At 43.3% G+C, this 72,089-nt stretch overlaps 1 long non-coding RNA gene across 1 annotated transcript; it reads left to right on the plus strand.

The window, feature by feature from the left end:
• Nucleotides 1–20,085: 20,085 nt before the first annotated feature.
• On the plus strand, nt 20,086–56,525 carry LOC122936341. Its single transcript, XR_006388917.1, has 2 exons — nt 20,086–20,246; nt 56,273–56,525. It is a non-coding gene; the product is annotated as an uncharacterized LOC122936341 (long non-coding RNA).
• The last annotated feature ends 15,564 nt before the right edge of the window (nt 56,526–72,089 follow it).

The raw sequence follows: 72,089 nt of genomic DNA on the forward strand, positions 1-72,089 counted from the left end.
TTATATCCTGCTAAATCTCTCGTTACCGCTGTCCTGTTGTAGCTGGGAAAGTTATTTAGTGTCCGTCAAAGCACATTTTTTGTTCTGGGTTGAAGTACAATTCCCAATTTAGCAATTTCATAATTTAGTGGTTTCTGCTATATCAGAGCTATTTGAAATCTATCCCTAAAAGGGTATATAATATTCAAGGTGCACATTGGGTCATTCAGAATAACTTCACACACACCCGCTACTGTGTATTTTCAAGTCTAATTCTGTCACTAAACCCATACCTGTCACCCAGCGCCTAAATACTAGGCCTCAAATTTATATCCTGCTAAATCTCTCGTTACCGCTGTCCTGTTGTAGCTGGGAAAGTTATTTAGTGTCCGTCAAAGCACATTTTTTGTTCTGGGTTGAAATACAATTCCCAATTTAGCAATTTCATAATTTAGTGGTTTCTGCTATATCAGAGCTATTTGAAATCTATCCCTAAAAGGGTAGATCATATTGAAGGTGCACATAGGGTCATTCAGAATAACTTCACACACACCCGCTACTGTGTATTTCCAAGTCTAATTCTGTCACTAAACCCATACCTGTCACCCAGCGCCTAAATACTAGGCCTCAAATTTATATCCCGCTAAATCTCTCGTTACCGCTGTCCTGTTGTAGCTGGGAAAGTTATTTAGTGTCCGTCAAAGCACATTTTTTGTTCTGGGTTGAAGTACAATTCCCAATTTAGCAATTTCATAATTTAGTGGTTTCTGCTATATCAGAGCTATTTGAAATCTATCCCTAAAAGGGTATATAATATTCAAGGTGCACATTGGGTCATTCAGAATAACTTCACACACACCCGCTACTGTGTATTTCCAAGTCTAATTCTGTCACTAAACCCATACCTGTCACCCAGCGCCTAAATACTAGGCCTCAAATTTATATCCTGCTAAATCTCTCGTTACCGCTGTACTGTTGTTGCTTGGAAAGATATTTAGTGTCCGTCAAAGCACATTTTTTGTTCTGGGTTGAAGTACAATTCCCAATTTAGCAATTTCATAATTTAGTGGTTTCTGCTATATCAGAGCTATTTGAAATCTATCCCTAAAAGGGTATATAATATTCAAGGTGCACATTGGGTCATTCAGAATAACTTCACACACACCCGCTACTGTGTATTTTCAAGTCTAATTCTGTCACTAAACCCATACCTGTCACCCAGCGCCTAAATACTAGGCCTCAAATTTATATCCTGCTAAATCTCTCGTTACCGCTGTCCTGTTGTAGCTGGGAAAGTTATTTAGTGTCCGTCAAAGCACATTTTTTCTTCTGGGTTGAAATACAATTCCCAATTTAGCAATTTCATAATTTAGTGGTTTCTGCTATATCAGAGCTATTTGAAATCTATCCCTAAAAGGGTAGATCATATTGAAGGTGCACATAGGGTCATTCAGAATAACTTCACACACACCCGCTACTGTGTATTTCCAAGTCTAATTCTGTCACTAAACCCATACCTGTCACCCAGCGCCTAAATACTAGGCCTCAAATTTATATCCCGCTAAATCTCTCGTTACCGCTGTCCTGTTGTAGCTGGGAAAGTTATTTAGTGTCCGTCAAAGCACATTTTTTGTTCTGGGTTGAAGTACAATTCCCAATTTAGCAATTTCATAATTTAGTGGTTTCTGCTATATCAGAGCTATTTGAAATCTATCCCTAAAAGGGTATATAATATTCAAGGTGCACATTGGGTCATTCAGAATAACTTCACACACACCCGCTACTGTGTATTTCCAAGTCTAATTCTGTCACTAAACCCATACCTGTCACCCAGCGCCTAAATACTAGGCCTCAAATTTATATCCTGCTAAATCTCTCGTTACCGCTGTACTGTTGTTGCTGGGAAAGATATTTAGTGTCCGTCAAAGCACATTTTTTGTTCTGGGTTGAAGTACAATTCCCAATTTAGCAATTTCATAATTTAGTGGTTTCTGCTATATCAGAGCTATTTGAAATCTATCCCTAAAAGGGTATATAATATTCAAGGTGCACATTGGGTCATTCAGAATAACTTCACACACACCCGCTACTGTGTATTTTCAAGTCTAATTCTGTCACTAAACCCATACCTGTCACCCAGCGCCTAAATACTAGGCCTCAAATTTATATCCTGCTAAATCTCTCGTTACCGCTGTACTGTTGTTGCTGGGCAAGATATTTAGTGTCCGTCAAAGCACATTTTTTGTTCTGGGTTGAAATACAATTCCCAATTTAGCAATTTCATAATTTAGTGGTTTCTGCTATATCAGAGCTATTTGAAATCTATCCCTAAAAGGGTATATAATATTCAAGGTGCACATTGGGTCATTCAGAATAACTTCACACACACCCGCTACTGTGTATTTCCAAGTCTAATTCTGTCACTAAACCCATACCTGTCACCCAGCGCCTAAATACTAGGCCTCAAATTTATATCCTGCTAAATCTCTCGTTACCGCTGTACTGTTGTTGCTTGGAAAGATATTTAGTGTCCGTCAAAGCACATTTTTTGTTCTGGGTTGAAGTACAATTCCCAATTTAGCAATTTCATAATTTAGTGGTTTCTGCTATATCAGAGCTATTTGAAATCTATCCCTAAAAGGGTATATAATATTCAAGGTGCACATTGGGTCATTCAGAATAACTTCACACACACCCGCTACTGTGTATTTTCAAGTCTAATTCTGTCACTAAACCCATACCTGTCACCCAGCGCCTAAATACTAGGCCTCAAATTTATATCCTGCTAAATCTCTCGTTACCGCTGTACTGTTGTTGCTGGGCAAGATATTTAGTGTCCGTCAAAGCACATTTTTTGTTCTGGGTTGAAATACAATTCCCAATTTAGCAATTTCATAATTTAGTGGTTCCTGCTATATCAGAGCTATTTGAAATCTATCCCTAAAAGGGTATATAATATTCAAGGTGCACATAGGGTCATTCAGAATAACTTCACACACACGCTTCTGTGCATTTCCAAGTCTAATTCTGTCACTAAATCCATACCGGTCACCCAGCGCCTAAATACTAGGCCTCAAATTTATATCCCGCTGAATTTGAATACAATACATTGGGCCAAATAATATATTTGTTGTTGTGGTGAACCATAACAATGAGAAAAACATCTAGTAAGGGACGCGGACGTGGACATGGTCGTGGTGGTGTTAGTGGACCCTCTGGTGCTGGGAGAGGACGTGGCCGTTCTGCCACATCCACACGTCCTAGTGTACCAACTACCTCAGGTCCCAGTAGCCGCCAGAATTTACAGCGATATATGGTGGGGCCCAATGCCGTTCTAAGGATGGTAAGGCCTGAGCAGGTACAGGCATTAGTCAATTGGGTGGCCGACAGTGGATCCAGCACGTTCACATTATCTCCCACCCAGTCTTCTGCAGAAAGCGCACAGATGGCGCCTGAAAACCAACCCCATCAGTCTGTCACATCACCCCCATGCATACCAGGGAAACTGTCTCAGCCTCAAGTTATGCAGCAGTCTCTTATGCTGTTTGAAGACTCCGCTGGCAGGGTTTCCCAAGGGCATCCACCTAGCCCTTCCCCAGCGGTGAAAGACATAGAATGCACTGACGCACAACCACTTATGTTTCCTGATGATGAGGACATGGGAATACCACCTCAGCATGTCTCTGATGATGACGAAACACAGGTGCCAACTGCTGCGTCTTTCTGCAGTGTGCAGACTGAACAGGAGGTCAGGGATCAAGACTGGGTGGAAGACGATGCAGGGGACGATGAGGTCCTAGACCCCACATGGAATGAAGGTCGTGCCACTGACTTTCACAGTTCGGAGGAAGAGGCAGTGGTGAGACCGAGCCAACAGCGTAGCAAAAGAGGGAGCAGTGGGCAAAAGCAGAACACCCGCCGCCAAGAGACTCCGCCTGCTACTGACCGCCGCCATCTGGGACCGAGCACCCCAAAGGCAGCTTCAAGGAGTTCCCTGGCATGGCACTTCTTCAAACAATGTGCTGACGACAAGACCCGAGTGGTTTGCACGCTGTGCCATCAGAGCCTGAAGCGAGGCATTAACGTTCTGAACCTGAGCACAACCTGCATGACCAGGCACCTGCATGCAAAGCATGAACTGCAGTGGAGTAAACACCTTAAAACCAAGGAAGTCACTCAGGCTCCCCCTGCTACCTCTTCTGCTGCTGCCGCCTCGGCCTATTCTGCTGCTGCCGCCTCGGCCTCTTCCTCCGCCTCTGGAGGAACGTTGGCACCTGCCGCCCAGCAAACAGGGGATGTACCACCAACACCACCACCACCACCTCCGTCACCAAGCGTCTCAACCATGTCACACGCCAGCGTTCAGCTCTCCATCTCACAAACATTTGATAGAAAGCGTAAATTCCCACCTAGCCACCCTCGATCCCTGGCCCTGAATGCCAGCATTTCTAAACTACTGGCCTATGAAATGCTGTCATTTAGGCTGGTGGACACAGACAGCTTCAAACAGCTCATGTCGCTTGCTGTCCCACAGTATGTTGTTCCCAGCCGGCACTACTTCTCCAAGAGAGCCGTGCCTTCCCTGCACAACCAAGTATCCGATAAAATCAAGTGTGCACTGCGCAACGCCATCTGTAGCAAGGTCCACCTAACCACAGATACGTGGACCAGTAAGCACGGCCAGGGACGCTATATCTCCCTAACTGCACACTGGGTAAATGTAGTGGCAGCTGGGCCCCAGGCGGAGAGCTGTTTGGCGCACGTCCTTCCGCCGCCAAGGATCGCAGGGCAACATTCTTTGCCTCCTGTTGCCACCTCCTCCTTCTCGGCTTCCTCCTCCTCTTCTTCCACCTGCTCATCCAGTCAGCCACACACCTTCACCACCAACTTCAGCACAGCCCGGGGTAAACGTCAGCAGGCCATTCTGAAACTCATATGTTTGGGGGACAGGCCCCACACCGCACAGGAGTTGTGGCGGGGTATTGAACAACAGACCGACGAGTGGTTGCTGCCGGTGAGCCTCAAGCCCGGCCTGGTGGTGTGTGATAATGGGCGAAATCTCGTTGCAGCTCTGGGACTAGCCAATTTGACGCACATCCCTTGCTTGGCGCATGTGCTGAATTTGGTGGTGCAGAAGTTCATTCACAACTACCCCGACATGTCAGAGCTGCTGCATAAAGTGCGGGCCGTCTGTTCGCGCTTCCGGCGTTCACATCCTGCCGCTGCTCGCCTGTCTGCGCTACAGCGTAACTTCGGCCTTCCCGCTCACCGCCTCATATGCGACGTGCCCACCAGGTGGAACTCCACCTTGCACATGCTGGACAGACTGTGCGAGCAGCAGCAGGCCATAGTGGAGTTTCAGCTGCAGCACGCACGGGTCAGTCGCACTACAGAACAGCACCACTTCACCACCAATGACTGGGCCTCCATGCGAGACCTGTGTGCCCTGTTGCGCTGTTTCGAGTACTCCACCAACATGGCCAGTGGCGATGACACCGTTATCAGCGTTACAATACCACTTCTATGTCTCCTTGAGAAAACACTTAGGGCGATGATGGAAGAGGAGGTGGCCCAGGAGGAGGAGGAGGAGGAGGAGGAAGAGGGGTCATTTTTAGCACTTTCAGGCCAGTCTCTTCGAAGTGACTCAGAGGGAGGTTTTTGGCAACAGCAGAGGCCAGGTACAAATGTGGCCAGCCAGGGCCCACTACTGGAGGACGAGGAGGACGAGGATGAGGAGGAGGTGGAGGAGGATGAGGATGAAGCATGGTCACAGCGGGGTGGCACCCAACGCAGCTCGGGTCCATCACTGGTGCGTGGCTGGGGGGAAAGGCAGGACGATGACGATACGCCTCCCACAGAGGACAGCTTGTCCTTACCCCTGGGCAGCCTGGCACACATGAGCGACTACATGCTGCAGTGCCTGCGCAACGACAGCAGAGTTGCCCACATTTTAACCTGTGCGGACTACTGGGTTGCCACCCTGCTGGATCCACGCTACAAAGACAATGTGCCCACCTTACTTCCTGCACTGGAGCGTGATAGGAAGATGCGCGAGTACAAGCGCACGTTGGTAGACGCGCTACTGAGAGCATTCCCAAATGTCACAGGGGAACAAGTGGAAGCCCAAGGCCAAGGCAGAGGAGGAGCAAGAGGTCGCCAAGGCAGCTGTGTCACGGCCAGCTCCTCTGAGGGCAGGGTTAGCATGGCAGAGATGTGGAAAACTTTTGTCAACACGCCACAGCTAACTGCACCACCACCTGATACGCAACGTGTTAGCAGGAGGCAACATTTCACTAACATGGTGGAACAGTACGTGTGCACACCCCTCCACGTACTGACTGATGGTTCGGCCCCATTCAACTTCTGGGTCTCTAAATTGTCCACGTGGCCAGAGCTAGCCTTTTATGCCTTGGAGGTGCTGGCCTGCCCGGCAGCCAGCGTTTTGTCTGAACGTGTATTCAGCACGGCAGGGGGCGTCATTACAGACAAACGCAGCCGCCTGTCTACAGCCAATGTGGACAAGCTGACGTTCATAAAAATGAACCAGGCATGGATCCCACAGGACCTGTCCGTCCCTTGTCCAGATTAGACATTAACTACCTCCCCATAACCATATATTATTGGACTCCAGGGCACTTCCTCATTCAATCCTATTTTTATTTTCATTTTACCATTATATTGCAAGGCTACCCAAAGTTGAATGAACCTCTCCTCTGCCTGTGTGCTAGGCCTAAATATATGCCAATGGATTGTTGCAGTGGTGGCTGACGTGAAGCCTCATTCTCTGCTATGACATGCAGACTGATTCTCTGGTGACATGAAGCCAGATTGTCTGTTACGGGACCTCTCTCCTCTGCCTGGGTGCTGGGCCTGAATTTATGACAATGGACTGTTGCAGTGGTGGGTGACGTGAAGCCTGATTCTCTGCTATGACATGCAGACTGATTCTCTGGTGACATGAAGCCAGATCCTCTGTTACGGGACCTCTCTCCTCTGCCTGGGTGCTGGGCCTAAATTTATGAAAATGGACTGTTGCAGTGGTGGGTGACGTGAAGCCTCATTCTCTGCTATGACATGCAGACTGATTCTCTGCTGACATGAAGCCAGATCGTCTGTTACGGGACCTCTCTCCTCTGCCTGGGTGCTGGGCCTAAATTTATGAAAATGGACTCTTACAGTGGTGGGTGACGTGAAGCCTGATTCTCTGCTATGACATGAAGACTGATTCTCTGCTGACATGAAGCCAGATCCTCTGTTACGGGACCTCTCTCCTCTGCCTGGGTGCTGGGCCTAAATATCTGACAATGGACTGTTGCATTGGTGGCTGACGTGAAGCCTGATTCTCTGCTATGATATGAAGACTGATTCTCTGCTGACATGAAGCCAGATTGTCTGTTACGGGACCTCTCTCCTCTGCCTGTGTGCTAGGCCTAAATATATGCCAATGGATTGTTGCAGTGGTGGCTGACGTGAAGCCTGATTCTCTGCTATGACATGCAGACTGATTCTCTGGTGACATGAAGCCAGATCCTCTGTTACGGGACCTCTCTCCTCTGCCTGGGTGCTGGGCCTAAATTTATGAAAATGGACTGTTGCAGTGGTGGGTGACGTGAAGCCTGATTCTCTGCTATGACATGCAGACTGATTCTCTGGTGACATGAAGCCAGATCCTCTGTTACGGGACCTCTCTCCTCTGCCTGGGTGCTGGGCCTAAATTTATGAAAATGGACTGTTGCAGTGGTGGGTGACGTGAAGCCTCATTCTCTGCTATGACATGCAGACTGATTCTCTGCTGACATGAAGCCAGATTGTCTGTTACGGGACCTCTCTCCTCTGCCTGGGTGCTGGGCCTGAATTTATGACAATGGACTGTTGCAGTGGTGGCTGACGTGAAGCCTGATTCTCTGCTATGATATGAAGACTGATTCTCTGCTGACATGAAGCCAGATTGTCTGTTACGGGACCTCTCTCCTCTGCCTGGGTGCCGGGGCCTAAATATCTGAGAATGGACTGTTCCAGTGGTGGGTAACGGGAAGCCAGATTCTCTGCTATGATATGAAGACTGATTCTCTGCTGACATGAAGCCAGATTGTCTGTTACGGGACCTCTCTCCTCTGCCTGGGTGCTGGGCCTAAATTTATGAAAATGGACTATTACAGTGGTGGGTGACGTGAAGCCTGATTCTCTGCTATGACATGAAGACTGATTCTCTGCTGACATGAAGCCAGATTGTCTGTTACGGGACCTCTCTCCTCTGCCTGGGTGCCGGGGCCTAAATATCTGAGAATGGACTGTTCCAGTGGTGGGTGACGGGAAGCCAGATTCTCTGCTATGGAACCTCTCTCCAATTGATTTTGGTTAATTTTTATTTATTTAATTTTATTTTAATTAATTTCCCTATCCACATTTGTTTGCAGGGGATTTACCTACATGTTGCTGCCTTTTGCAGCCCTCTAGCCCTTTCCTGGGCTGTTTTACAGCCGTTTTAGTGCCGAAAAGTTCGGGTCCCCATTGACTTCAATGGGGTTCGGGTTCGGGACGAAGTTCGGATCGGGTTCGGATCCCGAACCCGAACATTTCCGGGATGTTCGGCCGAACTTCTCGAACCCGAACATCCAGGTGTTCGCTCAACTCTAGTTCCCTGGTCCATTGGCTGAAAAATACCCCCAAAGCATTAGGTTCCCACCACCATGTTTGAGAGTGGTATTCTTTGGGTTGAAGGCTTCTGCTTTTTTACGCCAAATAAAGGAAACATCATTGTGACCAAACAATTAAATTTTTGCTTCATCTGACCATAACACAGAAGACCAGAAGTCTTCTTCTTTGTCCAGATGAGCTTTTGCAAAGGCCAAGCGAGCTTTTGTGTGCCTTATCTGGAGAAGTGGAACCCAGCAGTGTGCAGTGTCCGTTGGATTGTCTGCCTTGAGACATTGCCACCAGCTGAGCCCAGATTCACCAGGATGACCTTGGTGGTGATCCTTGGATTATTTTTCACCTCTCTAACTATCCTCCTGGCCAGCACAGGTGTAACTTTTGGCTTCCGACCACGTCCTCTGAGATTTTCCACAGTTCGGAAAATCTTGTATTTTTTGCTCAAATGTAAATAAAAGCTGAGAAATGTATTTTTTCCCCACAATAATGCCTCTTGTAAATCGTCTCATTATCTTTGGGGAGACACCTATGACATTTCCTGTCAAAAAATTACTTGCTGGTTGAATAAAAGTAACTTTAAGTCCAAATTTGCCAGGGGTATGAATAATTATGGTCAGCACTGTATATATATTTTTTTATGAAATACACCCCTATACGATTTCACCAGAAATAACTGTAGAAGTAAAATGTGTATATATTTTTTATGTAGTACTGATATAAGATACTAAAAATACTAAGATATTAGCCACTAAAGGCTTTTCAACATAAGACTTGCACCCCAATAACAAATAGCCGGAATGACAGAGCTGTCTAATGGCTATTTGGATCCCCAAATAATCTTTCCCTGCACTTGTGAATTGCTTTCCTATCAATGTCCCTAGCGCCTTCTGACGTCTCTCCCTGCACTAAGATGCTGTGAAATGATTCCTCCCTATCCTTTCCCTGCACTTATAAATCGTTTTTCTGTCTTTTTTTTTTCCACAATGAGGTTTTTCCAGTTGCTGTCCCTAGCGCCTTCACACATCTGTCCTTGCACTCTGAATGCTGGAAAATGCAGAATCTAAAATGGCTGTTGTATTTATAGGGCTGTGACATCACAGGGCTGGCTGGCTGCTGATTGCTGCATACAGGCATGTCAACCTGGGTGATCCTGCCTTCCCAGAGTTCCTTGTCCCATGTCCTCAGTCCTAACACGTGTAGCCGCCATTTTAGGAAAAATTCGATTCGTGACTAGGGATGAGCGAACCCAAACTGTATAGTTCGGGTTCGTACCGAATTTTGGGGTGTCCGTGACACGGACCCGAACCCGAACATTTTAGTAAAAGTCCGGGTTCGGGTTCGGTGTTCGTCGCTTTCTTGGCGCTTTTTGAAAGGCTGCAAAGCAGCCAATCAACAAGCGTCATACTACTTGCCCCAAGAGGCCGTCACAGCCATGCCTACTATTGGCATGGCTGTGATTGGCCAGTGCAGCATGTGACCCAGCCTCTATTTAAGCTGGAGTCACGTAGCGCCGCACATCACTCTGCTCTGATCAGTGTAGGGAGAGGTTGCAGCTGCGACGTTAGAGCGAGATTAGGCAGTGATTAACTCCTCCAAAAGACTTAATTCAGTGATCGATCTACAGCTGTGGATGATTGAACTGCTGCTATTGAATTGCTCACTGTTTTAAGGCTGCCCAGAGCGTTTTCAGTCACTTTTTTCTGGGGTGATCGGCAGCCATTTTGTGACTTGTGGTGCGCCAGCACAAGCTGCCAGCAAGTACATTTAACCATCAATAGTGTGGTTATTTTTTGGCTATATCCTACATCAGGGTCAAGCTGTCACCAAGTGCATTTAGCCATCAATAGTGTGGTTATTTTTTGGCTATATCCTACAAATGGGGCAAGCTGTCACCAAGTGCATTTAACCCTCAATAGTGTGGTTGTTTTTTGGCTATATCCTACATATGGGGCAAGCTGTCACCAAGTGCATTTAACCATCAATAGTGTGGTTATTTTTTGGCTATATCCTACATCAGGGTCAAGCTGTCACCAAGTGCATTTAACCATCAATAGTGTGGTTATTTTTTAGCTATATCATGCATCAGGTTCAAGCTGTCACCAAGTGCATTTAAGCATCAATAGTGTGGTTATTTTTTGGCTATATCCTACATCAGGGCCAAGCTGTCACCAAGTGCATTTAACCATCAATAGTGTGGTTATTTTTTGGCTATATCCTACATCAGGGTCAAGCTGTCACCAAGTGCATTTAACCATCAATAGTGTGGTTATTTTTTGGCTATATCCTACATCAGGTTCAAGCTGTCACCAAGTGCATTTAACCATTAATAGTGTGGTTATTTTTTGGCTATATCCTACATCAGGGTCAAGCTGTCACCAAGTGCATTTAACCATCAATAGTGTGGTTATTTTTTGGCTATATCCTACATCAGGGGCTTGGCTGTGCTTGCTATTTTATTGAGGGGTGAAATACAATTGCCAAAATAGCAGTACCCTAAATCTGGTGTTTCAGCTGTGGCCAGCCAATTTTAATACTGTCTGCTGTCTGGCAAAGGATATATTTTTGTTCAGGGTTGAAATACAATTCCCAACTTAGCAATTTCCAAAATTTGTGGTTTCTGCTGTATCAGGGCTACTTTAAATCTATTCATTAAAAGGATATATAAGATTCAAGGTGCAGATAGGGTCATTCTCAATAACTTCACACACACACTACTGTGCAATTCCAAGTCTAATTCTGTGTGTAAACGTATACCTGTCACCCAGCGCCTAAATAATAGGCCTCAAATTTATATTAATCTAAATCTGTCTTGATTGCTGTGGCTGGTTAAGTTATTTAGTGTCCGTCAAAGCACAGTTTTTGTTCTGGGTTGAAATACAATTCCCAATTTTGCAATTATCTAAATTAGTGGTTTCTGCTGTATCAGGCCTACTTTAAATCTATCCCAAAAAGGGTATATTAGTTTCAAGGTGCAGATAGGGTCATTCTCAATAACTTCACACACACGCTACTGTGCAATTCCAAGTCTAATTCTGTCCGTAAACGTATACCTGTCATCCAGCGCCTAAATACTAGGCCTCAAATTTATATTCAGCTAAATCTGTCGTTACTGCTGTGCCTTTATTAGTGTAATACGGTACCTAAATAGATAGCCAGATAGTGTTAGGTGTCTGTAAAAAAAAGGCCTGAATTTGAATTCAATACATTGGGCCAAATAATATTTTTGTTATTGTGGTGACCGGTAACAATGAGGAAAACATCTAGTAAGGGACGCGGACATGGTCATGGTGGTGTTAGTGGACCCTCTGGTGCTGGGAGAGGACGTGGCTGTTCTGCCACAGCCACACGTCCTAGTGTACCAACTACCTCAGGTCCCAGTAGCCGCCATAATTTACAGCGATATTTGGTGGGGCCCAATGCCGTTCTAAGGATGGTAAGGCCTGAGCAGGTACAGGCATTAGTCAATTGGGTGGCCGACAGTGGATCCAGCACGTTCACATTATCTCCCACCCAGTCTTCTGCAGAATGCTCACAGATGGCACCTGAAAACCAAGCCCATCAGTCTGTCACATCACCCCCATGCATACCAGGGAAACTGTCTGAGCCTCAAGTTATGCAGCAGTCTCTTATGCTGTTTGAAGACTCCGCTGGCAGGGTTTCCCAAGGGCATCCACCTAGCCCTTCCCCAGCGGTGGAAGACATAGAATGCACTGACGCACAACCACTTATGTTTCCTGATGGTGAGGACATGGGAATACCACCTCAGCACGTCTCTGATGATGACTAAACACAGGTGCCAACTGCTGCGTCTTTCTGCAGTGTGCAGACTGAACAGGAGGTCAGGGATCAAGACTGGGTGGAAGACGATGCAGGGGACGATGAGGTCCTAGACCCCACATGGAAGGAAGGTTGTGCCACTGACTTTCACAGTACCGAGGAAGAGGCAGTGGTGAGACCGAGCCAACAGCGTAGCAAAAGAGGGAGCAGTGGGCAAAAGCAGAACACCCGCCGCCAAGAGTCTCCGCCTGCTACTGACCGCCGCCATCTGGGACCGAGCACCCCAAAGGCAGCTTCAAGGAGTTCCCTAGCATGGCACTTCTTCAAACAATGTGCTGATGACAAGACCCGAGTGGTTTGCACGCTGTGCCATCAGAGCCTGAAGCGAGGCATTAACGTTCTGAACCTTAGCACAACCAGCATGAATTGCAGTGGAGTAAACACCTTAAAAACAAGGAAGTCACTCAGGCTCCCCCTGCTACCTCTTCTGCCGCCTCGGCCTCTTCTGCTGCTGCCGCCGCCTCAGTCTCTTCCTCCGCCTCTGGAGGAACGTTGGCACCTGCCGCCCAGCAAACAGGGGATGTTCCACCAACACCACCACCTGCGTCACCAAGCATCTCAACCATGTCACACGCCAGCGTTCAGCTCTCCATCTCACAAACATTTGAGAGAAAGCGTAAATTCCCACCTAGCCACCCTCAATCCCTGGCCCTGAATGCCAGCATTTCTAAACTACTGGCCTATGAAATGCTGTCATTTAGGCTGGTGGACACAGACAGCTTCAAACAGCTCATATCGCTTGCTGTCCCACAGTATGTTGTTCTCAGCCGGCACTACTTCTCCAAGAGAGCCGTGCCTTCCCTGCACAACCAAGTATCCGATAAAATCAAGTGTGCACTGCGCAACGCCATCTGTGGCAAGGTCCATCTAACCACAGATACGTGGACCAGTAAGCACGGCCAGGGACGCTATATCTCCCTAACTGCACACTGGGTAAATGTAGTGGTGGCTGGGCCCCAGGCGGAGAGCTGTTTGGCGCACGTCCTTCCTCCGCCAAGGATCGCAGGGCAACATTCTTTGCCTCCTGTTGCCACCTCCTCCTACTCAGCTTCCTCCTCCTCTTCTTCCACCTGCTCATCCAGTCAGCCACACACCTTCACCACCAACTTCAGCACAGCCCGGGGTAAATGTCAGCAGGCCATTCTGAAATTCATATGTTTGGGGGACAGGCCCCACACTGCACAGGAGTTGTTGCGGGGTATAGAACAACAGACCGACGAGTGGTTGCTGCCGGTGAGCCTCAAGCCCGGCTTGGTGGTGTGCGATAATGGGCGAAATCTCATTGCAGCTCTGGGAATAGACGGTTTGACGCACATCCCTTGCCTGACGCATGTGCTGAATTTGGTGGTGCAGAAGTTCATTCACAACTACCCCGACATGTCAGAGCTGCTGCATAAAGTGCGGGCCGTCTGTTCGCGCTTCCGGCGTTCACATCCTGCCGCTGCTCGCCTGTCTGCGCTACAGCGTAATTTCGGCCTTCCCGCTCACCGCCTCATATGCGACGTGCCCACCAGGTGGAACTCCACCTTGCACATGCTGGACAGACTGTGCGAGCAGCAGCAGGCCATAGTGGAGTTTCAGCTGCAGCACGCACGGGTCAGTCGCACTGCGGAAAAGCACCACTTCACCACCAATGACTGGGCCTCCATGCGAGACCTGTGTGCCCTGTTGCTGTCACGGAAGGTGTACAGGAAACAAGACAACATAAAATGCATATATGACTCACTGGATCCAAAACTAAGGAACAAAAAGGGAGACCCCTGCATCAGACCTGGCTCTCTCCCTTTCTGCTCAGCCTATGCAATAATCCCAATGGTGGATGATCGCATATCCACGTACCTCGACTATATACCACCTGAACATCCTACAATAGTGAGGGGACATGACCACCGGCTCCCTACACTAGACACGGAGGGAGTCAGGGTCACCTGGGATCCAGCAAACAGAAAAGCACAAATAAATGTACAGCACTTAACTTGTAGCAGGCTGGAAAATAGGATCAGCATGCACACACACTCCAGGAAGTTGTATAAGCCGCACACTAATGCATTATGGGGAGGAATTTAAAGGGATGCAATCAGTCCAACTACATGACAGCTGAGAGAGGCTAACGAGATGAGGAACTGAAAACCAAGACAAAGAAAACTCAAGGAGGAGGTTCTGAAAAGCTTCTGTCAGAGCTTCTCAGCTGTCTGGTTGTGACAGTTGCGCTGTTTCGAGTACTCCACCAACATGGCCAGTGGCGATGACGCCGTTATCAGCGTTACAATACCACTTCTATGTCTCCTTGAGAAAACACTTAGGGTGATGATGGAAGAGGAGGTGGCCCAGGAGGAGGAGGAGGAGGAGGAAGAGGGGTCATTTTTAGTACTTTCAGGCCAGTCTCTTAGAAGTGACTTAGAGGGAGTTTTTTTGCAACAGCAGAGGCCAGGTACAAATGTGGCCAGCCAGGGCCCACTACTGGAGGATGAGGAGGACGAGGATGAGGAGGAGGTGGAGGAGGATGAGGATGAAGCATGGTCACAGCGGGGTGGCACCCAACGCAGCTCGGGTCCATCACTGGTGCGTAGCTGGGGGGAAAGGCAGGACGACGACGATACTCCTCCCACAGAGGACAGCTTGTCCTTACCCCTGGGCAGCCTGGCACACATGAGCGACTACATGCTGCAGTGCCTGCGCAACGACAGCAGAGTTGCCCACATTTTAACCTGTGCGGACTACTGGGTTGCCACCCTGCTGGATCCACGGTACAAAGACAATGTGCCCACCTTACTTCCTGCACTGAAGCGTGATAGGAAGATGCGCGAGTACAAGCACACGTTGGTAGACGCGCTACTGAGAGCATTCCCAAATGTCACAGGGGAACAAGTGGAAGCCCAAGGCAGAGGAGGAGCAAGAGGTTGCCAAGGCAGCTGTGTCACGGCCAGCTCCTCTGAGGGCAGGGTTAGCATGGCAGAGATGTGGAAAAGATTTGTCAACACGCCACAGCTAACTGCGCCACCACCTGATACGCAACGTGTTAGCAGGAGGCAACATTTCACTAACATGGTGGAACAGTACGTGTGCACACCCCTCCACGTACTGACTGATGGTTCGGCCCCATTCAACTTCTGGGTCTCTAAATTGTCCACGTGGCCAGAGCTAGCCTTTTATGCCTTGGAGGTGCTGGCCTGCCCGGCGGCCAGCGTTTTGTCTGAACGTGTATTCAGCACGGCAGGGGGCGTCATTACAGACAAACGCAGCCGCTTGTCTACAGCCAATGTGGACAAGCTGACGTTCATAAAAATGAACCAGGCATGGATCCCACAGGACCTGTCCATCCCTTGTCCAGATTAGACATTAACTACCTCCCCTTAACCATATATTTTTGTAGTCCAGGGCACTTCCTCATTCAATCCTATTTTTATTTTCATTTTACCATTATATTGCGGGGCAACCCAAAGTTTAATGAACCTCTCCTCTGTCTGGGTGCCGGGGCCTAAATATATGACAATGGACTGTTCCAATGTCGGGTGACGTGAAGCATGATTCTCTGCTATGACATGAAGACTGATTCTCTGCTGACATGAAGCCAGATTCTCTGTTACGGGACCTCTCTCCTCTGCCTGGGCGCCTGGGCCTAAATATCTGACAATGGACTGTTCCAGTGTTGGATGACGTAAAGCATGATTCTCTGCTATGACATGAAGACTGATTCTCTGCTGACATGAAGCCAGATTGTCTGTTACGGGACCTCTCTCCTCTGCCTGGGTGCCGGGGCCTAAATATCTGAGAATGGACTGTTCCAGTGGTGGCTGACGTGAAGCCAGATTCTCTGCTATGGGACCTCTCTCCAATTGATATTGGTTAATTTTTATTTATTTTATTTTTATTCATTTCCCTATCCACATTTGTTTGCAGGGGATTTACCTACGTGTTGCTGCCTTTTGCAGCCCTCTAGCCCTTTCCTGGGCTGTTTTACAGCCTTTTTAGTGCCGAAAAGTTTGGGTCCCCATTGACTTCAATGGGGTTCGGGTTCGGGACGAAGTTCGGGTCGGGTTCGGATCCGGGTCGGGTTTCGGGAAGTGCGCTCAACTCACATTCGTTGCGAATCAAATTTTTACTGAAATTCTAAACGAATTCCATTTCGTCAGCTTTGATTCGCTCATCTCTAGTTATTAGTATGTTGCATGAAAACTAATGAGAACTTTGCAGTGCCTCATTTTTTCCTGAACCCACATGGCCCTGTACCACATTTGTATTTTATATGTTCTCTTAGCAACGTTTCATTTCTTCATATCTTATCCTTTCTCATTTTTATTATTAGAACTTCTCTGCCCACCTTCGTACATCACTTCCTTTTGACTCCATCCTTCTTATTCATCTTTTTTCTTCCTCATTCCAGCATGTATTCATTTATTCCCAGGTGTCACCCTATTTTTTCCAAAATATTAAGTCGGGTGCATCCCTATTTTTTTTATATTATTTTTTTTCAGATTTCTTTCACCAGTACTCATTGTTTCTACTTCCTGTGTCATCCGTCTATAAGGATGCATTCACATCACCATTTAGTTCTCTGTTCTTCTGATCAGTCAGAACATTTAAAAAAAATACAGATCAATTATTTTGAGCATAAGTTTTGATCAGTTTGCATACACTGGTGCCAGTTCTGATAAGATCTATTGCTTAGACAGGAGAAAAAGTCCTTCTTGCAGGATCTCTGACAGAAGTGACACAAACTGATGAAAACTGATATTCAAAAAAAGATGGATCAGTTATTTTTAGTGCAAACTGATCAAAATGTGATGTGATTGTACCCTTAATCTAGCTGCCATACTGTATTCACTTCATGTATCTGATGAAGAAGGGGGCCCCTTTTAAAACATGAGAAAGAAAGATGGTCCAGCTTCACTGAAAAATACTTGAGGCTTTATTCAATCCCGTGCAGATAAAAACCAACATACAGCAATGCAGAATATCGACCGGTTTCGGATCACTGTAGATGCAGATCCTTAGTCATGATGTCATGACATCATGACTAAGGATCCGCATCTACAGTGATCCGAAACCGGTCGATTTTCTGCATTGCTGTATGTTGGTTTTTATCTGCACGGTATTGAATAAAGCCTCAAGTATTTTTCAGTGAAGCTGGACCATCTTTCTTTCTTTTGGGATCCGTTGTGCGCCCAAGGTTCAGGGCGAGGTCCGGGCTCCTGGCTTCCTGTGGAAGAGCGCAGCATTTTCCAGTGTTGCTCCTTTTAAAACATGCTACCATACTGCACATTTCTTTTATATGTTTGGGTCGGTTCACACTAGCGTTAGGGATTCCATTATGGCTTTCCGTTATAACATGGTTATAACGGAAAATAACGGAATCCATAAAACAGAAGGACGGATCCGTTCTTCTGCCTATAGACTATTATGACGGAATGCAAAATGCGGAAGCCTTTAAAAGGCATTCTGTTTGCTCTCCGTCCAAATTGAAGTCTATGGGAATTAAAACGGATCCGTCTGGTTCTCGTTATGCAAGATGTAAAAAAAAGTCCTGTTGATCTGTTATGCTTTCCCATAGACTTCTATTAGGAGGAAAAGCAAACGGAATGCCTTTTTAAGGCTTCTGTTTTGCATTCTGTCTGGGCATTTTGTTATAACCATGTTATAACAGAAAGCCATAACGGAATCCTTAATGCACGTGTGAACCCACCCTTTGCTTTTTTTTTTCTTACGATAAATCACTGCTTATTTATCAAGAACAACACCGCTGTGATATTCTAGTTTTTCTTTGGCTAATTCTACTAACATGCAGGGAGAATCAGACTGAGAACTGCTATAGTATAATAAAAGCTGTGCTGTGATTGGTTGCTGTGGGAAAAAATGACAGCACCTACAATGAGATGAGTGGCAGACAGAAATACAGGAGAGATATAAAATCCCACAGACTCTATGCAAAGAAACACTTGCAAAACAAGTGAAAATGTTTCCTCCATGAATGGGCACCTCTTTCACACGGGCGTCGCGTGTGAGGGCCGGATACGAAGCGGTGCGTCGCAGGAAAATGCACAATTTTTCTGCGCGAATGCAAAGCGTTGTAATGCGTTTTGCACGCGCGTGAGAAAAATCGGCATATTTGGTACCCAAACCCGAACCCGGACTTCTTCACAGAAGTTCGGCTTAGGTATTGTGTAGGTTTTATTATTTTCCCTTATAACATGGTTATAAGGGAAAATAATAGCATTCTTAATACAGAATTGTTAGTAAAATAGGGATGGAGGGGTTAAAAAAATAATTTTACTCACCTCATCAACTTGTTCGCGCAGCCTGGCTTCTCTTCTGTCTTCTTCTTTGATGCCCAGGAGGAAAAGGACCTGTGGTGACGTCACTGCGCTCATCACATGGTCCATAACATGATCCATCCCGATCGTCTCCTAGCAACCATGTGCGAAAATCGCACCGCATCCGCACTAACTTGCGGATGCTTGCGATTTTCACACAGCCCCATTCACTTCTTTGGGGCCTGCGTTGTGTGAAAAACGCACAATATAGAGCATGCTGTGATTTTCACGCAACGCACAAGTCATGTGCACATCCCCATAGAAATGAATGGGTCCAGATTCAGTGCGGGTGAAATGCGTTTACATCACGCAATGCACCCATGCGGAAATATATCGCCCATGTGAAAGAGGCCTTTAGGGCGGCCAAACACATTCAATAGGTTTTGCCTGAACGATCAGGTATCTCCCCCGACTCCCTCCCAGCATCCCCATACATATACACCTCAGGCTGAACTGAACATGCATTTGTATTTAATGGGTGGCGAGGAGAACTCCACTGCTAGAGACTACTACCCATGGCTGATTTCCATGGAGAACAAAAGAATCAGGCGAAAATATTTATTTCTCCCGATTCTTCTCTCCTTAAGCATCATCTGTCAAGAGGGAGTTGGGAGCTCCCCTTCCACAATAACCTACCGTCCTCACATTACATAGTAACATAGTATATAAGGCCGAAAAAAGACATTTGTCCATCCAGTTCGGCCCCTTATCCTGCAAGTTACATCAGTATTTTTTGATGATCTGCGTGACCATTCCTCAAATTATAGAACATGTCCTATTCTTCTTAGTATTGCAAACGAGAATAGTAATTTCTATTGATGGGAGTGAGCACATGGAAAGTATCTGTCTTGAAGCCTAATACTTGATATTATGTAGGATTGTTATCTTTATAACACACGCCTTAGTGTGTTATTATTTTGAAAAAGTGGAAAGAATTGTAGACTTCTCTTATGCATGATATGTGATATGATCTACTATGATAAAAAAGACTTTTGCCCAGTAGCTACTCCTGCAGCTCTCTCACAGTACAGAAAACATACAGATAAACAAGGTCAGAAAAATGAATTATGTTTTTGATCGCCTGAGAACCTGCTAATCATGATGCAATGAAATGAAAACAAACACAATTACCTTACAGTCAAGATTAGCATTTCTCTTTTAACCTTTGCATTATTTGTTAGTTTGCAAGTAATGACCTATTACCTGGGAGTCAAATGTGTTTTTATCATGTCTCCCTTTATAAATAATTAACCTGCTTACATTCCAGTCTTGCTCTAAAACAGTTTTCCCAATTCAGCTCAAAATGTCCTACATATAACCTTTAAAGGTTGGCAGCTATAGACTGTTGTCAGGAATTCCTGTTTCTCTCATTCTAATTTCACTGCTTTCAGAGTACTCAAAGATCAGTTGTTTTTTTATGAAAGTCAAGACACCAAGGATATGTAGATGTGCATGGGAGTTGCATTGGTAAGTAAACTATAAGCAAAGGTTTATGTTGTTTTGTAACGCTATCAATATCAGCACAAAAAAAACATCCATACTATTTTTATAGCAGTTTCAACCTTTATTACAGATTTGCAACAAAATGAAAATATTTAAGGATGAGCTATTATAATGCTTACCGAAGCATTAGCTTATCTAGATATCCTCAGTTCATGGCTATTCTTTTGTAAAGGACCTTTATATGGCCGGAGCAATTAAAGAGTAACTAAACTTTTGAATACAATTTTAATAAGTTATTCCTAATGACATAATAACACTTTTTCTAATATACTTTATTAATGTATTTTTTGGGGTATTTTTAATAAACTCCCCCCCTCTAAAGCGCACCATTCCCTGTGCTCTTAAAATTCACTTCTCTGTACACCGCTGACAGCTCAGCAATGTACGCAGGCCGGACATGACATTTTATGAATAGGGCCGCAGCGCATGGAGTACGTGTAGGACAGCATATTGCTGCTCCTGCCCTCCCCCCCCCCAGAGGTTTACTAACTCCTGGCATAGTACATAGGTACCGTGAGCAATCAGCAGTGTACAGAGAAGTGAATTTTAGGCGCACAGGGAATGGTGCGCTTTAGGGGCAGAAAGTGTATGTAAAATACAAAAAACATTAATAACTATTTTAGAAAAGTGTTATTATGTCATTAGGAACATCTTATTAAAAGTTTATTCAAACGTTTAATTACTTTTTAGGGCTCATGCACACGATCGTATGCCCTCTGAGACATATGCTCCATGAGGGGGCCAGATGCCCTGAAGCGGCATACAATGTGCGAACGAAAGTGCACAGCATCATAGGTTACTATTATACTGTGCGCATCGGGCCGCCCGCAGGACTATTGTCCTGCACTCATGATCATATGAGTGCAGGACAGTAGTCCCGCAGGCGGCCCGATGCACACAGTATCATAGTAACCTATGATGCTGTGCGCTCCCATGCGCACAATGTATGCCGCTCTGGGACATATGGCCCGCTCACGGACCGTATGTCTCGGAGGGCATACGGTCATGTGCATGAGCCCTTAACCTCTTCAGGACACATGATGTACCGGTACGGCATGTTGTCCTGGTACTTAACCCTTTCATGACCAAGGGTCATTGATGCCCCAGTGTCCAGGTCAAAATTTACAAATCTGACATGCGTCACTTTATGTGGTAATAGCTTTGGAACACTTTTATTTATCCAAGCAATTCTGAGATTGTTTTCTCGTGACACATTGTACTTCATGATAGTAATACATTTGAGTCAATATATTTCACCTTTATTTATGAAAAAATCCCAAATTTCTAAATAAAAATTGAAAAATTCACAATTTTCAAAATTTCAATTTCTCTGCTTCTAAAACAGAAAGTCATACCTAATAAAATATTTATTACTTAACATTTCCCATATGTCTACTTTATGTTGGCATCATTTTGGAAATGTCATTTTATTTTTTTAGGACGTTAGAAGGCTTAGAAGTTTAGAAGCAATTCTTAAAATTTTTAAGGAAATTTCCAAAAACCCACCTTTTAAGGACCAGTTCAGGTCTGAAGTCACTTTGTGAGGCTTACATAGTGGAAACCGCCCATAAATTACCCCATTGTAGAAACTACACCCCTCAAGTTACTCAAAACTGATTTTACAAACTTTGTTAACCCTTTAGGTGTTCCACAACAATTAAAGGAAAATGGAGATGAAATTTCAAAATTTCACTTTTTTGGCAGATTTTCCATTTTATTCCATTTTTTTCTTTAACACATTGAGGGTTAACAGCCAAATAAAACTCAACATTTATTACCCAGATTCTGCGGTTTACAGAAACACCCTACATGTGGTCGTAAAACTGATGTAAGGGTGCGCGGCAGGGCGCAGAAGGAAAGGAACGCCATATGGTTTGTGGAAGGCAGATTTTGCTAAACTGGTTTTAAATGTCATCTCCCATTTAAAGCCCCCCTGATGCACCCATACAGTAGAAACTCCCAAAAAGTGACTCTATTTTGAAACTAGGGGATGAGGTGCCAGTTTTATTGGTACTACTAGGGGCAGAAGCTTTAAGCGCTTGGATTAAAGAGCTGCCAGAATGTTTATATAAGTGGTAGCTGCACGGGGTATGTGCAGCTATCACGTATATATACGGATTGCAGTCGGGAAGAGGTTAAGGACACATGACGTACCGGTAGGTCATGTATAGTTCTGTTCACCGCCGCCCGGCGGGCGGTGATTGGAACCCAGTGCCTGTTCAAATCATTGAGCAGGCACCTTGGCTAGATGCGCCGGGGGGTCCTGTGACCCCCCCATGTCAGCGATCGCAGAAAACCGCAGGTCAATCCAGACCTGCGGTTTTCTGCGTTTCCGGGTAATTCGCGTCTCTGAGGACCCGATAACCCGGAACAGGATGGTGATCGGTGGTGTGATTTTACCCCACCAATCACCATCCTGCGATCCTGAGAGGTGACGGTGACATCACCTCTCAGGATCGCCTCTGATTGGTAGGTGGGCGGGTGGCGGGAGATTCAAATGTTGCTTGTCCCGGAGCGGAGGAGAGAGGAGCGCTGCCTGCACGTCGGTGGGATCTGAGTCAGCATCACCCCATCTGTGCCCCAGCACCCATCCTTGCCCCCCAGGACCCGATCTGTGCCCCAGCACTCTCAATCTGATCAGCAGGTAATTAGGGAAAGTATAGGGAAATGTTGGGCTAGGCAGAGATAATAAAGGGAAAGTTAGTGTGAAAAAAAGTTTTATTGCTAAGTAGGGTGTCTGGGGTCCACAGCACAGCTGTGTGACCCTAGACCGCCCAGGGGTGCTGCTGCTTGCCCCCCCAACTTTTTTGGTGTGCAGGCAGTTTTTTTTGTGTGAGTATGCTGACTGTGGCCGGCACTCATAGCGTCCGGCCACTGTTAGCGCATCGAACACCCCACCGCTGATCAACTTCGGACGGTTGATCAGCGGTTTTGAATTTTTTTTAAACCTATTTTTTCAAATTTTTTGTCCTTTTTTAAGTTAGTCTTTTTTTTCTGTTAGTTATAGGGATAAGTTCGTGAACACCCGTGCCCCCACACAAAGGCACACAAATAAAGATTTCCACGCACGCACATACACATGCAGACACACACTCCACTATGGCAAGTTTTCAGCCGAGGAGGCATGCGCCCAGCTTGCCTCCGAGTCCGAGAGTCCCAGTGAGGACGAGGATGACCCCACTTTCCTGTTGTCATCCGCGTCCTCCTCATCATCTAGCGATGATGATGAGCCCCCAAGGTGGCGGAGCAAGGGGACCACCATGTTAGGGACCCTGTGGCCCACCCTAGTACAAGTAGCTCTGGGGCTCGTACTAGTTTTCCGGCCCACCAGTTAAATCCACCGGAGCCCCCTGCCGGTGAACTTGTCTGGTGTACCAGGGCTCCTTTTTGGCTAGGCCCGGTGGCTGGACGCCGGTCAGTGCAGCCGAGATAAGGACATTTTGGGGCCTCATGCTGCATATGGGCCTAGTCAAGAAACCTAGTGTCAGGCATTACTGGAGTGGGGACGTCCTCTACCAGACCCCAATTTACAGTATGGCCATGACACGCTCCCGGTTTGAGGCCATCCGGAAATGCCTGCATTATTCAGATAATGCAGCATGTCCCCCCCCCCCCCGAGGTGATCCAAAATGTACAAAATCAAGCCGGTCATCGATCACTTTGGGGCCAAATTTGTACAGGCCTATGTAACTGGAAGGGAGGTCGCGGTTGATGAGTCTCTCATTGCGTTCAAGGGGAGACTCATTTTCCTCCAGTATGTTCCCTCACAGCGGGCAAGGTATGGCGCGAAGCTGTACAAACTTTGTGAGAGTACCTCAGGGTACACTTACAGGTTTTGTGTGTACGAGGGGCGAGATTCCCATATTCAACCCCCAGAATGTCCCCCCACTCTGGGTGTTAGCGGGAAACTTGTGTGGGACCTTATGCACCCACTGCTAGATAAGGGTTACCACCTTTATGTGGATAACTTTTATACTAGTATCCCCCTGTTCCAGTCCCTCGCCGCCAGATCCACGTCCGCTTGTGGGACCGTGCGAAAAAAATCAACGAGGCCGTCCTGCCCACCCCCTCCAGGTACCTATCCCCAGGGGTGAGACCCATGCCCTTACCACTGGAAACCTGTTGCTGGTCAGATATAAGGACAAGAGGGAGGTCCTTGTACTGTCCACAATTCATGGTAACGGCATCACCACTGTCCCTGTACGAGGTACCGTGGCAACGGTCCTCAAGCCCGATTTTATTGTCGACTATAATCGGTATATGGGAGGAGTTGATCTGTCTGATCGAGTCCTTAAGCCATATAATGCCATGCGCAAAACCCGGGCATGGTATAAAAAAGTTGCGGTCTACTTGGTGCAGGTTGCCATGTACAACTCCTTTGTGCTGTCCCAGAGCGCTGGCAACACAGGGACATTCCTTCAGTTCTATGAGGCAGTCCTCAAGGCACTGATCTTTTCTGACCGGGAAAGAGCAGGCCGGAGTACCTTGGGAACTGGAGGCGCCCGGATCGTCCTCCATACTGGAAAGACAGGACAAACCCAAAAAAGGTGCAGAGTGTGTCACCACTACTCAATGTGACACTTGCCTCGATCATCCGGGACTCTGGATTATTGGTTGCTTCAGGGAGTACCACACTTCCATGGAGTTCTAAATTTATATCCCAATGTAGCCACTGACAATCGGATAAAAAAAAATATGGTTCTCAGACTTGAGACACCCAAAAAATTGTAAAAAATAAAATAATTTAAAAAAGTAATTTTTTTGTATCAAAAAGGATAATATAGTCTAAAACCTAAATAATTGTAAAAAGAGTAGACTTATTAGGTATCGCTGTGTCCGTAAGAATCTCCTCTATGAAAATACCCCATGACCTAACACCCCAGATTAATACGGTCAAAAAAAACTTTTCCATTTCAATCCGTTTTTTCCAGTAACAAAGCAAGGGTTAACAACCAAACAAAACTTAATATTTATTACCCTGATACTGCAGTTTACAGAAACGCCACTACTGTATTACAAAAAGGCAGGGCGCAAAATGAAAGGACCAACATGGTTTCTGGAAGGCCGATTTTGATGGCCTTTTTTATTGACACCATGTCCCTTTTGAAGCCACCCTAATGCACTCTAGAGTAAAAACTCCATAAAAAACTTTATTAACCATTTAGGTGTTCCTCAACAGTTAATGGCAAATTGAGATGAAATTTAAATTTCAGAATTTAAATTTTTGGTAACCTTGCCTCACAAAAATATAATATAGAGCAACCAAAAATCATATGTACCCTAAAAATAGTGCCAACAAAAACACCACCTTCTCACATAGTTTCCAAAATGGGGTCACTTTTAGGAAGTTTCTACTCCAGGGGTGCATCAGGGGGGTTGAAACAGGACACGGTGTAAATAAAGAAGTCCATAAAAATCAGACCTCCAAAAACCACACGGCGCTCTTTTCCCTCTACGCCCCACCATGTGGCCATACAGTAGTGTGAGACCACATATGGGGTGTTTCTGTATATGGCAGAGTTAGGGCAATAATGATACAGTCTTGTTTGGCTGTTAACCCTTGCTTTGTTAGTGGAAAAAAATGGGTTAAAATGGAAAATTTGGCAAAAAAATGAAAATCTCACATTTCATCCCCATTTGCCAATAACTCTTGTGCAACACCTAAAGGGTTAACAACGTTTGTAAAATCAGTTTTGAATACCTTGAGGGTTGTAGTTTTTTAGATGGGGTCACTTTTAGGGAGTTTCTACTCCAGGGGTGCATCAGGGGGGTTGAAACAGGACACTGTGTAAATAAACCGGTCCATAAAAATCAGCCCTCCAAAAAAAAAACACATGGCGCTCCTTCCCCTCTACGCCCCGCCGTGTGGCCGTACTGTAGTGTACGACCACATATGGGTTGTTTCTGTAAACGGCAGAGTCAGGGCAATAAAGATACAGTCTTGTTTGTCTGTTAACCCATGCTTTGTTAGTGGAAAAAATGGGTTAAAGTGGAAAATTTGGCAAAAAAATGAAATTCTCAAATTTCATCCCCATTTGCCAATAACTCTTGTGCAACACCTAATGGGTTAACAACGTTTATAAAATCAGTTTTGAATACCTTGAGGGGTGTCGTTTCTAGAATGGGGTCACTTTTAGGATGTTTCTACTCCAGGGGTGCATCAGGGGAGTTGAGACAGGACACAGTGTAAATAAACCGGTCCATAAAAATCAGCACTCCAAAAACCACATGGCGCTCCGTTCCCTCTACGCCCCGCTGTGTAGCCGTACAGTAGTGTACGACCACATATGGGGTGTTTCTGTAAACGGCAGAATCAGGGCAATAAAGATGCAGTCTTGTTTTGCTGTTAACCCTTGCTTTGTTAGTGGAAAAAATGGGTTAAAATTGAAAATTTGGCAAAAAAATGAAATTCTCAAATTTCATCCCCATTTGCCAATAACACCTAATGGGTTAACGATGTTTGTAAAATCAGTTTTGAATACCTTGAGGGGTGTAGTTTCTAGAATAGGGTCATTTTTGGGTGGTTTATATTATGTAAGCCTTGCAAAGTGACTTCACACATGAACTGGTCCCTAAAAATTGGGTTTTTTAAAATTTCTGAAAAATTTCAAGATTTGCTTCTAAACTTCTAAGCCTTGTAACATCCCCAAAAAATAAAATATCATTCCCAAAATGATCCAAACATGAAGTAGACATATGGGGAATGTAAAGTAATAACTATTTTTGGAGGTATTACTATGTATTATAGAAGTAGATAAATTGAAACTTGGAAATTTGCAATTTTGTACAAATTTTTGCTAAATTTGGTATTTTTTTATTTAAAAAAATGATTTTTTTTTACTTCATTTTGCCATTGTCATGAAGTACAATATGTGATGAAAAAACAATCTCAGAATGGCTTAGATAAGTCAAAGCGTTTTAAAGCTATCACCACTTAAAGTGACACTGGTCAGATTTGCAAAAAATTGCCTGGTCCTTAAGGTGAAATAAGGCTGTGTCCCAAAGGGGTTAAGGAGCATTCCTCAAAACACTCATTGTCGATAATTGACCTGTCTAAAGGTACTGCTGATCACCTGATAAATAAGCTCCTTCATCAGGAGAAATATTGCCAATACGGGAACCCAATCCATCATTTATGGGAATCAGATCATGCTGTTTAACCCTTTCATGACCAAGGGTTGCCAAGGGTTGCAAATCTGACATGTGTTACTTTATGTGGTAATAACTTTGAAACACTTTTACTTATCCAAACCATTCTGAGATTGTTTTCTCGTGACACATTGTACTTCATGATACAATTCAGAAATTTGAGTCAATACATTTCACCTTTAATTATGAAAAAATCCCAAATTTACCAAACATTTTTAAACATTTGCAATTTTCTAAATTTTTATTTCTCTGCTTTTAAAACAGAAACTGATACCGCATAAATATTTATTACTTAACATACCCCATATATCTTCTTTATGTTGGCATAATTTTGTTATTGTCATTTTATTTTTTTAGGACTTTAGAAGGCTTAGAATTTTAGAAGCAATTATTACAATTTTTCAGAAAATTTCTAAAACCCATTCTTAAGGACCAGTTCAGGTCTGAAGTCAGTTTGTGGGCTTACATAGTAGAAACCCCCATAAATTACCCCATTTCAGAAACGACACCCCTCAAGTTACTCAAAACTGATTTAGCAAACTTTGTTAACCCTTTAGGTGTTCCACAAGAATTAAAGGAAAATGGAGATTAAATTTCTAAATTTCACTTATTTGTCAGATTTAACTTTTTTTTTCTTTAATACATTGAGGGTTAACAGCCAAACAAAACTCAATATTTATTACCCTGATTTTGCGGTTAACAGAAACACCCCACATGTGGTCGTAAACTGATGTAAGGGCACACGGCAGCGCACAGAAGAAAAGGAGTACGGTTTTTGGAAGGCAGATTTTGCTGGACTGGTTTTTAAATGCCATGTTCCATTTGAAGCCAGTTTTATAGGTACTATTTTGCGGTACATATGAATTTAAATTGCTCTATATCAAGTTTTTTCTGAGGCGAGGTAACAAAAAAATGGCTGTTTTGGCACCGTTTTAATTTTTTACAACATAGATCATGTGCTATTTTTATAGAGCTGGTTGTTACGGACGCAATGATATCAAATATGTCTACTTTGTTTGTTTGTTTGTTTATTTCAGTTTTAGATAATAAAGCATTTTTGAAAGAAAAATTATGTTTTTATGTTGTCTCCATTTTTTGAACACCTCATTTTATTTTTATTTTTCTTCCAATCATCTTGTGCAGGGGCTCATTTTTTGCACAAAAAGTTGATATTTTTATTAGTACAATTTTTGGGTACATATGATTTTTTGATAATTTATTATTACACTTTATGGGGCAAGGTGACCAAAAAATTGGTAATTTTGGCACAGTTTTTATGTATTTATTTTTACAGCGTTCACCTGAGGGGTTAGGTCATGTGACATTTTTATAGAGAAGATCATTACGGACGTGGCAATACCTAATATGTATACTTTTGCTTATTTATTTAAGTTTTACACAAAAATAGCATTTTTGAGACAAAAAAATGATGTTTTAGTGTCTCCGTAGTCTGAGAGTCATAGCTTTTTTTACTTTTTGACCAATTCTCTTAGGTAGGGTCTCATTTTTGTCGGGATGAGGTGATGGTTAGCTTGGTACTATTTTTGAGGGCATATGCCTTTTTGATCACTTGGTTTTGCAATTTTTGTGAAGTAAGGTGAGAAAAAATGGCTTTTTTGGCAGTTTTTATTTTTATTTTTTTACAATGTTCAGCTGAGAGGTTACGTCATGTGATATTTTTATAGAGCTGGTTGTTATGGACACGGCGATACATAATATGTATACTTTTTAAAATTTATTTCATTTGAACACAAAAATAGCATGTTTGAAACAAAAAAATTATGTTTTATTGTCTCCACGTTCTAAGAGCTATAGTTTTTATTATTTTTTAAGCAATTTTCTTATGCAGGGGCTAATTTTTTGGGGGATGGGGTGACGGTTTTATTGGTACCATTTTGGATCGCTTGGTGTTGCACTTTTTGTGATGTAAGGTGACAAAATGGCTTTTTTTATACAGTTTTTATATTTTTTTGTGATGTTTATCGGACACTGTATCATATGATATATTTATAAAGTCGGTTGTTATGGATGCGTTGATGCTTAATATGTGTACTTATTTTTTTATCTCATATAAATATGCGGATATAGGAAAAGGCAATTTATTTTATTTTTAATTTAAGTTTATATTTATTTATTACCTTTTTTTTCACACTTTTTTTATCAAGTCCCACTTGGATCTTGAAGATCCAGTGGGGCTGATGCCTTTGCAATGCTCTTGCATTGCAAAGTATAATACTATCAGTTTTACACTGATAGATGAGATCACTGGACGTCTTTGTAAGGCGTCCGGTTGCCATGGCAACCATCCGACCACTGCCATCGCAGCGCGTCAGCCCGATTGTTGAGAGAGGAAGCCTTCTCGTTCCATTAACCCCTTGGATGCCACTGACAGCTGCATCTAAGGGGTTATAGCAGAGTGGTAGCATACAGCTAACACTCGCTGCTGATGGCGGTGGCTCAGGAACAGAGCCGCTGCCATCACAGATAGCAGAGGGACGGAGCAGGGAGACCCACCAGGGCTGGGCGGTGGTGGGGGTGTCAAAATGGGAGCAGGGCCGGCACAGATGGGGGCAGGGCTGGCACAGAGGAAACAGCCACAGCGTACGGAGTGCAGATCAGAGCCTGAAACCAGCATTTTTACACTGCTGCGATATGATTGGTTAGTCATCACAGACTAACCAATCAGAGTGATTTCCGGCAAGGGACCACTCTGATTGGTCCCTTGCCGACATTATTAGACTGTATGCTGTCCGTGACAGTGGCAGTCCAGGGACAGAAGCCTTAATCGAAGCGTTTTGCAGCGCTTGGATTAAAGAGCTGCCAGAATGTTTATATAAGTGCTACTAGCTGCACGGGGCATGTGCGCATAGCACGTACAGTACGGTCCATAAATATTGGGACAGCGACACAATTCTACCATTTTTGGCTCTATACACCACCACAATGGATTTGAAATAAAACAAACAAGATGTGCTTTAAATGCAGACCGTTAACTTTAATTTGAGGGTATTTATTTCCAAATCAGGTGAACAGTGTAGGAATTTCAACAGTTTGCATATGTGCCTCCCACTTGTTAAAGGACCAAAAGTAATTGGACAATTGGCTTCTCAGCTGTTCCATGGCCAGGTGTATGGTATTCTGTCATTATCCTAATTACAATGAGCAGATAAAAGGACTAGAGTTCTTTTTAAGTGTGCCATTTGCATTTGGAATCTGTTGCTGTCAACTCTCAAGATGAGATCAAGATGAGATCCAAAGAGCTGTCACTATCAGTGAAGCAAGCCATCATTAGGCAAAAAAAATAAAAAATTTGAGAGATAGCAAAAACATGAGGCGTGGTCTAAACAACTGTTTGGAACATTCTTAAAAAGAAGGAACACACTGGTGAGCTCAGCAACACCAAAAGAACACAGAAAACAACTGTGGTGGATGACCGAAGAATTATTTCCCTGGTGAAGAAAACATCCTTCACAACAGTTGTCCAGATCAGGAACACTCTCCAGGAGGTAGGTGTATCTGTATCAAAGTCAACAATCAAGAGAAGACTTCACCAGAGTGAATACAGAGGGTTTACCACAAGATGTAAACCATTGGTGAGCCTCAAAAACAGGAAGGCCAGATTAGAGTTTGCCAAACGACATCTACAAAAGCCTTCACAGTTCTGGAACAACATCCTATGGACAGATGAGACCAAGATCAACTTGTACCAGAGTGATGGGAAGAGAAGAAAATAGAGAAGGAAAGGAACAGCTCATGATCCTAAACATACCATATCATCAGTGAAGCATAGTGGTGGTAGTGTCATGGAGTAGGCATGTATGGCTGCCAATGGAACTGGTTCTCTTGTATTTATTGATGATGTGACTGCTGACAAAAGCAGCAGGATGAATTCTGAAGTGTTTCGGGCAATGTTATCTGCTCATATTCAGCCAAATGCTTCAGAACTCATTGGACGGCGCTTCACAGTGCAGATGGACAATGACCCAAAGCATACTGCAAAAGCAACCAAAGAGTTTTTTAAGGGAAAGAAGTGGAATGTTATGCAATGGCAAGTCAATCACCTGACCTGAATCCAATTTAGCATGCATTTCACTTGCTGAAGACAAAACTGAAGGGAAAATTCTCCAAGAACAAGCAGGAACTGAAGACACTTTCAGTAGAGACCTGGCAGAGCATCACCAGGGATGAAACCAGGGATGAAACCCAGTGTCTAGTGATGTCTATGTGTTCCAGACTTCAGGCTGTAATTAACTGCAAAGGATTTGCAACCAAGTATTAAAAAGTGAAAGTTTGATGTATGATTATTATTCTGTCCCATTACTTTTGTTCCCTTAACAAGTAGGAGGCACATATGCAAACTTTTGTAATTCCTACACCGTTCACCTGATTTGGATGTAAATACCCTCAAATCAAAGCTGAAAGTCTGCAGTTAAAGCACATCTTGTTTGTTTCATTTCAAATCCATTGTGGTGGTGTATAGAGCAAAAAATGTTAGAATTGTGTCGATGTCCCAATATTTATGGACCTGACTGTATTTAGCCGTATGGCAATCGCGAAGGGGTTAAATAGCAAATGCTGCCCAGAAACAATGATTCTCTATGTGGACGAGGGTGCATAGGAGCTATCCCTTGCCTACATACAGCAGATGTCATTGCTACATGTAAATGCAGCACCCCCTTCCTTGACGAGTAGCCACTTATCAGAATGAAAGGATCATTCCTAATATTTGCCTGCTTTCTAAGCCCATATAAAGGGGAGTTTAGACATCCATCGTGTTTAAAAGAAATGTATTATCCAAAAATTACATATCATTTAAATCAAGTTTTTACTATAAACATATTTCTAAAAACATGTTATGATGTTTTTGTATTTTTTGTTGCTATCTTGAAGTTTTGCAGTTTTCACATTGGTCACCAGGAGCAGCTAGCTCAATTTTGCTGTGTAGTCTGGTAATGCATGAACAAGTTTGACTGGTTAAAAGGTTTGTCTCACCAAGACCATCAGAGTTTGGAGCTCTGATGACAATTAGCTGATAACTGAAGGCCCGACACCCCTCAGCAGACAACCAATGTTTTAGGGGATGCCATGGCCAGCTAGGGGAGATATAGTAGTATACAATGGCCATTTAGATGTACGCTCATTCAGGCAACAGCTCTCTCTTCCGGGACAAGGGAAAATGAGATGAGGACTAATAAATCTTATTCATACAGTACTACAATCAGTAATTAGTCTGCTGCATGTGTCCTTTCTTTACATTGTAGACAGCAAAGGCAATAATAGAGGGGTAGATTTATCTACCTCATATGCCAGTTTTCTAGTGTACAATAGTCACAAACTCCAATTTAATTGCAATTGGTATTTTTATAGCACCCATGCCATTGTCTGAAAGAGGGGTAATGCAAAGCTGTGGAGCCACTGTCCCTGGAAATTTTTCTGGTGTAAATGATAACTGAAGTCTATGCAAAAAATAATAATAATAATAATAATAATAATAATAATAATAATAATTAACAGCACTCTCCAAAATAGTGAAAAATTACAGTTATTCACCTAAATGGTTTCAACAATTTTACATAGTAACATACTTTGTAGTAACATACTTTGTAGGGCTGAACACAGACATCTGTCCATCCAGTTCAGCCTGTTATCCTGCAAGTTGATCCATATATAGGCAAAAAAAACTCCTGTGAGTTAGAAGCCAATTTTCCTCACCTTAGAAAAAAATCCATTCCTGACTCCAATCAGGCAATCAAGAATAACTTATTGATCAATGACCCATTTCTAGTAACCATAACCTATAATAGTAATACACTCCAGAAATACATCTAGGCCCCTTTTCAACTCTTTTAGTGAACTCACCATCACCAACTCCTCAGGCAGAGAGCTCCATAGTCTCACTGCTCTTACCGTAAAGAATACTCTGCTATGTTTGTGTACAAACCTTCTTTCCTCCAGATGCAGAGGATTTCCCTTTGTCACAGTCACAGTCCTGGGGATACATAGATGATGGGAGAGCTGTCTGTATTGACCCCTAATACATTTATACATGGTTATTAGTAGTGTTGATCGAGCACCAAAGTGCTCGGGTGCTCGAGTAGAAAACCTCGAGATGCTTGAGTGCTCTATCAAGCACCTGAGCACAATGGAAGTCAATGGGAGAACCCGAGCATTAAACCAGGCACCCCCTGCTCTGAAGAGGGGAGGGTGTCTGGTTCACATGAAAAGGTTAGAAATTGATGGAAACACCACAGAAATGGTTCGGGAACAGCATGGGGAGGATGTCTGGATGCATCTTGGACTACCAGGTCTCTGCTGGGAACGATGTTGTCTGAGTAGTACACCAATTTTACAGACTGACAATAATACGCACAAAACCGAAGATAAAATCGATTTTAGTGGAAAAAAGGTTAGGAAACATTCTTTCCTGTATATTGAGTTGTATATAAATTGCAAGTGCTGACAAAAATTATAAGCAAGAAGCACTCCGGTACAACCTGTATATCACATAAAGGAGGGCCTCATTCACATTGTGGTACAATTGTTCAGGTAGTGGGGCTCCTACACTCATAAAGCCTATGCACTAAGTGATAGGGCTGCCAACAATTACAAGAAACAGGCACTCCAATACACCCTTTATTACACATAAAGGAGGCCATCATACACACCCTTGAAAAATTATGATTGATGGCCTGCTGGTGACCCTCTAAAACATTAGGGGTGAGTGCCTGCTGCTGATCTGACCATCTAAAACATTAGTGTTGAGGGTCTGCTGCTGAGCTGACCATCTAAAACATTAGGGGTGAGGATCTGCTGCTGATCTGACAATGGATAAATTATGGGTAAGGGCCTGCTGCTGAGCTGACCATCTAAAACATTAGGGGCAAGTGCTTGCTGCTTATCTGACCATGGAAAAAATTATGGACAAGGGCCTGCTGCTGAGCTGACCATCTAAAAAAAATTGGTTGAGGGTCTGCTGCTGAGCTGACTCTCTAAAACATTAAGGGGGAGTGCCTGCTGCTGAGCTGACCATCAAAAAATTATGGTTGAGGGCCTGCTGCTGAGCTGACCATAGAAACAATTATGGTTGAGGGTTTACTGGTGAGCTGACTCTCTAAAACATTAGGTGCGAGGACCTGCTGCTGATCTGACCATGGAAAAAGTTATGGGCGAGGACCTGCTGCTGAGCTGACCATTGGAAAAAATTATAGTTGAGGGTCTGCTGCTGAGCTGACTCTCTAAACATTAGGGGCAAGTGCCTATTTTGATAAGAGTCAACTGGTCAGCATTTTCATTTGACAGGCGGATACGTTTATCAGTCATTATGCCCCCAGCAGCACGAAATACCTGCTCTGACAAAACGCTGGCGGCAGGGCAGGCCAGCACCTCCAAGGCGTAGAGCGCCAGTTCGTGCCATGTTTCCAGCTTGGACACACCTAATAGTTGTAAGGCACAGAGGGATCATTGAGGATGCAGACAGGGTCTCCTATGTACTCCTAAAACCATCTTCCAAAATATGTACTCCTAAAACCATCTTCCAAATTTTTTCGGGGACACAGAAGTGGATGTGCTAGCTGATGGTGCTTGCGAAAGTCCAGGTGCAGGGCGGGAGGCATCCGGGCCTGTGTCTTGGACAGGGGATTGGCAAGCACGTAACACAGGGAAAGAGGAGGCAGTGGTGTGACCCGCAGACACTGATTGTGGACCCAGGTGTTTGGCCCACATATTAGGGTGCTTTGATGCCATGTGGCGGAAAATGCTGGAGGTGGTGAGGTTTCTAGTGTTCACACCCCTGCTCATTTTGGTACGGCACAGGTTGCAAATGACAATTATTTTATTGTCTGCACTTTCCTAAAAAAAGCACCAGACTGCGAAACACCTACCGCTTGGCAAGGGAGATTTCCGCAAGGCGATGCTCCGGGGAACAGTTGCAGGCCTTTTGGTGTGGCCCGCCTTTTCCATTTTGTCACCCCACTGCCTCTTCCAGCCTGTTGCGGTGCTGAGGATCCCTCCCCCTCTGTACTGGTGTCCTCGCTTAGCTTGCCACCTTCCCAGGTTGGGTCAGTGATTTCATTGTCCACCACCTCCTCTTCCACTTCCCCACTCTGGTCATCCTCCTGACTTGCTGACCTAACAACCTCACTTCTTGGCAACTGTTTCTCATCCTCATCATCAACCTCTTAAGACATTAATTTTCATTGACTTATTGGCTACTGTTTCTCATCATCATCATCCACCTCGTGAAACACTAATTGCCATTCCCCACCGGAATTTGGGAATCAGGGCACAAGATCTCCTCATGTTCCTCTTCAAGCGGGCTTGGTGAGAGGACCAAATTAAGGAATGGCGATGAAAAGAGCTCTTTGGAATATCCGAGTGTCAAATCACTTGTTTGCAAATAGACTCTCCATGGTGGGAGGTAGGAGGATCAGGGTGAGGATTCTGTTGACCAGACTCTTGGCTACTGAGACTGGACTTTTTGGAAGATAGGGTGGTGCTTAACCGACTGGAAGCATTATCTGCTGCAATCCAACCGACCCCCTGCTTGCACTGGTCTTACTTTGAAAGTGGTGTCCTGAGCCGCCCTGCAAACTGGGACATGAAGCTAGGTATCGTGGATGAGTGTATTTCTTGTGCTTTGCCAGCAGACACAGTTTCACTGTGCCCAGGGCCATGGCCTCTGCGTGCTCAGGCATTTACCTATCCCTTACTGCTCACCTTCATTATATTAAATTATATATATGCTTGTAAGTATGTCACACATACAGTAGCACAGATTTTTTTAAGTGTATACGCAAATAAATTACAGTCAATGTCACAGATAGGATGCAGAAACGTTATACAGGAGAGGTACCACAGGTAATGGTGCTGCTGTCACCAGCTGCTAAGAAAAAATACTGTCAATGTCACTGATATTTGGGATGCGGAAACATTATACAGGAGAGGTACCACAGGTAATTGCGCTGCTGTCACCAGCAGCTAAGAAAAAATGACATTCAATGTCACAGATATTTAGTATGCAGAAACTTTATACATGAGAGGTTCCACAGGTAATGGCGATGCTGTCAACAGCGGCTAAGAAAAAATGACAGTCAATGTCACTGATATTTGGGATGCGGAAACGTTATACAGCAGATGTAGCGCAGATAATGTCGCTGTCCACAGCGTCTAAGGAAAAGTTACACTGGATGTCACAGATATTTTTATGTTGCTCAAACGTTATACAGGAGATGTAGCGCAGGTAATGTCACTGTCCGCAGCGTCTATGGAAAAAGTACACTGGATGTCTCAGATATTTTTAGGATGCGCAAACGTGATACAGGAGATGTAGCACAGGTAACGTAACTGTCCACAGTGGACACCATCTATGGAAAAAGTACACTGGATGTCAGATTTATTTAGGCTGTGCACACATTACACAGGAGATGTAGTGCAGATAATGTCGCTGTCTGCAGCGGCCAAACAATTGCAAGCTATTTAGCGCAGGTTGCGATAAAAATATATATTGCTGCTAGATACCATAATAGTCCTTAAAAGGACTTTTGGGTCTTTAACAATTGCACGCAATTTAGCGCAGGTTGCGCTAATAATATATATTGCTGCCAGATACAACAATGGTCCTTAAAAGGACTTTTGGGTCTCTAAACACCAACCCTGTCTAACAAAAAAATAAATATCCTATCCCTACACTATCTGTCACTGACTAAGACTGAGCCGAACCAAGTGTCTTCGGGTGCTTTACAGCACCCAATGACGTGTTCCGGACAGCTAATCACTGTAATGCCAGTAACCAACATGGCTACGGCATTACAGTGAGTGACAGTACTTACCTGTGTGCTTATTGGCTGCGTAGCAGTCAACAAACATGTGGGGAGGAGACCCGAGGATCGCGCTCGAGCATACGCGGTATTCTGCCGAACACCGCGATGTGCAGAGCCAAACTGGTGTTTAGCCGAGCATGCTCTCTCTACACTAGTTATTATATCTATTCTTTTTTTTAACTATTTTGCAGGGTACTGTTCATTTTTTTATTTTTATCAAGTGGACTTGTAGTCAAGTGTCCTGAACTAGCGCCTCTATTTTCTTTATTGTGTTACCTTGGTGCTGCTGGATTTTTCTGTTTTCTATTTGAAATGTAGGCAAGCTATAAGCAGATGCATGGACTGCCAGAGGATGCATTTAATTTATGACAATACCTTGTTATGAATAAGATGCATTCTCTAGTGGCACAGGAGATTTCAAGACTGGCGTAGCCCACACCGTTCTCAGAAAGTGTCCCCCAGAGTCTTTTATTTCTTAGGAAATTGTGCAAAGCACTAGCTCACTGCTCAAATGGTTTATGTGTAAATTAAAGTAAAAGTAGACCTCCTCCAAGTAGCTGTCACATTTGGCACATAGGATGGATGCTTTTGCCAATCAATTCCACCTCAGAAGCACCTTCACTTACAGAACCTCCTGGATCTATTGAAGAAAAGGCTGGGATAAATCCTAGGATCCTCTCCACAACAGAACTGTAAACCGCAAAGGCAGTCTGACGGTGTTAAATCTCACAGACCTTTTTTAAAGGAATGCACCATTTATTGCTCTCACAAAACTCACAAAAGTAGAAAATGTTCAATATTATCAAAAAGGATTTAGAAACTGACATAACAGTCTCTGTCCGACCGTGGGTTTCTTTCTCCTTCATGGCTACTTTTGAGTTATACGGTACATTGTATGGTGGTTTTCTCCCTGTCTCTAATCAGCTTCTCTCAAATTACACAATACACACAAATCATATAAAACTCCATATACTAATGTTTCCAAACAGTCATACAATCCAAACGCTTGTCTTATTCCAGATTCTCACAATATCAGGAATTTGTTTTATTTACATACTAGCCATACAGCAGTGATTGCTAACCTCTGGCACTCCAGCTGGGGTGAAACTACAACTCTCAGCATGCGCCATTCATTTCTATGGAGTTTTATGAACAGCCAAGCAAATGTACTTCTTAGGAGTCGTAGTTTTACCACCGCTGGAGTGCCAGAGGTTAGCCATCAAAACCATAGAACAATACCATAATTTAGTTTTATTTCTATACTATCATAGGTTACCCCAAAATATTCTACTCACATCACCGCTACAGAATCCCTATAGTCACTTTCCATTCCCCGATAATATATTTTTAAATTTTATATATCAATTATCCATTTAAGCCCTGGGCCCATTCCTACTCCCTTTCATTCCATATGCCTGCTCTCAAAATGTATATATTTCTAAATAGTTACATAGTTAACACTGTTGAAGAAAGACATAAGCCTATCAAGTTCAACCAAGGGATAGGTGGGGACGCGAATCCCAGAAGGAAGTAAGACTCAGATTTCTACTCGTTTTTATAAGTATTAATGTTATTTATAGAGTTGAGAAGACACCTGGATGTTCGGGTTCGACAAGCTCGGCCGAACTTCACAGAAAAGTTTGAGTTCGGGACCCGAACTTGACCCCAAACCCGAACCCCATTGAAGTCAATGGGGAATTAAACTTTGAAGCACTAAAAAGGCTCTAAAAAAGTGAAAGGGCTAGAGGGCTGCAAATGGCATCAAAATGTGGTTCATAGGAAAAAATGCGTATAGCAGCACAACGAAAAATTAAAGTCTTATCTTGTGGTGGTGCCAGCCGTGTTGGGAGCCAGTCAGAAGTTCCTCCTTGGATGCATCATATAGAAGAAACTGCAGCACTCTCCTGTCTTCAATTCAGTGGAATTTATTTCACCAGCAAAAAAAAATGCGACGTTTCGATCGTAAAGGTCTTTTTCAAGCAACTTGCTTGAGAAAGACCTTTACGGTCGAAACGTTGCATTTTTTTTGCTGGTGAAATAAATTCCACTGAATTGAAGACAGGAGAGTGCTGCGGTTTCTTCTATATGATGCATCAAAATGTGGTTAAGAGCATGGCAAGTGCCCTGCAAACAAATGTGGATAGGGATATGACTTAAAATAATATAAAATACGCAAAAATAAAAAATATCATAATCTTGATCTAGGAGAACGAGGTCCATATGGAGTAGGAGGTTGAGGAGGCGGTGGATGTGATGGTGTAGGTAGAAGCTGCGGTGGAGGAGGAGGAGGTAGCCAACACAGTTTTTTTTTGTTTAAATTAGGGTACACCCCAAAACATTGGGTAATATAACCTGTGATAACCCCCTCCAGCCGTGCTAAACAAACGTTCAGACAATACACTGGCTGCAGGGCAGGCCAGCACCTCCAAGGCTTAAAGGGCAAGCTCAGGCCATGTGCCCAATTTGGAGACCCAGAAGTTGAATGGGGCAGACCCATCAGTCAGTTCGTGTAGGCATGTGCACACATACTGCTCCACCATGTCGTACGTCCCCGTGATGCCCATGATCCAATTGGATATCTGCTTTATCAACTTTCGATGTTCTTTTATGTGCCTACAATGTTGATCACGGTTAGGGGCGAATCAGGGTTCCACGCCGGAGAGGGCGCATGAGAAAGGGATACCACATGGATGAAATGGTCAATGGATGAAATTAAATGTGATCGAGCGGAAATGTGGGACAGATTATTGAAGCCAAAGCTTTTAAGTAAAGGAGGGGGCGCGCATAAATTACCCACTTCCGACTCAGGGAGGTAGTGATGATAAATAACAATACAGGACTCTTAAGATGCCCTGTTATCTGAATGATTAATAAAAAATTATAGCGATTATCACTGGGGTATTTTGTATTTGGAAACATTAGACAGGAGAGGCCCTGCTGCCACTTTGTTGACAGTAGATAACTTCTGCCTGATCGCACGTCCCCTTGACGTCCACGATCCAATTGGATATTTTCTCTATCAACTTTCGATGTTCTTTTATGCGCCTACAATGTTGATCATGGTTAGCGGCGAATCAGGGTTCCACGTCGGAGAGGGAGTGTGAGAAAGGGATACTACATCCAAGGGAGGTCCACAGCTGCAATGTGATCGAGCTGAAATGTGGGACTAGTTATTAAAGCGGAAGGATCGAATGAAAGGGCCAATTAAAGATGAATTTTAGAAATTTAAGTCCCTGTCACCTATGCAGAGCAGGGGTTTGTATACGGCAAAATTGGTAAAATGTCACCTGACAATGTAACAGACGATTCTTTTAAATTTAGATTCCTGTCACTATGCAGAGCAGGGGTTTATTCACTGCAAAACTGTGTTCATGTCACCCACCAATTGAACAGACAATTTTACAAAAATTAGGTCCCTGTCATCTATGCAGAGCAGGGGTTTGTATACAGCAAAATTGGTAAAATGTCACCTGACAATGTAACAGACGATTCTTTTAAATTTAGGTCCCTGTCACCTATGCAGAGCAGGGGTTTATTCATGGCAAAAATTGCTAAATGTCACCCAAGAATGTAACAGACGAATTAGTGAAATGTATTTCCTTGTCCACTAGGTAGAGCAGCGGTATATCACAGCCAAAATTTGGTGAATTTCACCCGACAATGTAACAGACAAATGCTTGAAATTTATTAACCTGTCTACTAGGTAGAGCAGGGGTATATCACAGCCAAAAATTGGTTAATTTCACCCAACTATGTAACAGAAAAATTAGTAAAATTTATTAACCTGTCCACTAGTTAGAGCAGGGGTATATCACAGCCAAAAATTGGTGAATTTCACCTGACAATGTAACAGACAAATTAGTGAAATATATAAAACTGTCTACTAGGTAGAGCAGGGGTATATCACAGCCAAAAATTTATTGGTGAATTTCACCCAACTATGTAACAGAGAAATTAGTGAAATTTATTAACCTGTCTACTAGGTAGAGCAGGGGTATATCACAGCCAAAAATTAGCAAATTTCACCCGACAATGTAACGGACAAATTTGTGAAATTTATTAATCTGACTACTAGGTAAAGCAGGGGTATATCATAGCCAAAAATTTGTGAATTTCACCCGACAATGTAAAAGACAAATTAGTGAAATGAAAATAAAATAATTTAAAAAATGATCTTGATCTTTGAGGTGGAGGTCCATATGAAGTAGGAGGTTGAGTATGCGATGGACGTAACAGTGTAGGTGGAAGTGGCGGTGGAGGAGGACGAGGTAGCCAACACTGTTTTTTGTTTTTATTTTTTTAAATTAGGGTACACCCCAAAAGAATGGAAAATATAAAAAATGCAACAATGAGCAATTGCGCTGTAGTATAACAATGGTTGGGTAAGGCCGGTATACATGTCTATTCTGCACAAGGTATGGACAAGTCCTGTGGGATCCATGCCTGGTTCATTTTAATGAATGTGAGCTTGTCCACAGTGGCTGTGGACAGGCGGCTGTGCTTGTCTGTTGTGATAACGCCCCCTGCCGTGCTAAACACACGTTCAGACAATAAACTGGCTGCCGGGCAGGCCAACACCTCCAAGGCGTAAAGGGCAAGCTCAGGCCATGTGCCCAATTTGGAGACCGAGAATTTGAAGGGGGCAGACCCATCATCCAATACATGTAGGCGTGTGCACACATACTGCTCCACCATGTTTCTGAAATGCTGCCACTTGCTAAGATGTTCCATATCAGCTGGTTGTGCTGGTTGTTGTGGCATGCTGACAAAGCTTTTACACATTTCGGCCATGCTAACCCTGACTTCTGAGGTGATCGTGGTGCCCCAGTTGCCTTGGTGACCTCTTCCTCCTCCTCTGCCTTCACCTTGTGCTTCCATTGTGCCCCCGCTGTCAGGTGGGAATGCCTCCAGCAGCGTGTCTACCAGCGTGCGCTTGTACTGGCGCATCTAACTATCCCGCACCAGTGACGGAATTAAAGATGGTACGTTGTCCTTGTAACGGGAATCCAGCAGCGTGGCCACCCAGTAATCAGCACAAGTTAGAATGTGGGCAACTCAGCGGTCGTTTTCAGAGACACTGCAGCATGTAATCTCTCATGTGTGCCAGACAGCTGTCCTCTGTGGGAGGTGTATCGTCTGTGTCCTTTATATCCCCCCAGCCATGCACCAGTGATGGCCATGAGCTGGTTTAGGTGCCAACCTGCTGTGAACACGGTTCCACTTCCTCCATCTTCTCCTCCTTATCCTCCACCTTGTCATCCTCCAGAACTGTGCCCTGGCTGGACAATTGTGTACCTGGCGTTTGTGGCTGGAGGAACCCACCCTCGGAGCCTCTTGTAAATGACTGGCCAGAAACCCTGTGAAATGATCCCTCTTCCTCCCCCTCTGCCTGTGCCACATCCTCATCCATCATCATCCAATGTGTTTTTTCAAGGAGGCATAGAATGGGATAGTAACACTGAGAATGGCATCATTGGCACTGGCCATGTTGGTGGAGTACTTGAAACAGAGCAACGAGGCACTCAGGTCTCGCATGGAGGCCCAGTCATTGGTGGTGAAGTGGTGCTGTTCCACAGAGCGACTGACCCTTGCGTGCTGCAGCTGAAACTCCACTATGGCCTGCTGCTGCTCGCACAGTCTGGCCAGCATGTGCAAGTTGGAGTTCCACCTTGTGGGCACGTCGCATATGAGGCGGTGAGCGGGAAGGCCGAAGTTAAGCTGCAGCGCTGACAGGCAAGTAGCAGAACGGTAAGAACGCCGAAAGTGCGCACAGACGGCATGCACTTTCTGCAGCAGCTCTGACATATCGGGGTAATTTTTAAGGAACCCCTGCACCACCAAATTGAGCACATGCACTAGGAAAGGAATGTGCGTCAAACCAGCTAGTCCCAGAGATGGTACGAGATTTCGCCCATTATCGCACACCACCATGCTGGGCTTGAGGCTCCCTGGCACCAACCACTCATTGGTCTGTTGGTTCCTGCGCGGTGTTTTTTTTCCCACCCAAACAGATACGTTTTAAAACTGTCTACTGTTGTTTACCCCTGGCTGTACTGAAGTTGGCGGTGAAGGTGTTACGGTGTGTCCAGTGTGCTGTTAGGGAGATATAACATCCTTGACCGTGCTTACTGGTCCACGTATCCGTAGTTAGGTGGACCTTTGCCACAGATGGTGTTGCACAGTGCCCACCTGATTTTGTCCCCCACTTGGTTGTGCAGGGAAGGGGTGGCTCGCCTGGAAAAGTAGTGGCGGCTGGGCACGATGTACTGTGGAACAGCCACCGCCATAATGCTTTTAAAATTCTCAGTCTCCACCAGACGAAATGACAGCATTTCAAAGGCTATTCATTCTGAAATGCTGGCAGTCAGAGCCAGGGATCATCGGTGGGTAGGGGGGGGTACTTCCTCTTTCGCTCCAGTTTTTGGGATATAGAGAGTTGAACGCTTCCATGGGACATTGTGGAGATGCTTGGTGACCCAGGTGATGGCATTGCTGGCAGATCCTTTGTTTGCGTGGTGGCAGGTGCCACTGTCACTCCAGAGGTGGATGAAGAGGCTGAGACTGCCGCAGAAGAGGAAGCAGGAGGAGCCAGAGACCTTTCTTTGTTTTTGAGGTGTCTACTCCACTGCAGCTCGTACTTTGCACTTGTCATGCAGGTTGTGCTCAGGTTTAGAATGTTTATGCTTCACTTCAGGCTCTGATTGCACAGCATGCAAACTATTTCTGTCTTGTCGTCAGCACATTGTCTGAAGAACTGCCATGCCAGGGAACTTCTTGGAGCTGGCTTTGGTGTGCTCGGTCCCTTGCTGCGGTGGGCAGTAGCAGACGTACTGTCTAGGGGACGGCCGCTCCGCTTTTGCAACCTGCTCCCTCTTCTGCTGTGCTGGTGGCTCTGTGCGACCACCACCTCTTCCTCCGAACTACACAGGTCACTCGCATGACCTTGATTCCATGTGGGGTCGAGGACCTCATCGTTCTCCACTTCATCTTCTACCTAGTCTTCACCTCTGCCCTCTTTGTCGGTCTGCACACTGCAGAAAGCCACAGCAGTTGGCATCTGTGTGTCACGGAATGTGTACAGGTAACAAGGCAAAGCAACATGTATAAACGACTCGCTGGATCCAAAAACTAAGGAACCAAGGGAGACCCCTGCAGAAGACCTGGCACTTTCCCTGGCTGCTCAGCCTATGCAAAGATCCTAATGGTGGAGGTTTGCATATCCACGAACCTTGACTATAAAGCCCTGAGCACCCTACTATAGTGAGGGGACACGACCACCAGCTCCCTACACAAGACACGGAGGGAGTCAGGGTCATCTGGGATCCAGCAAACAGATATTAACATATAAAAGTACACTTAGCTTTGAAGCAAACAGGAGGACAGATCAGCGTGCACACACACTCCAGGAAGTAATATAAGCCGCCCAGAAAAGCATTCTGGGGAGGCATTTAAAGGGAAGCAATTAAGACATGACAGCTGAGAGAGGCTGACGAGAGGAGGAGCTGAATACCACAACACAGAAATTCAAGGAGGAGGTTCTGAAAGGCCTCTGTCAGAGCTTCTCAGCTGTCTGGTTGTGACAGTACCCCTCCCTCTACGAGTGGACTCCGGACACTCAGAACCCACCTTCTCAGGATGGGACCTATGGAATGCCCTGATGAGACGAGAGGCCTTAATGTCCGTCACTGGGACCCACATCCTCTCCTCAGGACCATACCCCTCCCACTGAACAAGGTACTGAAGAGAACCGCGGACAAGACGAGAATCCACAATCCTAGAGACCTGAAATTCAAGATTCCCATCAACCATAATCGGAGGAGGAGGCAAAGGCGAGGGTACAATGGGTTGAACATAAGGTTTCAATAAGGACTTATGAAAAACATTATGGATCTTCCAAGTCTGAGGAAGATCAAGACGGTATGCAACAGGATTGATGACAGACAGGATTTTGTAAGGCCCAATAAACCTAGGACCCAACTTCCAGGAGGGAACCTTCAATTTGATATTCTTGGTAGACAACCACACCAGATCACCAACATTCAGGTCCGGACCAAGCACACGTCTCTTATCAGCCACACGCTTATATCTCTCACTCATGCTCTTTAGATTATCTTGTATCTTTTAACAAATAGATGACAAAGACGAGGAGAATCTGTCCTCATCAGGTAAACCAGAAGACCCCTCTCCCGAGAAAGTCCCAAACTGTGGATGAAACCCATATGCACCAAAAAATGGTGACTTATCAGAGGACTCCTGACGACGGTTATTTAAAGCAAACTCAGCAAGGGACAAAAAATAACACCAATCCTCTTGATTCTCCGCCACAAAACAACGCAGATATGTCTCCAGATTCTGATTGACGCGCTCTGTCTGGCCATTCGACTGCGGGTGGAAAGCAGAAGAGAATGACAACCGAACCCCCAAGCGAGAACAGAAAGCCTTCCAGAATCTGGAAACAAACTGCGTGCCCCTATCAGAGACTATGTCTGAAGGAATACCGTGCAACTTGACAATGTGATCAACAAATGCCTGCGCCAGCGTCTTAGCATTGGGCAAACCAGGAAAAGGGATGAAATGCACCATTTTGCTAAAACGGTCCACCACCACCATAATCACAGTCTTCCCCCGAGGAACGAGGCAGGTCCGTGATAAAGTCCATGGACAGATGTGTCCAAGGACGGGAAGGAATGGGTAAGGGAAGGAGAGGACCTGATGGCCGTGAATGAGGGACCTTGGCACGAGCGCAAGTCTCGCAGGCTGCCACAAAACCCTCAACCGACTTACGAAGCGCAGGCCACCAGAATCTCCGAGCGATGAGATCCAGTGTGGCTCTTACCCCCGGGTGCCCAGCAAGGACCGTATCGTGGTGTTCTTTAAAAATCTTGTGTCTTAAAGCGAGAGGCACAAACAACCTCCCAGGAGGACAAAGATCAGGAGCCTCTGACTGGGCTGCCTGCACCTCTGCCTCCAATTCAGGAAAAAGAGCAGAGACCACCACACCTTCAGCCAAAATGGGACCCGGGTCTTCAAAATTCCCGCCTCCCGGAAAACAACGTGACAGGGCATCTGCCTTCACATTCTTAACTCCAGGGCGGAACGTGACAACAAAATTAAACCTAGAAAAGAACAACGACCATCTGGCCTGTCTCGGGTTCAGACGCTTGGCTGACTCCAAGTAGGCCAGATTTTTATGGTCAGTAAATACGGTAATAGGGTGTCTGGCTCCCTCTAGCCAATGGCGCCATTCCTCAAAAGCCAACTTGATGGCCAACAATTCCCTATCTCCCACATCGTAATTTCTCTCCGCGGAGGAGAGTTTTCTTGAGAAAAAGGCACACGGTCGCCAATTGGCAGGAGAGGAACCCTGAGACAAGACCGCCCCCACACCCACCTCAGAAGCATCAACCTCAACTATGAAGGGTAATGAAACATCAGGTTGCACCAAGATGGGAGCGGAAGCAAAACTCTCCTTGATATCAGAAAAGGCCTTACGCGCCTCTACTGACCAAGAAGAAAAATCTACCCCCTTTCTGGTCATATCAGTGAGTGGTTTAACAATAGAAGAATAATTCAAAATGAACTTCCTGTAATAATTGGCAAAGCCCAAAAAACGCATCAGCGCCTTTTGATTCTCAGGAAGCTCCCACTCAAGCACAGCGCGGACCTTCTCGGGGTCCATGCGAAAACCAGAAGCGGAGAGAAGAAACCCCAGAAATTGAATTTCTGGAACCGCAAACACACATTTTTCCAGTTTCGCATATAATTTATTCTCCCGCAGGATGAGCAAGACCTGACGTAAATGTTCCTTATGAGTTTTGAAATCGGGAGAAAAAATCAAAATGTCATCCAAATACACCAATACAAATTTTCCCATCAAATGATAAAAAATGCTGTTCACGAAATGCTGAAAAACGGCTGGGGCATTCATCAAACCAAAAGGCATAACCAAATTCTCAAAATGGCCCTCAGGGGTATTGAAGGCCGTCTTCCATTCGTCCCCTTCTCTGACCCTGACCAGGTTGTATGCCCCTCTTAAATCTAATTTGGAAAAGACTTTAGCCCCAACAACCTGGTTAAACAGGTCCGGGATCAGAGGAAGCGGATAAGGGTCACGAATTGTGATATTGTTCAGCTCCCTGAAATCCAGACAAGGTCTTAAAGAACCATCTTTTTTCTTAACAAAGAAAAAACCAGCGGCAACAGGTGACTTTGAGGGTCGTATGTGTCCCTTTCTCAGACTCTCAGAGATATAAGTACGCATAGCGATCCTCTCAGGTTGGGAAAGATTGTATAAACGAGATTTAGGCAGCTTGGCGTCTGGGATGAGATTAATAGGGCAATCGTACTCCCTGTGCGGGGGCAAATCCTGAACTCCACTCTCAGAGAAGACATCCGAAAATTCAGAGAGAAAAGATGGTACAGTCTTAGTAGCAACCTCAGAAACAGATGTCGTGAGGCAATTCTCTCTGCAAAAGTCACTCCAACCATTTATTTGCCTTGCTTGCCAATCAATGGTGGGGTTATGTTTAGTGAGCCAGGGTAGCCCCAACACTAGAGGAGTCGGCAAACCGCTAAGGACGAAACATGACACATCCTCAACATGAGCATCACTCACAATTAAACGGATATTGTGAACTATGCCCTTTAATGACTTCTGAGAAAGTGGAGCAGAATCGATAGCAAACACAGGAATATCCTTTCTCAAAGCGCACACCTGGAAACCATGAGTTATCGCAAAGTGATTATCAATGAGATTGACCGCTGCTCCACTATCCACAAAAATCTCACAAAAAATGTTCTTGCTCTCTAGCGCCACCCTAGCCGGCAGGACAAAACGGGAACTACAAGCAAATGGAAAATCTTCAATTTCCGCCTCAATCCTGCCAATAGTAACAGACGGAACATTTTTCAAAGATTTTTTCCTCTTTGTTTCTTTATTATACCCAGAGAACTGCCTGAATCTCCTAGAGGGACAAATATTTGCCAAATGATTAATACCTCCACAACAAAAACAAACCCTCTCATGCGGGCTGAATCTTCTATTGTCAGAAGCAATCAACCCCAGCTGCATGGGCTCCTGCTCAGAAGGGGCTGACAGCGACTGAGACCCCTGCGCAGAGAATGGGACCGCTGCACAGTCCTGGGACCGAGTATGACAGGAAAGAGAGATCTCTCTCTCTAAGACGCCTGTCAATACGAACGGCCTGAGACATAGCAGAGTCCAAAGAAATAGGCCTTTCATGAAAGGCAAATGCATCTTTCAATCCCTCTGAAAGACCATGGCAAAATTGACTTCAGAGTGCAGCATCATTCCAACCAGTATCAGCTGCCCAACTCCGAAATTCTGAGCAGTATATTTCTGCGGATTGTTTACCCTGGCATAGGAGACGTAGTCTAGACTCCGCCAGAGCAATACGATCCGGATCATCATATATCTGACCCAGGGCTAAAAAGAATTCATCCACTGAACGGAGGGGCCGTGCCCCCTCCGGCAGCGAAAAGGCCCAGGACTGAGCGTTACCCCTGAGCAGCGATATAATGATCCCCACCCTCCGTTCCTCATCACCAGAAGAATGGGGAAGAAGGCGAAAATGGAGTTTGCAAGCCTCTCTAAAACGCACAAAATTCTCACTACCCCCGGAGAACGTATCCGGGAGCGAGATCTTAGGCTCAGAACAAGCTCCATGAACGCAAGCTGAACCGGTCACTTGAAGCTGAGACAAAGTCTTACGGAGGTCAGCTACCTCCAATGAAAGACCCTGGAAGCGTTCAGCCAAAAGTGAAACCGGATCCATGCTTAAGACGGTTTTGGCGGCTTATAATGTCACGGAATGTGTACAGGTAACAAGGCAAAGCAACATGTATAAACGACTCGCTGGATCCAAAAACTAAGGAACCAAGGGAGACCCCTGCAGAAGACCTGGCACTTTCCCTGGCTGCTCAGCCTATGCAAAGATCCTAATGGTGGAGGTTTGCATATCCACGAACCTTGACTATAAAGCCCTGAGCACCCTACTATAGTGAGGGGACACGACCACCAGCTCCCTACACAAGACACGGAGGGAGTCAGGGTCATCTGGGATCCAGCAAACAGATATTAACATATAAAAGTACACTTAGCTTTGAAGCAAACAGGAGGACAGATCAGCGTGCACACACACTCCAGGAAGTAATATAAGCCACCCAGAAAAGCATTCTGGGGAGGCATTTAAAGGGAAGCAATTAAGACATGACAGCTGAGAGAGGCTGACGAGAGGAGGAGCTGAATACCACAACACAGAAATTCAAGGAGGAGGTTCTGAAAGGCCTCTGTCAGAGCTTCTCAGCTGTCTGGTTGTGACACTGTGTTTCGTCATCATCCGAGAAGTTCTGCGGTGGTCCTCCCATGTACTCATCCTGAAACATAAGTGGTTGGGAATCGGTGCTATGGGTCAGGGCTATGGGAATGGCCTTGGGAAAGCCTAATAGCAGAGTCATCAAAAAGCAGAAGAGACTGCTCCATGACTTGGGGCTCAGACTGCTTGGCTGATTTGCAAGGGGGCAAAGTGAAGGACTGATGGACATGGGCTGCAGGTGCCAACTCTGATCTTTTAGCAGGAGACTGGGTGGGAGACAATGTGAAGGAACTGGAGGCACTGTTAGCCACTCAATCTATTATCCCCTGTACTTGTTCTGGCCTTACCATTCGTAGAGCCGCATTCGGCCCTACCAAATAACGCTGAAGGTTCTGTTGCCTACTTGCACCTGAGGAAGGTGTTTCATTTGTGCGTGTAGCTGGCACAGATCGACCACGTCCTCTCCCTGCAACAGTAACTCCACCAGCATCACCACGACCGGGGCCACGTCCCTTATTTGACGCTCTCCTCATTCGTTGCATTCACCCACCAAACTAACAGATGGTTTTTGTCAGGCGAATATGTAACCACCAATAGTCAACAATTAAGTTCACTGAGAGTAAGGCAGTGCCGGTTGTCATAAAGAGGAAACATTTCTTGAGGTCACACAATAGTGTGACAGGCGAATTTTATTAAATGACTACACGGTCCCAAACAATGTTAATTTGTTAACCAACAATGTAACTGCAGTATTGACTGGTTTGTATTTGACTGTGCCAAATGCAGCAAAGACCCCAGTTTTAGGGTCTTGCAAATAATTGGTGCTTTTTTTAACCCAGAATATAACAACAGTGTTTAAAGTTTGTATTTGACTCTCACAAATGCAACAAAGGCCGCAAATGTATTATCTTACCCAAAATGGGTGTTTTTCTAAACCCAGAATATAATTGCAGTATTTAAGCTTGTATTTCACTGTGACAAATGCAGCAAAGGCCACAAAATGGGTGTTTTTTAAATAACAGAATATGACAGCAATATCTAACCCTTGTACAGTTGCAAGAAAAAGTATGTGAACCCTTTGGAATGATATGGATTTTCTCGTCATAAAATGTGATCTGATCTTCATCTAAGTCAAAACAATAGACAATCACAGTCTGCTGAAACTAATAACACACAAAGAATTAAATGTTACCAAGTTTTTACTGAACACACCATGTAAACATTCACAGTGCAGGTGGAAAAAGTATGTGAACCCTAGACTAATGACATCTCCAAGAGCTAATTGGAGTGAGGTGTCAGCCAACTGAAGTCCAGTCAATGAGATGAGATTGGAGGTGTTGGTTACAGCTGCCCTGCCCTATAAAAAACACACACCAGTTCTGGGTTTGCTTTTCAGAAGAAGCATTGCCTGATGTGAATGATGCCTCACACAAAAGAGCTCTCAGAAGCCCTATGATTAAGAATTGTTGACTTGCATAAAGCTGGAAAGGGTTATAAAAGTATCTCCAAAAGCCTTGCTGTTCATTAGTCCACGGTAAGACAAATTGTCTATAAATGGATAAAGTTTAGCACTGTTCCTACTTTCTCTAGGAGTGGCTGTCCTGTAAAGATGACTGCAAGAACACAGCGCAGACTGCTCAATGAGGTGAAGAAGAATCCTAGCGTGTCAGCTAAAGACTTACAAAAGTCTCTGGCATGTGCTAACATCCCTGTTTGCGAATATACGATACGTTAAACACTAAACAAGAATGGATTTCATGGGAGGATACCACAGAGGAAGCCACTGCTGTCCAAAAAAAACATTGATGCACGTTTACAGTTTGCACAAGAGCATCTGGATGTTCCACAGCAGTACTGGCAAAATATTCTGTGGACAGATGAAACCAAAGTTGAGTTGTTTGGAAGAAACACACAACACTATGTGTGGAGAAAAAGAGGCACAGCACACCAACATCAAAACCTCATCCCAACTGTGAAGTATGGTGGTGGGGGCATCCCCATGGTTTGGGGATGCTTTGCTGCATCAGGGCCTGGACGGATTGCTATCATCGAAGGAAAAATGAATTCCCAAGTTTATCAAGACATTTTGCAGCAGAACTTAAGGCCATCTGTCCACCAGCTGAAGCTAAACAGAAGATAGGTGTTGCAACAGGACAACGACCCAAAGCATAGAAGTAAATCAACAACATAATGGCTTAAACAGAAGAAAATATGCCTTCTGGAGTGGCCCAGTCAGAGTCCTGACCTCAACCCGATTGAGATGCTGTGGCATGACCTCAAGAAAGCAATTCACACCAGACATCCCAAGAATATTGCTGAACTGAAACAGTTCTGTAAAGAGGAATAGTCAAGAATTACTCCTGACCGTTGTGCACGTCTGATCTGCAACTACAGTAAACGTTTGGTTGAAGTTATTGCTGCCAAAGGAGGTTCAACCAGTTATTAAATCCAAGGGTTCACATACTTTTTCCACCTGCACTGTGAATGTTTACCTGGTGTGTTCAATAAAAACATGGTAACATTTAACACTTTGTGTGTTATTTGTTTAAGCAGACTGTGATTGTCTATTGTTCTGACTTAGATGAAGATCAGATCACATTTTATGACCAATTTGTGCAGAAATCCATATAATTCCAAAGGGTTTGCATACTTTTTCTTGTAACTATATTTCACTGTGACAAATGCCGTAAAGGCCGCAGAGGTAGGGTATTGCAAAAAATTGGTGTTTTTTTAAACCCAGAATATTGCAGTATTTCAAGCTTGTATTTTACTGTGAACTTTACAGTACGGGTTCACTTAACCCTAGTTATTCACTTTTCAGAATTCAGCTAAACCCTCCTTAGGGAGTCTATTCCAGAGCTTCACAGTTTTTGAAGTAAAGAAGCTTTGACACTTCTGGAGACTGAACTTTTTCTTTTCCAGTCGGAGGCACTGAGCCCTTTTCTTTTGAGGGCATTTTACATGGAACAGCTTTTTAGCATATTTTTCTGCGGCCCATTTATATATTTGTATAGGTTAATCATATCCCCCCTTAGACGTCTGTTCTCAAGACTAAATAAATTCCATTCTTTTAATCTTTCTTCATAACTAAGACCCTTCATGCCCCTTATTAGTTTAGTCGCTCTCTATACTTTTTCCAGCTGCAGTGCTTCCTTTCTATGGACTGGTGCCCAGAACTAAACTACATATTCCAGATGAGGCCTGCTCCACGAGTCAATGCTTCGTTTAGTGGATGACAATATCCTTGTGGCCTTAGAAGCAGCTGATTGGCATTGTATGCTGTTATTTAATCTACGATCTACAAGGACACCCAAATCCTTCTCTATAAGTGACTCTCCCAGTGTTACATCCCCTAGGACATATGATGCACAGAGATTATTACTACCAAGATGCATAACTTTACATTTATCTACATTGAACCCTATTTGCTAAGTTGATGCCTAGTCACTCAGAATATTCAAGTCAGCTTGTAGTTTATGGACATCTTCCATAGACTGCACACTACTACTGTACATAGTTTGGTGTCATCTACCAAATTAGAAATGGTGCTGTTAATTCCATCCTCAATATCATTAATAAATAAATTAAAGGGAACCTGTCACCTAAAAAAACGCCTCTCAAACGCCTTAAAGTAGCCAGCAGTATGCTCCTAAAGATCCTTTTCTTCCTCTGGCCAGATGCACCAAAATCTTGAAAAACTAACTTTAATCCCATGCACGCGCTATGTAACAGCAGAGTTTGAAGTCAAGGGGGCAGCGGCCTCCTCACTTCAAGTCAGGATAGCCACGCCCCTTTCCCTGCTCCTTCACCTCTGATTGACAGCCACGCACGTGAACATCTGACGCGCACTCACACTCGGCCGACTTTGCTATATAGCCGAAAGCTATCGACTGTCAATCAAAAGTGAAGAGGCATGGAAAGGGGGCATGGTTATCTTGGCTTGAAGCGAGGAGGCTGCTGCCCCCTTGACTTCCAACTCTTCTGTTACATAGCGCGTGCAGGGGATTAAAGTTTGTTTTTCAAGATTTTGGTGCATCTTGCCAGAGGAAGAAAAGGATCTTTAGGAACATACTGCTGGCTACTTTAAGGTAATGCTGGTGGTTTGGGAGGCATTTTTTAGGCGAAAGGTTCCCTTTAAATAACAGGGGACTCAACATTGAACCTTGGGGTACATCACTTATAACCCGGGACCATTCTGAATAGGAATCTTTGACCACAACTCTCTGGACACGGTCCTTCAGACAGTTTTCAATACAATTACAAACTATACCTTCCAAGCCTATAGACCAGGGCTGGCCAACCTGCGACTCTCCAGCTGTTGTAAAACTACAGTTCCCACCATATCCTGCTGTAGGCAGACTGGGCATGCTGGGAGTTGTGGTTTTGCAACAGCTGGAGAGCCATACCTGCTATAGACCTTATTTTACCTATAAAATGTCTATGAGGGACAGTATCAAAAGCCTTTACAAAACCCAGAAACACTACATCCACAGCCACAGCTGTCCAGTCTTCTACTCACCTCCTCATACAAACAAATCAGGTTAGTCTGACAACTTCTGTCCTTAGTAAACCCATGTTGGTTATCATTTATGATATTATTAACAGTCACAAACAGCGGTGTATAGTGACTTAAGAGTTCTTCAAATATTTTTCCCACAACAGAAGCTAAACTATCTGGTGTATATTACCTGTAGAGGACCTCCTAGATCAGGGGTAGGCAACCTCCGGCTCCTAGCTGTTGTGAAACTACAATTCCCAGCATGCTCCATTCATTTCTATGAGAGTTCTTAGAAGAGCAGAGCAAGTATGCATACTGGGAGTTGTAGTTTCACAACAGCTGGGAGCCGGAGGTTGCCTACCCCTGTCCTAGATCATTTTTTTAATATGGGCACCACATTTGCCTTACACTAATCGCTTGGCACTGTACTGTACTGTAGGTATACTTACAAAAAAATTTAAATAAAAAAATGATGTATAATCTCCCCATATTCTCAACTAACTATATTCTGCTCAGTCTTTCTATCCATTGACCTGGTACAAACTTACAAGTTAAGGTCCGTTTATTCTTTATTCATAAATTCTTTATCTTTTCTTTCTCGATTTCTATGTAACTTTATTTTCTTTATTCATACACATGATGAGAATGTGAGCACTGTGCTAGCATACTTATCAACATTTTCATAGAAAATGTGGGATATTTAAGCCTCGTCTTGGAAGCTGCCAAACATGACAAGACCGTCCACCTATGGGCAGGGCTTATACAAGCACCATCCATTTTCAACCTTGTAAAGAGAACTATTTTCCAGGATTGTCTATGAAAATTAGAGACAGTCCCTGCAAATTCTAGACTGCAGGCTACTTTGTTATAGGAAATCTGCAATGGAAAAAAATTGCCTTGACTGCAAAGTATGAATGATGGATCCTTAGAATGCATTTAGAGTGCACCAAGTGTGAATGTTTCTACAACTTAATGTAGTGAATAACTGTGTAATAATTTGAAACTAATGAATGACCCTAAAATGGCATGGCAGGTTAAACTTCCACTTTGGTCAGAGCATGGAAAAACTGAATGACCTTACCATTCAACTTATAGATACATAGCCAGTATGTGTAGTATATTTCTAGTAACTTATTTCAAGAGAATTTCAGGAATAATGTAAATAAAGCATCAACCTTAAAAACAAGTGATTTTTTTAATGCACGTCACTGGAACAGAATGTTTCGGCCTAAAGGATATGTTCATTATATTTCACCTTTGTGTGCAAGGCTTTTATTACAGGATCCCAAATCATCATGGAAATACACTTTTTAAGGGAATGAAGCTTACACTGCTGAACAGGACATCACAAGATTTTGTTTCTAGTCTATTTACTTAAGCCTATCTAGAGACTTAAAAGCCCTTGATCACTTCTCCGGTCATAGATATGACATGGCTATTGGCTAAGCTATCATCTGGTTGGCAGCTGTCTGTACGGATTGTTCTATGAACCTGCACACTTGACTCAACTGAATGTGCATGTTATTTCAGTATAGAGTAGAAGATAAGCTGCTGTCAGATGTCAAACTTCTTTGGTGCCACTTATCTCGAGGGAAGAAAAAAAATTCAACAGGATAAAATCTGACCTTTCTGGGCATTTCAGTAGCCATCTTAGATATTAATTGCCAGCTCATCCAATCATAATCATAAGGATTCTCTGAGGAACAATGAATGTATGTGGCCAGGTATACTTATATTGTATGTGATATGAATAGGAGTAACAGGATGTGATATGCAAATTATCACTAGAGTTCCTTAAGTAGAATTTGACCTAACATGAGAGAAACTGATTATGGCCTATGCTTAGTCAATCTATTACCTTTAACATTCATCATTATGTGCTATCTGAAAATGGTCAAGTTGATGGTCCTGGTGTCAGGTTTAGTCATGTACTCCTGACTTGCAAGCCTGCTCCAGCAGAATCTGGCTCACTCACAGTGAAGCAACGTGTCTTGACCTTGGCTTCATCTGTGCATTGTGTGTGTGCTCGATGCTACTGGAGCTGGCCTGCAAACCCGCAAGCTCCTGAGACTGAGACCCCCAGTCAGGTCCATGTAAGAGCTGGAGACACAAAGTGATTGAAATCTAATGAAGACTATTCACTGCATCATTTTTCATTTTATTGACCACTATATATTACTTTTTTGATAGTGAAGTTCACAAAGAAGAACAAAGACCGTATTTCACTGGATGGTGCATCTCACGATGAAGAGCAGAAGAACTGAGAGCTATTGGACTGATGCCGGTGACAGGTCTTGAATTCTAAACCTCAACATGGAGATGCTCAATGGACAGTAACGAGATCTGTTCTGCAATCTCCTTAAAGGGGTTGTCTCACTTCAGCATGTAGACAAAGTTAATGCAAGGCACTTCCTATTATATTTTGATCGTCCATATTGCCTCATTTCCTGGCTTGATTCATTTTTCCATAACATTATACACTGCTAATGCAGCCGCGCCACAGGGCCCTCTATATCGCATCCCAGGTGTAGGAAATGCTGAGTGGTATAGTGTGGCCTAAAATGTCTCTTTATGTGTGTTATGGTGCTCCTACCTGGATACGGCTGTACCCCAGACTTTGGCTCCTAAGCAATAAATAGGGGGAATAATTGAGGGATTTTAAGAAATAACTTAAGTCCAGACCTTGAGATGAAGTTCAATGGCATCTTTACTTTGAATAAACATTTCTCCCAACAGTTTCAGGCTTTGTCTTGGTTCCAGCAGGCTTAAGCATTAAACTGGCAGGCAAACTCAACTCTGCTATATATTTCTCTCACTCTGATGTACTGACAAGCTAACTTGATGTCTTTGTTTCCTCTTTATGCTGCACTTCACTCTTGTAGTTGGACTTATGTTCAACCAAAAAGTAGGTTAGAATCCTGGCAGCTCCAACATGGAGTTTCAACCAGAACAAACTTGAACTGCCCCACCTCCTTCTGGTAGCAAGCAAGACTGGCCCACTTCTGACCAAAGAGGGGGGGATGGAATTGTGAGTTCCAATGTATCTAATTATAGCCCTGCCGTGTTTGCTTGCACCAGCTGGTGAACCAGGCATATTACATATGAACAATTGCATAACAAGATTATGAATGCACATTGTGGAGGACCTGGAAAAACATACATAAATTGACATTTTGTTAGCCCATTAGAGATAGTAGCAGGGTACAGTAGTGGTAAGACCACTCTGGGGTGTTACATACACCCTTACTTAAAACAAAGCCGCCTCGGCTTGTGCTTAGGGTATGCTGTAAGGGTACTCAAGGAAAGTTAGAGTGCTGCTTTAGACTATATACTATTATGACATACATAGACATAGCAACAGCTACCACTAGGTTCCTGCCCATATGAGTAGGGTGTCTATTTACTGTTTCCCTCTCAGTATAAACCAGAGAAGCAAAGAGTCTGCACCAAGCAATCATTCCTGACTTTCTTTTGTGTGTACTGGATCCTAGTACCAAAGAAAGCGCGGTGGTGTCTTCACTCTGTAATCCTTCCACTATGCAATGAAATCCTGCAAATAGAAGGGTGGCTTCATCCTGTATTCCCTTCCAAACAACAAGGCCTAATCATGCTTTACGCTTTGTCACCTTGATGTCTGAACTGGTAGCTTTTCACAAATTTTTCCTAAGACAGTGCGCAGTACCTTAAGGCACGTAGGAACATATATTATTTTTTTTAACAGCGGGGTTACCCTTTAAAGATGTTGAGACTGCTTGCTACTCTACCACTTGGTCCCCCTTGTGTAGCCACAATACAATACAATGCCTAGGCTTTCTAAGCTAACACAAGGTAGCATAAGAACCATTAGTATTGATGTCCTCAGAGGCTGTCTGTATGAGTGATGAAGCAAGGATGTTAACTATCTGGCTAACAATATAAAGTCCAAAGTTCATTTAAGGTGCATAAAAGGTTACATTGTAGTACCCAAAATAGAGTCCATACAATGGGCGAAGGTGCTTAAATGTTGCAGAACCTGTAAAACATGAATCCAAAAATATTGCAAAAATATGATAGTAGAAATCACAAAGAGCTCAGATGCACATTTGAGTCTATTTTTTGGGTGCTGGCTTATAACGTTGTAAAACTGGAACATACAGTATAGTGAAAAAACTCATTTGTAACCCACATAATGTAGTAGGTAATTCCCACAGTGAGTAGTTTTCCTTTTAGAATATTTGTAATATTCTAAAAAAAATCTATATAGCAATATAGTGAATATTATGTAATAATTATGTAGTAAGTCAGTGATAATATCGGACACCGGAAAAGCTGGGGAGTAACTCGGTGTAGATTGCGAGTTATTACCCAGCTTTCCCAGTGTCAAATTTTATCACTGAGTTATTACCCAGCTTTCCCAGTGTCATATATCATCCTAGTGTAGATCACAAATAATCTAATCGCGAATGTTAAGACTCATTCTAATATTGTTGTCAGAAGACTATGAAACCAATAGAGGGCGCTATTGAGTTATGAACAGCACCCTCTATTAGTTTCATAGTCTTCTTACAAGACTATTTGTCTTGTCATAAGACTGTGAAACCAATAGAGGGCGCTGTTCATAACTCAATAGCGCCATCTATTGGTTTTCATAGTCTTCTGACAACAATATTAGAGGGCGCTGTTCATAACTCAATAGTGCCTTCTATTGGTTTTCATAGTCTTATGACAGCTGAAAAACAAGGCAGATTCTACTAATTTGCATGTCTTTCCCATATGCCCATGTTTATGCAAATTAATTTTTACATGACAAAACTGTATAGAAAGGTTATTGAATATTATGTTAGGACAATCGGAAAACTTTTTGTCGCCCTAATGATATTGATCTAGGTGTACAGGTCCACCCAAGCCAATGCAACAGATGCAAAATAACTTTAAGGGAGGTTTACTGGTTCTCAGTCAGATGAGAGCTGGTATGGAATATCTCATAGTGCACAAGGCTGCCATTGTAAGGTATACTGACTAAGCCTGTCATCTGTCTCATGGATAGATTGATGACTTTCACATACCTGGCTTTTGGCATACAGCTTTTGTGTGGTTGTCTATTGTATTTTGTACATAATAGAAGTCTAAGACACATCCAGCTATCCTCTTAATGCTGTTTCCAAACCATTTTGATGGGGTTTCCATTAATTGCTAACCTTTTTTTATGAACATGTCTACACACTTTATCAATGAAGACCTACATAATATGAAATCTATGCAACATGAGACTATATATCTGTTTAAAGTGGAAGAAGATACCTTGCAGTAGAAAACCTTATATATGGCGATCTTACAAGTGTTCAAATGACAGTGTAAAGACCATCTCTGTATATAGGTTCATATAGATGTCTCCTATACTGTCTTCCAACGTTTAAGGTAATTTTTACTTATAGATAGGTTCCCTAAAGAAATCTTTGTATGGAATACCTCCAGTGCTATGTTTTGCAGGTAATACATAAAAAAATGCATCGGAGGGAAAAAAACGCAGCATTACCGCAATAGAAATCTATGTATTTATATTCAAGCATCACAATATTGATCTCTGCGCCAATAAAGACTGTCGCTGAGAACATCAAATCAAGAAGAAAAAAATAACATCCTATGACTAGCTACATCCAAACTATGAAATCCAGTCCAGCTCTTTTGTGATAACCATAGAAAGGGTATAAAAACTGCCTAATGGGCAGGTGGCGGGTGCGACTGATGAAGGAGGCAGGTTGGACCTCCGAAACGTGTCTGGTGAAAGCACAGTAGACCCGCATCCATACAATTTGATGGACAATAACTACTTACTTATTTTTTGAAAGCGCTTCCAATATCAGACCTTCTCCCCTTCCAAATGAAGATTACTGCACAGTGAACACGGACCGACACGCAACACGTGGGACACCGAACAAAGTGACATTACACCCACGCGGGACGCCAAGCGAGGGGACTTGGGCGTCAAGCAAGGAGACTCGAATGGCGAACTAGCGGTCACGGCCAACAAGCTCACCGGAGAAGGTAACTTCAGTCAGGGTACAGACTTCCTTAACGACACTGTTCGAAACGCGTAGATCGTGGGGATAAGTGGGTCACAGTATCACTGTTGCTGGATGTACCTAATGTATGGTGATCAATAAAGACCGGGATTTTTTCATCACGTCCTTCTGGTGCTGGAGCCTTTTTCTATTTGTACAGACTTTCTTACCTTGTGGGACACCACAACAGGTATAACACCCGACTGTTTTAATTCTAGTACTAATATATATATATATATTTATAGCCCTGATATTGCCAAAAGAGACTGGTTATAACTAACAACCTTATTGTGAAGAAACGTTTCAAGTGCATTAATACACTAACCTCCAACTAAGCAGATGAACTATAATGAAGACTATAACTGAAATTGCTATATAATAACAGCAACAGTCCACCATATTTGTGACAGCAGAGTGGCGATATTGCTGGCAACATAAGGACAGTCACCATACTACAGCTAACACGGTATATAGCTAATATATATCTTTTCTATTGAGAAAGCAATTTACCTGCCTGTTGGAAAGACAATCCAAAAACTCCACCAACTAACATCTGCAGTGCTAATCACAAGAAAATAACACTGTATGGTGGTGACAATTGCCCAAAAATTTTTCATCCTCCACTTTTTATATTTTTACACATTTATATAATTTTTTTTATTTTTATTCATTCGTGTATTGATGTGTTACCCCTGTTCATACTTCACTCCCACTGACGTGGCACAACAGTAACAGGGATTCTCTTCCCCAATGGAGGGATGGATTCAGTAAATGTATATTCATTTTTAATGCATTACTTTTTTTTTATTGATCTTTTGTGGTTGATATTTATAGGAAATAAATGGATTGTGTTTACACCTACATTGCTCTCTGTTTGTGACCAGGTGAAGAGTGCCGGTTCATAATATTTAATACTTCAATTAGTTTTTTAAAGACATCTTAGCCAACCCATTCAATGTAATTTTCTGGCATATACACAAGTGTTTATGTTAAATAACATTATATTCTAAAAAGCTTACATAACACTGTCATTTGGATCGTTCATTTTTAATTTTTTTTTTCTACATTTAATTATTACTTATGACCAAACTGACTTTGAAAATGTCTGATTAGATCCTCATTGCATCCATACCATAGATTCATAAACTCTGGCCTAAAACCACAAAGATCCCATTGATCAAGCTGCAGTATCCTTGTTGCCAGTGTGAATGCTTTAAACGCAGAGGGCTTTTTAAATATTAATATATGAAAATGTTAACTATTTAGATTCTGATGCCCTTTCATCAACTAGTAGCATTCATGAAATATGTTATAATCAATCTCCAATGAAACATTTCACATAGCCATTAGCTAGTATTGTTGATACTTAAAATATTAAACGTAATTAATTTATCATAAAAAGCAGATAACAAATGTGTGTATTAATATTAATGCTGCAAACATCGTACACCGTTTTGAATGATCATATATCAAGCAGGAGACGGGGTAACAACATTATCATTTTAATATAGAAAGCCGGCTGAGAAGAAAACAATTGTACAGAATAAATTAGCAATCACTCCAATTCTTTACACTTAATGACAGCTCCAATTAAGGACCATAATATACATGTATTATTTACCAGTCTTTGCTGTTTGTACACAGCTCAACATCAATTCCTGGTCACGTGAGCCTCTTGTTTGCTTCTCTCCTCTTTGCACCGCAGCGATAATTGGATCAATGCCATTATTTGAGCTATATGATTTCCATGCTGCTTAAAAATCATGCAAAAAAGACATTTGGCTTTTTATTGGTATTTTGGCATTCCACAAGATTCTAACTGATGAATTGTCAAAGTTATTTTCACTAAGCTGTATTGCAGCTTTAAATAATTGAGCTATATGTAATTCTAAATGAATTGGATTAATTACAAATTTCACTGAAATTTGTCCGCCAAATGAATCCAAATCTTTTATGTTTCATTCTGGACAAATTGCATAAAAATGGTGTCCGCCACCATTTTACTGTTAATATTGGAAGGGAAAACAATGAGGAAGGTAGAAGGTGGAGGATAACATGACACTGAGTAAGTGGGGCAGGGGGGCTTGCCTTGATTAGTTTGGAGACTAAATGCCAACCTCATCAGCCAATCAGGGGGGCAGTAGGCAGAAATATTCCTATGCTGACCATAAAGAAGCACAATATAGCAATAAGACAGAACTACTCACTGGACACTTCCAGCTGATCCAATTTGTGGCGGTGCCTGCAGCGTCGAGTCCCGGCCTTTTGGTCCCCACAAACGTCAGATAATGGTATAAAGCCACAGCACTCCAATAATTCTTTATCTTCTGAAGTTTATTTGCACCGAAAATAGCAACGTTTTGACCTATCCGGTCTTTATCAAGCTCAGGTGAGCTTGATAAAGACCAGAAAGGTTGAACCGTTGCTATTTTCGGTGCAAATAAACTTCAGAAGGTAAAGAATTATTGGAGTGCTGTGGCTTTATACCATTATCTGACCACGAAGAAGCACCATATTGTAGAAGTGTGTCTGGTAGTGTCTGACAGAAAAGCATTATAGACACAATTTGCTAATATAGTATGATGGGAAAGCTATAGGGTGAGATAGAGAGATAATTGTGTAGATTCTAGGCAATTTGATTAGGGAAAGCTTTGAGGGACTGAGGGTCTGGTCACACTGTGCTTAAAACAGCTGTTTGCTCCTGCAGCAGCTCAACCTGGCAGTTCTGCATTATATCCTCCATCCCTGCAAGAACAAACTTTTTCTGTTTATATGAACAGAGAGACAGCTTTTTATTTTCTCAAAAGCTCTAGTTTCTACATAGGCTTATTGCCAGCACAGCACCCCATTTTGCCACTGTCGCTGCCTGCCTCGTTCAGTACCGTATAGCTACTGCTGCTGCCGCCACTGCTGCTATTATGCTGCTGCCACTGTCTACCTGCTTACCATCATGCTCTGGAGCGTATAACAGCACTGCCACAGCTGGTACTCCCTGATGCTAATCCCCTACTGCCACTCCCATTACCCTCTGCCATTACCATTGCTTCTACACAGTCATCACTACTACTACTACTACTACCCCTAAAAATCCACACACACATCTGCTGCCTTGTCTGTTCCATGCTGTTCTATTGCTGCTGCCACATACCACTATTACCCTAACTTTTCCATCCACACGGTACTCCTTCTGCTACCAATTAAAAGGGAGATTTTTTTCTAAGCTTGTTCAGAACAATCCGCTCTTTATTCTGAAAGTTAACACATGTGCGTGTATAAAGGCAGGCATTATGCCCCATTAAGGCATAATTTTTGGACGCTTGTGCAACCATGGCCAATGACCTCCTCCTCTGATGTTACCTCCTTAGAACCCCGATCCGGCTCCCAGGCCTTGTCTAACAAACTATCATCACCATAGTCCCTCCCCTCCCCACCACTTTTATCAGACTGTGATATTCTGACTCCTAGGTGAGGGTCTTTTGTGGTTCACTCTTTCATTTTCTAGACATTTTAGTAGGTCTATACATTTTCTATAAATAAACCAGTTTGGTACACACAGATTATTAAACGGTACTAGCAAAATATTTTCTCTGTAATTTGAAAGACAGTGGTGCAATGTCCCGAAACTCTCCTCTTCCACAAACACACTGCACATTGGTATTGACAATTTGTAATGGTAATGATTTTTGCAGTGAAATGTGTTTCAAATACAAAGTCTAATGCAATAAACTGGCCCGTCACTAAAACATGGGTGTGACAATGCAGTTTTTTTTTCAGTGAAATGGACTCTTTGAACTACATGCTCTGATGCACTAATGCCTTTAGTAACACGGTTATAATTTGCATTACTGATATAAAATGCATTTGCTGCATGTATCTACCCTTTATCTTTTAACAATGTACAATGCATTCAGTAACACTGCTATAATAATGGAGTTATGATTGCTGTATTATTGCAGTTTGAGCGCATTTTTAAAGTAATAATGCATTCACTAAAACACGGGTGTGACAATGCAATATTTTTACATCTTTGAACGGTCATAATTTGCATTACTAATGTTAAATGCATTTGCCGTATCTGCCCCTTATCTTGAAGCAATGTACAGCTTATTCAGTAGCACAGTTATGATAATAGTTTTATAATTGCCATATCATTGTGGCAAAATATTGAATGCTTTTTTCAAGTAATAACTTGGTCACTAAAACACGGATGTGACTACAATTTTTTTCAGTGAAACATCTTTAAACTACAAGCTCTGATACATAACACCTTCAGTAACATGGTCATAATTTGCACTAGGGCTCATGCACACGACTGTACAGCCAGGTCCATAAATATTGGGACATTGACACAATTCTAAGATTTTTGGCTCTATACACCACCACAATGGATTTGAAATGAAACAAACTAGATGTGCTTTAACTGCGGACTGTCAGCTTTAATTTGAGAGTATTTACATCCAAATCAGGTGAACGGTGTAGGAATTACAACAGTTTGCATATGTGCCTCCCACTTGTTAAGGGGCCAAAAGTAATGGGACAATTGGCTTCTCAGCTGTTCCATGGCCAGGTGTGTGTTATTCCCTCATTTTCCCAATTATAATGAGCAGATAAAAGGTCCAGAGTTCATTTCAAGTGTGCTATTTGCATTTGGAATCTGTTGCTGTCAACTCTCAAGATGAGATCCAAAGAGCTGCCACTATCAGTGAAGCAAGCCATCCCTAGGCTGAAAATAACAAAACAAACCCATCAGAGAGATAGCAAGAACATTAGGCGTGGCCAAAACAAACTGTTTGGAACATTTTTAAAAAGAAGGAACGCACCGGTAAACTCCAAAAGACCCGGAAGACCACGAAAACAACTGTGGTAGATGACCGAAGAATTCTTTCCCTGGTGAAGAAAACATCCTTCACAACAGTTGGCCAGATCAAGAACACTCTGAAAGAGGTAGGTGTATGTGTGTCAAAGTCAACAATCAAGAGAAGACATCACCGGAGTGAATACAGAGGGTTCACCACAAGATGTAAACCATTGGTGAGCCTCAAAAACAGGAAGACCAGATTAGAGTTTGCCAAGCATCTAAAAAAAGCCTTCATAGTTCTGGAACAACATCCTATGGACAGATGAGACCAAGATTAATTTGTACCAGAGTGATGGGAAGAGAAGGAAAGGAACTGATCATCATGATCCTAAGGCCGAATGCACACGGCCGCGAGCGGTCCGTGGCAACACGGGCTGGATTCCTGCTGAGAGCAGGAGCGCATGGCGTCATTGGTTGCTATGACGTTGTGTGCTTCCTGCTGCCACCGCAGTACAGCAACCAATGACGCCGTGCGCTCCTGATCTCAGCAGGAATCCAGCCCGTGTTGCCACGGACTGCTCACGGCCGTGTGCATTCGGCCTAAGCATACCACCTCATCAGTGAAGCATGGTGGTGGTAGTGTCATGGAGTAGGCATGTATGGCTGCCAATGGAACTGGTTCTCTTGTATTTATTGATGATGTGGCTGCTGACAAAAGCAGCAGGATGAATTCTGAAGTGTTTCGGGCAATATTATCTGCTCAAATTCAGCCAAATACTTCAGAACTCATTCGACGGTGCTTCACAGTGCAGATGGACAATGACCCAAAGCATACTGAAAAAGCAACCAAAGAGTTTTTTAAGGGAAAGAAGTGGAATGTTATGCAATGGCCAAGTCAATCACATGACCTGAATCCAATTGAGCATGCTTTTCACTTAATGAAAACAAAACTGAATGCCCCAAGAACAAGCAGGAACTGAAGACAGTTTTTTTTGCGGAATCATTGAAATTAAATATTACTCATACGGACACTGGAAAAAAATAAGTTTGTATGCATGAGACCTTACTGATGGAAAATGCATTTGCTATAGCTACCTCTTATCTTGCAGCAAAGTACAACACATTCAGTAACACTGCTGAGATTCTCAGTAACGCACTGAGATTCTCAATTACGAACAGTAATTTTTCTAGCAAAAAAGGGAGTAATTGCTTGCAAGAATGTAATTTGTATGACAATAAGTGTATGAAGTGTACAAAGAAACTTTTTTCAAAAAATAAAATAAAAGTGTCTGTTTTTGCAGGAATCTGTAATGTAGAACTAGTTGACAAGAGCTAAGCTGACAGTAGCCTGCCAACAAGAACACCTGACCAGTATTTCACTTCCTCACTCTCTTTCCCTGATCAAACTCCTTAATTTACCCAGAATTCCCAAATATATCTCCTATTCTGCCTCTAAAATCTTCTTATATTGTACCTATCACATTTTATTTTACATTTATTTTATGTAAGGGTAGTTCATTTTAGCCTTCACCCCAAGTTTTAAATTAAAGAAGTATGGTATAATGGAGAGAATCAACAGAGAAAGATATGAGTTTTCATGCCTCCAGAAAGTTCTCTGGGTTAACTTTGACCTTCACAGCAGCCAGGCTCTTTAACAGTGAGTATCACAGCACCCACTCCCTTGACAGTGATCTCCTCAGGGGCCCGCCCCCTTAACAGTGACCTCCACAGTACCCTGCTATCTTAACAGTGACCTCCACAGCAGTTTCCCCTTTATTAGTGACTACTGCCCCCTTCACAGTGACCTCCACAGCGCCCTGCCCCTTTAATGATAGGGCTACACGACAACATGTGTCGCACAATATTTTTTCAACATGACAGTTGCAAAAAATCCATCCAAGATGGATATTTCTGCAACTGTCTCGTCGCACTCGCAGCATGTCACATGTCACAGTGCAACACCATAGGCTCATTATAAAAATTGTTGGGTGACATTGGTGTAGTTTTGCCCTATGTGTCGTGCGACTAATTGTCGTCGTGTAGCCCTAGTCTGAAGCTGACCTACAGCAGTGAATAAAAATGGCAGGGTTGTTATGGAAACCTGGAGTAAAACTGTGTGGATGTGGAGACTAAGGGCCTGCAAGCTTCTATTGGCTGATAAGGGACATGTGACCATGAGTACGGCAGTTGGGATATGAAGAGAAAGACTTGCAGGCTTGTATTGGCTAATGCAGGTCATTTTGGGGGAATACCTCAGGAACAGTACGTCCTAGAGAGCTGTGACCCCCCCGAAGATTTCTTTCCAGGTAGCAAGGGATGTGTTTACCAAGTTTCGTTGAAATCGATGGTTGCGTCTTCGAATGATGGCTAAACAAACATACATACATTTAGATATATGTCATATAGAACCAACCTGTTATTAGAGATGGCCTTGCAGTTCGACCGGCGGCCGTTTCATGGCAACCTTTGCTCGTTTGCCGAACATGCGAACATATGACGATGTCTGCTGGCTCCATATTCTTTTGCATTGTACTGAACCTTGACCCATGACACATCCAACAGGTGGGACAGGCAAGCCAATTGAGATGTTTCAGTACATAGATACTGCACCTACCCTATAAATAAACCTGATCTGGCAGCCATTTTACATTCTGTTTTTTTGGAATGCTATTGGAATAACTAATTGCAACTGGTGTGATATACCTGTTGCCCCCCAAAAAAACGGATTAAGTGGTGCAATATACCTGCCTCCACAAAATACTGATTAAGGGGTTTGATATACCTGCTTCCACAAAATACTGATTGAGGGGTGTGATACACCAGCTTCCACAAAATATTGATTGAGGACTGCGATACAACAGCTTCCACAAAATACTGATTAGGGGTTTGATATACCTGCTTCCACAAAATACTGTTAGAGGGGATTGATCTACCGGCTTCCACCAAATATTGATTGAGGCCTGCAATACACCTGCTTCCACCAAATAGTTATTAAGGGTAGAGATGGCCTTGCGGTTCGCTTGACGGTCATTTTGCGGCGAACTTTTGCGTGTTTGCGATTGGCCGAACATGCGGACATATGGCGATATTCGCGTCCGCCATATTCTTTTACATTGTGAACAACTTTGACCTATGACACATCTATCAGGTGGTACAGGACAGCCAATTGAGATGTTTCAGCACATGGACACACCCTCTAATAAAACAAAAACATTTTTTTTTACATTCAGTCTTTTGCCAGTGTAGGGAGAGGTTGCTGTGTGGAGCAGGGATATGCTGTTAGGGACACAAAACACTAGCTAATAGGGCCACAAAAGTCCTTTTTACGGACTGGCATAGGTGTGCTATCGATAGGTGTGACTTACTGAGGGGTGTGATATACTTATAATATACTTTCTAACATAGAAAGTATATTATAGTGCAATTGTATTGTTCAGCAGTTGTGTGCGGTTCTGCTGCAATACTGCAGCCACACAGAGTGCCAAACGCTATTGGAACAAATAATTTCTACTGGTGCGATTCATCAGTTGCCCCCCCAAAAAATGATTGAGGCAGGGGTGTTATACACCAATAATATACTTTCTATGTAGTGCATTTTAGTAGTGCATCATTTGTTTTCTGTTTTGCTGTGTTACCTCATCTATACAGAGTGACAAACACTATTGGAACCAATCAAATTTTTTTGTGTGATTTACCAGTTGCCCCCCCAAAAAAATTGATTGAAGCAGGGGTGTTATATACCAATAATAGGAAAGAGGTTCTGCATCGGCGCGAAATCACTTAGTGGAAGCAGTCTTATAGATGTATTCTTCTTTTATTCAGAAACAACGCCTTTCGGGGATTAAAGGTTCCCCTTCATCAGGTTTCACAAACATATAGTGGGTATTGTGGCAAGAACATATTTATAGATAAATTCTTTCAAAAAAACCGCCAAAGGATGCACCTGGGTGACGCCCCTTATGGGAGGAGCTATCCTCAGGTGTCATCCAAACCATATGGGTGTACAAATCATACATAACATTAAGTTAGAGTGACAAAATGTATACAGTTTAGTGGCTTTGATCGCTTCCTTATTTTATAAAAATTCGCTGCTGATTGCAAAAAATAAACATAAACATAAAGATGAGATTCAGTTCCCGGTCACGTGATCGCTATTGCAAGCGTCACATGACTCGGGAATCCGGAAGTATATGCTGTCTTAACGCCGCTGGCATCTAGCCGGGCGGAAGTAGCAGTGATGTTGCGATCCCCCTGCCGGCGCATGCTCACATAGACACTCTGAGCTGGCAGCCGAAATCCAGAGCAGGGGGTGTCACATGATCGTATAGTGCGGTCATGTGACCTGTCGTCTTTCAGCACGGCTTCATAGACACAGAGTTGATTCCTAAGCTGTAGCAATCTATCGTATTTGGTACTCATGTGAAAAAGAAAACCTATATCTTCGGTTAAAAAGCTAATTTCAACCCGGTCTATGCACTCTATATATGTTATGTGTAGAGAAATATTTAGTATATATTAGCCACTGATTATGAGATATTATAAAATGTATACAAATAAAAGACCTATTCTGTATATATATAAAAACATATAAGATAAAAAGATAAAAATGTATAAGTAAACGTGTATATATATAAAAAAGGGGGAGGGGGGAAAAGATTGAATCTATATGTATCTCAAGTATAGACCATGAAAAATAGTGATAAATATTTATATCTATATACAGATGTAGAACTATGTATAGAAAATGTGCATAAAAAATGTAATTTAAAGAGTAATAAATAATAAATATAAAATATAATAATAATAAAAAAGAAATATATATATAAATATAAATAACTAAAAAATATATAAAAAATAATAAATAATAATAATAAAAAAAAAATATATATATATAGGGGGATCGCAACATCACTGCTACTTCCGCCCGGCTAGATGCCAGCGGCGTGAAGACAGCATATACTTCCGGATTCCCGAGTCATGTGACGCTTGCAATAGCGATCACATGACCGGGAACTGAATCTCATCTTTATGTTTATTTTTGCAATCAGCAGCGAATTTTAATAAAATAAGGAAGCGATCAAAGCCACTAAACTGTATACATTTTGTCACTCTAACTTAATGTTATGTATGATTTGTACACCCATATGGTTTGGATGACACCTGAGGATAGCTCCTCCCATAAGGGGCGTCACCCAGGTGCATCCTTTGGCGTTTTTTTTGAAAGAATTTATCTATAAATATGTTCTTGCCACAATACCCACTATATGTTTGTGAAACCTGATGAAGGGGAACCTTTAATCCCCGAAACGCGTTGTTTCTGAATAAAAGAAGAATACATCTATAAGACTGCTTCCACTAAGTGATTTCGCGCCGATGCAGAACCTCTTTCCTCTACCACGATTTTCTTTTGGGGGACTGGACATCCCATCCAAGAGACTACAAAAATCTGCGGCTGCGATCCTGGTGCAAAAGTCTTATTTATATTAAAGCTTACAGTAGAGTTGTGCCTGCCGGAGCACAACTCCATAAGGTGAGTTTGATTACTTCTCACTTTGATATCTTCATCCGGTGAACATATTACACTATTGTGCGCTCCTCTTTTTCTGTTTCCCTGTTTCCGAGGGGAAATTAGATTCGTCCGTGACCTACATTTCCGTTTTCTGGATACTCCAGACTGTGAGAGCAGCACATAGGACTTACCAAGCAGATCTCAAGGAGACTACAATCAAATTAAGGAAAATATGGATTACATCCAGAACAGAATCGAACAACGTGAACGCCTAATATCGCAATATACTAGGAATCCAGTGGACTCCAGTGTAAGGACATGCGAGGCAGAAACCGCAAGTATCATTGATGAAAAACTATTACTCAATCTTTTTTACAAACTTGAAAAACTTATTACTGATGAAATACAACACCATCTGGATGCCACATTCCTCGAAATCTATATACAAGAAAAAATTGTCCCCCGTGGCCTCAGACTGCGGTTTGACAACTGCTTCAAAGATGATTTGACTTTCGACGCAGAATGGGACTTGTATTTACTTGATTGTGCAAGAGGCCTCATGACCAGACTTATTGAAAAAAGGAGGTCCCTGTATTTAGACCTAGGGACTAAGATATCCACCTGCTATTTAGAATTGTCTAAGTATAGATCAAACATTAACTTTCCAAAATTTGACCGTCTAATTACCACAAGAATCCTCACTTTTGAAAAAGAAACTTTAAACAAGAAGAGTGGCAAATTAGCAAGGGACCGTTGCGATTTTACCTCTAACAATGTAAAATTTTGGAAAAAATATCCCCTCCAAAAATCATCGCATGAAAATAGATCGGCCATAGTTAATACTGAGGCGACTGGCACCACTGCGGAGGAGGGAGGCCCCACTATACACACCACTCAACATAAACAACAAAACTACAAACCTCGCAAGAATCACGTTTATAGGAATGACCATATATATAAAAACAAGCCTAATCAGAGCCACAAAAATTCCCAATCTAGAACTGCACCCAGATACCCACATAGGGAACTGCAGAATCCCACTATTCCACCATATGGGAAGAATACTGAATCATACACCAAAGATAGACTTCCCGCCAACAATCTCCTTTGTAGTAGACCCATTGATAATCTAAATTGTATCAGAGGGACTCCCATCTCAAAAATAGATTCCTCCAAACTAGAGTTCTATACTCCCCTACTTACGCCCAGCCAACTAAATTCAGTCTCCCTCTCTAATAATACAATATCAACTACGTCCCCATCTATTATATTTCCTAAAAAAATCTTGGCAGAATGTGGACCACTCAATCTTCCACCCACCATCTTTTCTACCCACCCACAATCAACTACCCCACCACAGTCTAGATGTTCCACTCCGTCCACCCCCTCAGATGTGGAAGCCGATTCACTCCTAACGGTTCATACCTGTACACCCCCAACATGCACTGCGAATTTGAACTGTACCACTCCTACCGTAAACCAATCGGATCTGGGGCTTCAGATTTCTACAAGTAATAAAGATCCACCTCAAAATACCACACATTTTGATCCACAATCCATAGAAGACCTCTCCATAGCAGGCCCTTCTTTTTTAGCGTTACCACCTCTCATACACCCCACAGCAGCATACCCTATATTGAAAAGTCCGAAAACAGTAAA

Source organism: Bufo gargarizans, chromosome 4 (assembly GCF_014858855.1).
Source record: "Bufo gargarizans isolate SCDJY-AF-19 chromosome 4, ASM1485885v1, whole genome shotgun sequence".
Lineage (NCBI taxonomy): Eukaryota > Metazoa > Chordata > Amphibia > Anura > Bufonidae > Bufo > Bufo gargarizans.